Source organism: Lagopus muta, chromosome 1, assembly GCF_023343835.1.
Source record: "Lagopus muta isolate bLagMut1 chromosome 1, bLagMut1 primary, whole genome shotgun sequence".
NCBI lineage: Eukaryota > Metazoa > Chordata > Aves > Galliformes > Phasianidae > Lagopus > Lagopus muta.
Genome location: NC_064433.1, coordinates 194,829,570 through 194,899,618, shown reverse-complemented (window position 1 = coordinate 194,899,618; position 70,049 = coordinate 194,829,570). Strand labels below are relative to the sequence as shown.

The 70,049-nt window shown below is 49.2% G+C and overlaps 2 protein-coding genes and 5 long non-coding RNA genes across 7 annotated transcripts; 1 reads left to right on the top strand and 6 right to left on the bottom strand.

The window, feature by feature from the left end:
- Positions 1 to 350: 350 nt before the first annotated feature.
- Positions 351 to 2,742, top strand: LOC125692796 (uncharacterized). The gene is made up of 2 exons (XR_007376843.1): positions 351 to 396; positions 1,315 to 2,742. It is a non-coding gene; the product is annotated as an uncharacterized LOC125692796 (long non-coding RNA).
- A 1,473-nt stretch (positions 2,743 to 4,215) lies between these two features.
- LOC125692771 (uncharacterized) lies at positions 4,216 to 8,328 on the bottom strand. The gene is made up of 3 exons (XR_007376825.1): positions 5,793 to 8,328; positions 5,556 to 5,621; positions 4,216 to 4,685 (listed from the first exon to the last, which is right to left on the bottom strand). It is a non-coding gene; the product is annotated as an uncharacterized LOC125692771 (long non-coding RNA).
- Positions 8,329 to 17,846: 9,518 nt separating this feature from the next.
- On the bottom strand, positions 17,847 to 55,578 carry LOC125703809 (rho GTPase-activating protein 32-like). Its single transcript, XM_048968836.1, has 11 exons — positions 55,504 to 55,578; positions 55,075 to 55,197; positions 54,418 to 54,495; positions 53,549 to 53,630; positions 52,699 to 52,842; positions 52,006 to 52,108; positions 51,609 to 51,741; positions 19,553 to 19,635; positions 19,072 to 19,179; positions 18,560 to 18,705; positions 17,847 to 18,055 (listed from the first exon to the last, which is right to left on the bottom strand). Exons 1-11 carry the CDS (start codon positions 55,555 to 55,557, stop codon positions 17,847 to 17,849), a joined length of 1,263 nt encoding a protein of 420 aa, XP_048824793.1. The 5' UTR covers positions 55,558 to 55,578.
- Positions 28,023 to 33,407, bottom strand: LOC125692735 (ras GTPase-activating-like protein IQGAP1). Its single transcript, XM_048943660.1, has 6 exons — positions 33,110 to 33,407; positions 31,279 to 31,511; positions 30,402 to 30,534; positions 29,962 to 30,064; positions 29,192 to 29,277; positions 28,023 to 28,619 (listed from the first exon to the last, which is right to left on the bottom strand). Exons 1-5 carry the CDS (start codon positions 33,110 to 33,112, stop codon positions 29,219 to 29,221), a joined length of 531 nt encoding a protein of 176 aa, XP_048799617.1. The 5' UTR covers positions 33,113 to 33,407; the 3' UTR covers positions 28,023 to 28,619; positions 29,192 to 29,218.
- On the bottom strand, positions 36,660 to 37,137 carry LOC125692806 (uncharacterized). Its single transcript, XR_007376851.1, has 3 exons — positions 37,021 to 37,137; positions 36,846 to 36,935; positions 36,660 to 36,724 (listed from the first exon to the last, which is right to left on the bottom strand). It is a non-coding gene; the product is annotated as an uncharacterized LOC125692806 (long non-coding RNA).
- Positions 38,218 to 40,186, bottom strand: LOC125692800 (uncharacterized). Its single transcript, XR_007376849.1, has 4 exons — positions 40,037 to 40,186; positions 39,009 to 39,179; positions 38,404 to 38,487; positions 38,218 to 38,282 (listed from the first exon to the last, which is right to left on the bottom strand). It is a non-coding gene; the product is annotated as an uncharacterized LOC125692800 (long non-coding RNA).
- Positions 43,855 to 48,288, bottom strand: LOC125692809 (uncharacterized). Its single transcript, XR_007376852.1, has 3 exons — positions 47,695 to 48,288; positions 47,365 to 47,505; positions 43,855 to 44,065 (listed from the first exon to the last, which is right to left on the bottom strand). It is a non-coding gene; the product is annotated as an uncharacterized LOC125692809 (long non-coding RNA).
- Positions 55,579 to 70,049: the final 14,471 nt, after the last annotated feature.

Below are 70,049 nucleotides of genomic sequence, written 5' to 3'. Positions count from 1 at the left end.
CCCTGACTGAAGAAATATCCTGGAATTGAATAAGGTATTTTGGCAGTTTTAAGGGAGTTGATATTTGTGGCTGTGGCTGCAAATGTTTTGTAGAGAGAGCTGTCCCTGGTATTTGGTCTTGTTCTTGCGAAGACTTGTTTTGCAAGCCGATGTTCCAGCTGGGCTCTTGTATGGGAACTGCTGAGTCATGGCCTGAACCTCTGATTGATCACCTGAGGCGAGCCATGAGGCAGCCAGAGGAGCACAGGTGAAGGCAATTCAATTCAACTGTGCTGCCAGAAGGGGTGGAGCCAGGCTGCCCCCTCCTAGAGCTATTTAAGAGCTGGCTGCCAGGGGGGAAGGGTCTATGCTGGAGATCTGCTCTGCTAGAGTTTTGTGAGTGAGCCCAGGATAGGGGTAAGCCTTCTATTTATTCTCTTTTGTTGTCATAGTCTGCTTTACCTAACTGTCTTGTTTATTTTGTGATTATAGCATCCTAAAATTCTTAGATTGTAAAGCTCTGTATCATGTACTGGCTGAATGGGTACAGCATGCAAGTGGAACAAACCCTACAGACCCTGGGGAGAATGAAAGTGGGAGAAAGAGTGGAAGTGTGCTTTGAAGCAGGGGATGCCCTGCTAGTGACGCTGATCAAATCCACTGCTGGCATGTTCCTTCTCTCTCCTTTTCTGTGGCTTGCCATCTCTCAAGGGTCAGATAGTAATAGCATACTTGCTTAGGGAGATTCTGCTTCCCACTTAATGGAATCGTCTAAAATTTTAGAGTGACACCTAGAGGGAGTGACACGGTGGTTATGTTGGAGTGATGTTGGGGTATCAATAGGATAGATGTTAGGGAGTAGCATGATAGGGTGACATCATTGGGAGTGATGTTGGAGCACCACAGGGATTTAACGTGAATGACTGGTTCTGGGGTGAGAGCATTGGGGTGACACTGGGGAATGACAATGTTGGAGTAATGCTGAGGGTGGATATTGTGGTGACGGTGAGGGGTGACATCAGGAAGTGACTCCAGGGTGACATTGTTGGGTTGGCACTGGTGGGTGATATTGGGATGAAAGGGGGGTGATGTGAAGGAGTAATGCTGGGGGATTGATGCTGGAGCATCCCTGGGGGGGTGACATCAGGGAGTGTTGGCCCTGATATTTGGAATGAAATAATGAGGTTTTGGGAACTCAATTTGGGGTGAATTAGCAAAGACATGAACCTGGAGTTTGGTGTGAAATATTGATGGTTTGTGTCTGGAATATGACGTGAAATGGGCTTTGGAGCTTATTTGGATGGCAGTTTTCAGCGTAAAAAATGCTCTTTACAGTTTCCTTGCAGGAAGAGAATAAAGAAAAGTCTGCTTTCACACAGGAGGGGATATGATATACCTTTAGCTGATTCCCACAGGGGTGTACATATTCTCCCACTATTGCTCAAGCCACCTCAGTGACCTTTGACAGAGTTTCACTGCCTTAGGATGTGTATCCATGTGTAGATGATATTTAATTGCAAGCTCATACTCTGGAAAGGTGGGGGAAGTGGCAGCAGCACTAGATGACTGAGAATTTGAGATTCCACCTGCAAACTGTCAGGGGCTAAGTAAAGGAGTGAAACTTTAAGGCAGCAAAGGCCAGCAAAATTGTGCAAACTTGACTGAACCAAAGCAGAGATATGGGAAACCAGTGTGAACAGAAGCAAAGCTGTGCAAAATCTTACAAAACCACGTGAACTTCATGGAATCTCAGTGAAGACCAGTGATCCTGCAAAGTCTTCAGTGAACCAGGGTGGACTTCTGCAAAGCCCAGTGAAGATCCACAAGCCTGTACAAAAATACCGTGAATCCGCATGGACAGTACAAGGAACCCAAGTGAAAACCCACAACATCGTGCGTCCTTTGCTTTATTCAGGTTTGTTATCTGGCAATGCAGCCCAGCTGGATAAGGCTCTTGTAGACTGGTAGTATTTTCTTCAGGAACACTGAAATCTGAATCAGTGGGACATCGTCCATGATCTATTATCCAACTCTTACCTTCTCCTCCCCTGGTTTCTCATTGCCTGAGCACTTCAGGTTCACAGAAGATGAAAATGAAAAGAAAAAAGGAAAAGGAAAATGGAGGAAAAAAAAAAAAAAAAGGAAAACGGAAACGAAAAAAGGGGAATAAAAATGAAAAAAAGGGAAAAGGAAAGGAGAAAAGAACGATGTAGAAAAAGAAAGAAAGAGAAATAACTAGAATTATTAAAAGGAACGTTATTAGAAAAAGAAAAAAGAATTTGAAATACAATGAGGACAGGAAAAAGGCGAGGAAAAAGACAAAATAATTGGAATTAGGAAAATAAATAGAAAACGAATTGGAAATAGAACTAGAAGAAGAATTGGAAAAGGCAGAGGAAAAAGAACTGGAATTAGAAAAAGAATTACAAAAATAAAAAGGAAAAAGAAAACCAATTAGGGAAAAAAATATTAGAAAAGGAAAAAAATCAAGAATTAGAAAAAGCAAAAGAATTAGAAAAAGAATTAGGAAATAAGACAAAAAGAATTAGAAAAAGAGTAAGAAACAGAAAAACAAGAAAAGGGGAGAAGAAAAAGGTGAAGAAAATATTATAAAAATAATTTGAAATAGAAAAGAAAGAAAATAATTAAATTAGAAAATGAAAGAGAAAAACAATTAGAAAATGAAAAAACGAGGACAAATTAGGATTAGAATGAGAATTGGAAAAAGATAAGGAACTGGAAAAAAATGGGAAATGAGAAAGAATTAGAAAAAAACATTAGAAAAGGAATTGGAAAAGGAGCTAAAAGTAGAAAGACAAAAAAAGAGGGAAAAAATAAAGGAAAATGGAAAAGTGAGAAAAAAGTCTAGAAAAAGAACTAGAAATAGAACAATGAAAAATAATAAGAAAAAAAGAGAATAATTAGAAAAAATAGAAGAAGAATTAGAAAAAGAATTAGAGAGAGAAAAACAAGAATATGGAAAAGAAGATGAAAAGAAAAGGAATTGGAAAAAGAAAAGGAATTGTATAAAAAGGAATTGAGAAAAGAAAAAATGGAAAAAAATAGATGAAAAATTGGAAAGAGAACTGGAAATGGAAACAGACCTGGAAAAAGAATTGGAAAATGAAAAAGAAGAGAAAGGAAACAAAAGCACTAGAGCAAGAGAAAGAATATGAAAAGAAAAGGAATTAGAAAAAGAAAACCAATGGATAAAGAAAAAGGAGAAGATAATTGGAAAAGGAAAAAACTGCAAAAAGAAAAACCTGGAAACAGAAAAAGAGCTGGAAAAAGATTGAGAAAAATAAAATGAATTAGAAAAAGGAAAAATATAAAGAAAAAAATAGAAAGATAACAAGATTTACAATGAAAAGTAGAAAAATATTTAGAATCTGAAAAAAAAAAAACAATCAAAAAGAACAGAAAAAAATAGAAAATGAATTAGAAAATTAATTTAAAAAATTAGAAAAAATTGGAAAATGTAAAAGAAAAATCTGAAACAGAAAAATGAAAAAGACATGGAACAGGGAAAAGATGTGGAACAGGGAAAAGAAAAAGTACCACAATTAGAAAAAGAGTTGGAGTTGGAAAAAAATTGAAATAGAAAAAAGAAAGACTTAGACTGGGAAAAGGACCACAAAAAAGGCTTGGAAAAAGAATTAGAATTAGAAAAAGAAAAAACAAAGAGCAGGAAACGAATTAGAAAAAGAATTAGAGAAATCATTAGAAAAGGAAAAAGAAAATTAGAACACAAAAAGTATTAGAAAGACCAAAAAGTATTTTTTTAAAAAAAAGAAGAAGAATTAAAATTAGATTGAGAAATGGAAAAAGGAAATAAAAAGGAATTGGAAAAAGAAAAAGAATGAGAAAAAGAAAAAAATAGAAAAAGAATTAGACAAATAGTTTGAATTAGACAAAGAATTAGGAAAAAAAAATAGAAAATGATCCAGAAAGAGAACACAAGAACTACAATTTGAAAAAGAATTGGGATTCAAAAAAAGAAAAAAAAAAAATGAAATAGAAAAAGGAAAAAGACTTGCAATGAAAAGAAAAACTTGCAACAGGAAAAAGAAATAGGAAAAGAATTAGGAAAAAAAATTAGAAAAACAAAGCAGATTAGTGTCTTGCTCCAATTTATAGGAGGGAGAGGAGGTTCTTTTATTATCTATATACCCGGTGTGAGATTAAGAAACAACAGTTCAAATGTTGGTCCGACCAATTTATTACAAATCGTAATTAGGGAAATGGGGAAGGGGAGGACGGAGGCTGTTACGAATTAGGGTAATGGGGAAGGGAAGGAGGGCGATAGGAAAGATAGAAAAGATAGAGAAGAAGAAGCAAGGAGTCTTTATAGGAAGCAAGAGGGAGACAGTCACCACCATGGATCTAGCGTGGTTTGTAGTTCAGTCTGATCTTCAGTAGTGGTGGGTCGTCAGGCATTGTTCTGTTGACGACAAGGAGAATGATGAGAACGACGGCCATGACCATGGCGATGACGGCCCCTTTTCAATAGTTTCAAAGTGGTCGAGTCAGCTGTCTTTGGAGTGACAGCTCAAATCCAATGTGGTTGAGTCAGCTCTCCTTGGAGCGGAGTCAGCTGTCTTTGGAGTGACAGCTCAAATCCAGTGTGGTTGAGTCAGCTCTCCTTGGAGCGGCAGCTTCTGGCTCTGGGATCTCAGCAGAAACTCCTTTGTTCCCATCTTCTGGGCCTTGCCAGCAGACAAGAGGGAACAGGGATGCCCATCTGCATCTTGTTTTTCACAGAACACGATGGTATAATTCCCCAATTTTCCCATACCAAGCTGGAGCTCTTTAGTCACAGGCCAGATCTTCTGCCAGTGAACACTCCTGAGCACTCTATTCCAGAGGCAAGCAGCTCTGGAGGAAGGGGCTTTCAAATGTTCCCAAAGTGATACCGATTGTCACACGGTTAGCACCCATCACTTGCCTCCTTAACAAATCACTGAGAGTCTTATCACAAGAAAAACCTCAGGAAGCAAGCTTTGAGCCAAAAAACAAAGGATTCTGACAATTAGAAACAGGAAAGAAGAAACAGATTTAGAAAGAGAGAAAGATTTAGAAAAGGGAATGGAAAAATAATTAATAAAGGAAAAAGAATTGGAATGGGAATTGTAATATGTTGAAGAAAATAAAATACGGAAAGGAATATGACTAAGAAAAGGAACATGAAGAAAAAGAAAAACAATTGGAAACAAACAGAATTGGAAACAGAATTATCAAAAGAAAAAGAATTAGAAAGAAATAGAAAAAATTCAAAACAAAAAAGATTTGAAAAAGTCTTAAGAAAACAAATTAGAAAGAGAAAGAAAAGGAAATAAAAGAACGAGAAAAGAAAAAGGTAAAAATAAAAAAAATGAAGCAGAAAACTATTCGGAAAAGGAATTGGAAAAAAGAAAAGCAGTAGAATTAGAAAGTGGATTAGGAAATGAAAATTATAAAAAGGGGGGAAAAATCAAAGGGAACTGGAAAAGGAACTGGAAAAGGAGAAAGACAAGAAGTTAACTCTGGATACCCCAAGTCTTACATGGCACGCACTAGAAGCCTGTTTTGCAACCTACCTCTTCTTTTTGCATCTCACTTGGTCAAAGCAGAGCAGTCACCATTTGGGCTCACTGTAGCTCCAACTAGGCATAGATTGGCAACATGAAACACAAGAAAAATGAGAAACATTGCATAACGTCAAGAAATGATATTGAACCTAAAAAGAACAAACCCATGTTTGGTGGGAGCGACAGAAGGCAGAGACATCACATCAGTACTTGCGAGCCCTAAAGATGGGGGAAAAGAAAGAATACCTGGTGAAAGCCATGTGAGTGCAAGAGACAACTGATGCTGAGCCCGAAGAACTTCTACAAGTGTGGGAGCAACTTCAGAGATCAACACAGCTTGCCAGACAGAGTAAGGAGTGGATATTGGCATCCATCTATGGCTGTAGTTTTCTACTATAAACACAATGAGCCTCAGTAGAGTCCTTGCACCACTCGGGAGAGCCGCAGTTTTTCCCCCACCACTCACTGGACACAAGATAAGTAGACGTCACCATCAGGTAATGATGAAGGAATCAGTTCCCCTTTCCAAGGATCAGGGCACAACCAGCGCTACAACCCGGGGAGGCTTGAAAGGCCAATGCCATCTGATAGTGGAGTCTCCAACCCTAGAAGGAAAGAAGAAACCTTCACGTCTGGTACTGAACAACATGGGGCAGGGAGAAACAGAGGTAGTTCTCGATACTCCATGTCGTACACAGCACTCACTAGAAGCCTGTTTTGGAGCCTACCTCTTCATTTCACATCACACTTGGTCAACACTTAGTTGTATGCATTTGGGTCACCCAAGCTCCAACTAAATGTTGATTGGCAACATGAAAAACAAGACAAGACAAACGCTGCGTAATGGTAAGAAATGATACTGAATGAAAAGCAAACAAAACCCTATTACAGAGCAAAGAACATGCCCTATTACCTTGATGCTCACCTTTTCCCCTGATTCCTCATTGCCTGAGTATTTCAGGTTCACAGACCTTCCCGATGCTTAACTGTACATGGGCATACTGGCTAAATAGAAACTGTTGCTAGCTAAATGTTTATCTATTGCTAATGGCTTACATTCTCCTCCTTAAATTTTCTATCATCACTGAGGTCCTGTCTGACCAGCATCAAAAATCAGTAGTCTTGCAACATAATGAGCCTACTGATATCATTGTCAAGGGTTTTGGATTTCTAAAGGCATTATCGTAATGTTTAGGAGCGCAATGTCTATGTTGTCTGGAACTCAAGGCTCAGAGGTATTCCAGATGGCTGGACAGATAACAGCAGCAGTCCTTGTACCCATACATTCATTACTCCATCTACCCACTGAGCAAGCACCAATGTGGAAAATTCATCAAACAGGCAAGTGAAGGAGACCCTCAGAGACTCCTGATGAAATAAAAACACTCCCAAAAAGAGCTGTTAGTACTTAGTAGTACTAAGTAGTAATTAGTAGTAGTAAACAAACAACACAAGACTGGAGCAGAGACAATGACGTAAAATACTCACGTTTTAGTTCTAATGCAGAAACAACATTCCATTCCTACATAAGTACACAAACACTGTGTAACCTCACAAAATGACTACGTTTGAGGAGCACGTTGCTCCATGACAGCTCGTGCAGTGGGAGAATGAAGAATGCCTGAATCCAGGTCTGTGATCTGTTTTGGTAGCATGTGGGGTCACTTCTGGAGACTGCAGGACTATGGCATGACACGCAGCCCACTGGCAGGAAGAGGAGAGCATCAAGATCTGCTAGCAAGAAAGAAGAAGAAATCCCTGAGTCTTTTTTCTCCACAAGCATTTGTGATTCTTTCTCCTCTGCAGGGAAAAAAATAAACAAAAAAACTCCATTGTGATTCAGTCCCAGCACAATGATTAGGTGTATGGTATGTACTGAAGCATTGTGTATTAGGACAAAAGCTGCAGGAGAGTTAGTGACAGGATCATAAGTAAAACTAGCTAGATGCCCAGTACTGCCAATATGGGCATGGGACCGTGACCAGCCAGTGACTGTGTTAAGGTCATCATAAGCAATTACAAAAATTAATCTGAAGAAGATTCCTGTCCAAAGCAGTAACACCAATGATACCACAGGGATCCCAGACAAAGGAGCAGAGTGAGAAGGGAACATGTGAACTACAGCAACAGTATCAGCATTCGTTGGCATCTGGAAAACAAGAGAGAACTTCCTGGTTCCAAAGAAACCAAGGTTATAAGAAGCAAAACTGGAAAAGAAAACAAAACAAAAATAAGACTTCCTGGTCCTAAATGAACCAAAGTTAGAAGGGAGGTGAAATCCAGATGGTTAATTTTGTACAGTTCCTCCTGATCATCTTGAGGCTTCCACAACTATTTGTGAAGAGTCTCCCTGAGGGTTAAAGGGACAGGACCACAGTGGGGCAAATCAATCAACAGCAGTTGTCCTGGGGAGTAATCATCCCAATAAGCAGCTCTTGGAGTAAGGGACCACTGGCAGTGGTTGCCCATGGTGAAAAATATTCCAGGTCCCCAATAACCCTCTGATTCCTTTTCAGTCAGCAAGATCTTACCTCCCTCTGTTAATGGCACTTTCCACACATACTGATTTCCTAAGGGTGTCACCAAAATCCTTCCTTACTTTGGCCAGCTCCGTAGCAAACAGGGAACTTTGTCAGTACGAACATCAGAATACCCACTGCCAGTCTCTTCCCATGCACGCCCAGTTTCTATCTAAAGGCAGGGAAGGATCACAGGTTTCCCAACTTGTCTTTTTGGGCTCTCACATCCTCAAGATTTTCTCCTGGAGGAAAGTCACTACCTGGGGAACTAGCATCTATCTCCCTTGACGGAGACCAGCTCAAGACGCCTGGGACAGACGGGCTTAGGCTCTGGTGGCGCAAAAGCAATGTTTATTGAAGGCTCATTCTTTTTATAGACTGGATACACTACAAGATCGTAAATAATTAGCAAGTGTGAAACAAAGCACAAAGCAAAGGCTTGTGTGCAAGCAGCTGTTCTTGTACTCCCTTATCCTAGTTTCTTGTGTTCTGCTTACCGAGACATAAGTTCTTTCTTCCTTTGCCAATCAGTCACTGTTGTTTTTGCTAGTAGTATCCATCCGTTTCAGGGTCACTGTTGTTATTGCTAGAAGTATCCATCCCTTTCCGGATGAAACACTGTAACACGTTACTGACCCTTTCAGGCCAGTCACGTAGTCTGCACAACAACAGTTCCCTTCACTCCCTGTCATTTACCAACTGTTCTCTAAGGGCTTGCTGAGGGAGGCCTTTTGAATGTTCTTCTTTTTCTGTCCCCTAAGATCTTCTACTTGGTACTGCAGGTATGTCACCAATTCCCGAAAGGACTTTATAATTTGGGTTTCTACCATGTGCTGTTCATTGCGGATCTCTATGGCAGCACTAAGAGCAGCTCCTGGAACTGCACAAATGATTGATATTCCCTTTTCCTCCCCCATACAAATTTGCTTGTGGAGGGAATTTAATATGACCCATGACTCCCTCGAAGTTGGACCAATTATTCCATGCCCATTTCATCTCCACGGGGGAGAGTTTGGCACTATGCTTTTTTAAGAGATTGAGGAGCAGATTCCTGCTCTTTTTTTTTTTTTTTTTTTTTTTTTTTTTTGTAACCATCATGCCTCAAAATGTGGAGCAATCTCTTCATGGAAGGGTAGGGGGGGGGAACACGTACCGTCAACAACTTGCTCCTTACACTCCCAAAGTGTACACGCACACTCTTCTACCAGTAAGGCAGTTGCTGATACCACCTGGACACAGCCACACGTTCAGGCCAACCCTGAGATACAGGGTCTAATACCTTGAACAACTATGAATAGGTTTTCTTTTGTCTCCCTATTCTTGTGTTAGAATGCCTAAAACAGCTCTTTCACTGACAGTTATCAAAAGGTGAAATGGTTCCTTTAAGGCAGGCAGCTCTAACACAGGTGCTGTGATTAAGTCCTGTTTCAATACTTCTACTAATTCTTTTCCCTCTTTTGTCCATTTTAATATGTTGGGTTCTCCCTGTGATAGTTGGAGATACAATCTTTGTTTCTTGTACATATTCTTCTATTCACAAAATACAGAATGCAATCAAACCTAGAAACTTTTGCCGCTCCCTCTTTGTCCTGGGCAAATGAAGCTGCACAGTGCCCTGAATTCCTTCAGAACTCTCCATTTCCCTTCAGAAATCACATGCCCAAGGTATCTGACTTCTTTTTCCACATAGTACAGTTCAAACAGCCCTAGCCCATATTCCCAAGAAATTCAGAGTTTTACTTAGTCTCTTACTTTAGACTCCTCTTTTCCACAACTCAGCAAATCATCTACATACTGAAACAGCTTCACCTCCTCTTCAACCTGAAACTTTTCCAAAACTTTCTCCAGCACTGAATTAGTTAAAACAAAAATAAAATATAAAATATATAATGTATATAAAATAATACATAATAATACAATATATAATATCTATAATAATATAATACATAAAATATAATAAAAATAAATTAGGCGATTCTATGTACCCTTGGGGTAAAGCAATCCACCTCTCTTGCTATTTTTGTTGCATTTTTGGATCCTCTCATTCAAGGGCAAAAAGATCTTGACTCTCTGAGTCTAAAATACAGGTCCCGAAAGCATCTTTGAGGTCTGTTACACTGAACCATTTGTGCCTGTGTGGGATTTGACTCATTAAAGTATAGGGGTTAGGAAGCAGGGGGGTCACTTGAGAACTATTTCATTCATTTCTCTTGGATCTTGTACCAGTCGATAGGTGCTATTTGCCTTCTGTAATGGCAAAACTGGAGTGTTATAGGGTGACATAGAGTCCCAGAAGACCATCTTAACCAATGTTTGTATTACAGCCTTTAGACCCATTATCCTTTCTAAAGGCATGGGGGGATAACTGTCCCTGTTTTGCAGCTTCACTCCCTCCTTGGACAGTTATTGTTAAGGAAGTAATTCCGAGTCCACCCAGTTTCCTTCCCCTGCTCGCACCTTTGGATTTATTTCTTTTTCATTAGCAGTTATTAATAGATTCATTGACACCTTTATACCTGTTTCACAAGTTTTCAACTGCAATCCTAGAGCTGTTCAGCAGCTTTCTTTGTGAAAGGCAAATTATCCTGTGCTACATACAGAACTACTGGAAACTTCCACTGCAAAAACACAACCTACCTCTCACAAGGGGGAGAGCAGTGCAGATGGTATGCAGCAGCTATGCACAGCGTGCCTTTCACTTGCTTTTCCTCTCTCCATCTTCCATTAGCAAGCAGCATCTCCAATCTTTCCTTGCTAAAAAATCACTTAGGTGAAAAAGAACTGGCAAGCTCGCTTTAAAAATTTCCTTACTATACAACTTGATTCTTTAAAGCAGAAGCTCTCCCAGCAGTGACCTACTTTAGACAAGCTCAACTTTTGAGAGAAAAGTTATTCCTCTGCCTCTGCAGACTTTGCACACATTTCCAGGGGCAGCAGTCAGCCCAGTTCTCAGCACAGCTTTACCAGCCACAGAAATCCAGTTGATGCCTGCTGTGCTTTTCTCTCTTCTGAAACACCGTGCTGCTGCAAGAAGCAAGGAGTAAAATCACAGAAGCACAGAACTGGGCCTGGAAGGACCTCCAGGGATCACTGAGTCCAACCCCCTGCAAAACGGGCTCCTACAGCAGGCTCACAGAGAGGCGGTGGATGCCCTGTCCCTTCCAAGGTGAGGCGGGATCAGGCCCTGGGCAGCCCGATCGAGCTGTGGATGTCCCTGTTCCTTGTGGGGAGTCGCACTAGATCATCACAAACAGTCCCTTCCGACTCTAAGGAGTCTATGGCACGATACCCGAAGCCGTGAGGCACGACGACACAAAGGACATTGATGGCCTCGTAAGCAATCAGGGCAGGCGGGGAACTCCGTGTGCTCAACAGCTCCAGGAAACTCACAAGCAGCCCAACCAGGAAGATCCACGTCGGCCACAGAGCCTCTCTGTGCCGGCCCCAGCATTCAGCGCACCAGAGGTATTGCTGCATTGCACTGCTGGGTGCCATGGCTGCAGGGCTGCTATGGAACGGGGGGCAGGGATGGAAGGAAGAGGGCTGGGGAGGTTGGGTGGCATCCAGACTGGGAAACCGACAGCATCCCCTGATGGCCGGGATGGAGATATCTGCGGTGATCCAGACACAGCGCTCCAGCAGAGGACGGCCCTTTGTTTCCTATCAATACAAAGCCACATCTGCCAGCACGACAGAAAGAGCCCTGAGAGCCTGGGGGGTCGGCCACAAGGCGCTCGCAGAGCCGTGCCCTGACACCTGTTGCTGCCGACCAATTCCTAAGGGAGATCTGGGAGAGAACCAGGCCAAACAGGAACTGAATCCTTGTGCTCAGTGCGCTCGAGCAGCGCAGAGCGGACGGCGCTGGGTGAGGATGAAGCAAACGGCCGCTGGGGCCCAGGGCTTTCCTGCAGCTCAGCTCCCAGCCACATTCACACACCTTGCTCTATCGCCAGCCACGGAGCTCATGGGGCTGCAAGGACAAAGGGCAGGGAGCAGGGCAAGCTCTGGGGACCAACCCCCATTGCATCTCCAAGGGAGCTGCCCACAGCTGGCCCAAAAGCCACCCGCATACAAGCAACGCATGAACAAGGGGTTCCTGCCGTTCCAGCGTCCGCCCCACAGATTGCACAGCGCTGGAACCACTAACCAGAGGAGCCCCAGAAACCCTTTGACCCCATTGAGCCGCAAAACAGAAGGAGATCCAACGAGACGCGGAACGGAATTGAAATGCGTGCCCTCAAACAACACTCAGCATGGGTGGAATGAAAGCGTGGCACAGGAGACGCAGAGGGGACACGGGCAGAGGATGCAGGGAGGACGTGAGGACACAGAGGGAACGTGTCATAAAATGGGCTGCAGCAACGTGGGAGCAGACGGAGTGAGTTTGGAGGCCCAGGTTGGAGATCCCACAATGAGAATCACGAAAAAGGGAACAGAGACGTCACAAGAAGGTGTTGAGCTTAGAAAGAGTTGCAGAGGAATTCTGTAGAACACAGAATCCCTTTACAGAACAGTGCATCAGCTCCAGGCATTTCTGGAGTCGCAACGCTCAGTCATCCAACCAGCGTCACCTTGAGGCTGACTGAAGCATTCCCGAAACAGATGAGAGCAAAAGAAAGGAATGTCCATCAGTCCCTCCGTTACCAGAGAAAGGCAGAGAACCCCTTGACTGCCCTCAGAGAACAAGTGGAAGGCATCAGAAGCAGAGGCAGAGCTGACAGAGCTACTGTAAACCAGCTTACAATCCCCACAGAAAGGCAGAGACCAAAACCCCAACAGCCATCAAGAAAGAATCGCTGACCTCTTCCCACGAACCAGAGCTCACCCAGCAATCCCCAGGAGGCATCTCCAGGAAGAAACCCTGCCTGTGGGGCTGCCAGCCCTTCAATGAGGCGAGGGAGGGCTGGAGCCAGGCTCAGCCCCATCTGCCCCACGGCTGCATTGCTTCCACCTGTGCAGGCAGGGCTGCACCCCTCACCAGGTGCTCCATCACTGCTTCAGGCTGGGATCTCAAAGTTCCCCTAAAAGCAGGAAGGAAAAAATAAAGTAAAAAAAAAAAGTAATGACCGGCGGCCAATTGGGTCTGCCTGTCTGGAAAGGGGAGGTTTATGGTCCATGGACGAGCTAGGACGGTCCACGTACTTTGCTTCCAGTCTGTCCTCAATGGCAATTGGTAACATTTGTAATGAATAGGGGAGCACAGATTTCAGTGCTGATACAGCGAGGTGCTGAGAAGCTGCACATGCAGCACAAGAGCTGAGATGAGCAGCGTCAATGGAGCGAGTGCTGGCTGCCCAGCTGCCGGGCTCAGCTTACGGCTCCCCAGGGAGAAACGCACGTCATCTCCTCACACAGCAATTAAAGGCCGCTGTGACATTATTGGAGGGTTTGGTGTCCTCAGGGGGTGAACCTGGCACCTGCCTGTATGGCAGCATGTGGCCTTTTGGCTCCAACAGCAATCCAAACCCCACAGAAACAGAGAGGGACCCAGAAAGCCCCTCAGTGACCTGGGAGCCACAAGGGCCCCACAGGTGGCACTGCAGGGACCCACAAATGACACCATGGGTACCCACAAATGCCCCACAGGTGGCACTGCAGGGACCCACAAATGACCCACAGCAGCCTGTGACCCACAAGTGACCCACAGGGACCCACAAGTGCCCCGCAAGGGACAAACAACTGAACCACAACTGCCCCATAAGTCCCCCATAATTGACCCATCAGCGTCCCATAAGTGCCCCACGAGTGTCCTGTCACCAACAAGTGCCCCCCAGTGCCCCACAAGTGACTCACAAGTGGCACAGCATGGACCCAGAAGTGAGACACACGGCCCCAGAAGTGCCCCACAGCAGCCTGGGACCATTAACTGGCAAAGGGACCAGGAATTGACCCATAAGTACCCCCACAAGTGGGGCAGCAGGGACCCACAAATGACTGACAGCAGCCTGGGCCCCAAAAGTGACACATCAGCGCCCCACAAGCAACGCATAAGTGACCCACAGGTCCCACATCTGCTCCCACAGCTGCCTTGCTTCCACCTGTGCTCACAGGGCTGCACTCTTCACCAGCTGCTCCAGCACTGCTTCACATGCACTCCCCATACAACTCGCCCACCACCCCATTTTGGGGGCACCGACCCCCACCCCGCTGTCACAGCCGTGCGCCGAGGGCACCATCACCCCACTGCGCACGGCCATCAACTCCTCCCAGCACTCCACGCGCCCCACGGGCAGCCCCCAATACGCGGAACTGCCACCGCCTACCACCGAATCCCGGCATCGATCCGGCAGGAAAGTTCTTGCCGTGGTCTCTGCTGCCACCGCGTGGACAACGCGCGGAATTGCAGCTGTCTGTTGCCGAGTCCCGCCGGCAGCAAAACACATGCGCCCAGAAATGCGGAAGTGCCGATCTAACCGCTCTGCGCAGCTCATCCGCCGCTCTCTATGGTGATTAGTCCTCCGGCTAACAGCGAATATACGCCCCTCGTCACCTTCAAAACAGCAACTGTCTCGAAAAACCACTACGGCTACGGGCAAGCAGCCGATTCCGGACCGCCGGCTCAGCGATATATTCTCCCCCGCTAATCCGGGGTGCCCCTCGTCTATTTCCGCCGTTTGATGCCCGAGCCCACCCAGGAACGGAAACGGACCGGTTCGGCTCACAGCTGCCCCTCAGCGCCTCGTGGCATCCAACTCGCTCGCCTCCCGGTGAACCAGCAAACGTCCCCTTCCAACCCTAGCCCTGCACTGTCCCCCAGCCGTTTAAAAGCCCCCGCAGCAGCAGTGCAACGCTGCTCGGAGCGACTCGGAGGGGCTCGGAACGACGCGCAGTGGCTCGGAGGGACTCGGAGCTGCTCGGAACGACTCGGAGCAGCTCGCAGCGGCGCGAAAGCTGCTTGGAGCGACTCGCAGCTCCTCAGAGGTGCTCGCAGCGGCTCGGAGGGTCTCGGAGCTGCTCGGAGGGGCTCGGAGCAACTCGCAGCGGCTCGGAGATTCTCGATGGCGTTACCGGTGTGCAGCAGCACTGACATGAGCATGTCTCGGGAAAGCAATACATTTGAGCAAATCCGGGCTCTGTAACGCGCTATATATACGCGCCGGTTTCTGCAACGCAAGGCGCATACACCAGCCGCGGCACGGTAATACGCATGCGCCAGCTCAGCACCGAACAGGGTATGCGGCTTCTTGGCACAGCACTGTGCATGCGTCGGTTACTGCGTGTAGCCCGCATGCACATCTGCTTTTACATGCTCGTTGTTGGGCACCGATTGGTTACGCGGGGACACCAGAGACCGCGGAAAAAAAGTCGGATGCAGTTCCGCATGTTGGCCACACGGGGGCAGCAAGAACTGCGCAAAAAAACTTCTTTGCAGTTCCGCATAGAAGCCACACGAGGGCAGCACAGAGAGCGGAAAAAACTTCGTTACACTTCCGCAGATTGGCCACACGAGGGCAGTACAGACCACGGAAAAAACTTCGTTGCAGTTCCGCATAGGAGCCACAAGAGGGCAGCACAGAGCGCGGAAAAAAATTCCCTGCGCATCCAGGCGGTTGTGCAATATCTCCAGGCAGGGAGAAGCCACAGCCTCCCTGGGCAGCCTGTTCCAGAGCTGCGCCATCCTCACCGTGAAGAACTCCCTTCTCGTCCACGGGCGGAACTTCCCATGCTCCACTTTACGGCTATTTCCCCTTGCTTGGGGCCGCGCAGGGCTCCTCTCCCTGTCCCGCACACCTCCGGCGGAAATGCCCTCAGCACTCGCTCCCGTCGCTCTGCGGCTTCCGCCTCGCTGCTGCCCGGACAGCAACGGCTGCCACTGAGGTCTTCCGCGCGTCCAACAGCCGGCCCCCAACGACCGCTCCCCCGCACGGCGGCTCAGCCAATCACAGCCGGCGGAGCAACCGCAGATCAAGGAACCCCCGGGAGAGGGGGCAGTGCTACCGCTGACCAATGAGAGACTGGTGGGGGCGGGACAGCGTTACCTCTGACCAATGAGAGGCCGGGTCTGAGTGAGCTTGTCCTGCCGCAGCATGATGATAACAGGGCTGCAGATGATCTGTGCAGGCAGCTTGGAGGTTGGGAGCCAGGAATGGACGTGGCCGGAGGAGAGAGGTGTTAGGGAGCAGCCAAGGCATCACAGTGCATCAAAAAGCCCTGAAAGGCATCACAAAGCCACCGCCAGGAAGCTTGGGGTTATCACGAGCAGCATCCAGGATGCTAGAGATTATTTGCTACCGTACCAAATGGGAGCTGCAGACATCCCGAAGCCAGACAAAACGGGAACAAACCTGGAGCTCTGCTTCATGCACCCTGCAGCCTCAGCGTTGCAAGCTGAGGTGCCTTGCTGTTTGTTGCATTCATCCCAGTCCTCGTGAATGAAGACTCCACAGGCAGTCAAGGCGTTGAGTGAGCACAAGTGTGCTTTTATTATTAAAGGAAAGGACAGGAGGGCGTGAGAGGTCCAGGTAAAGATGGGAATCGTCCTCTCTTGGATGGAAAGGTCACGGAGAGAGTGGCTCAGAGCTGTCAGATCCGCTGCACGGTGCCTGGGACTGGAGGCCTGAATCTAAGTCCTCCTCCAAGAGGCTCAGCTTCTCCTCGCTGGTGCTGACCTGCTCCTGCATGGAGGTGCTGCTGTCGGGGCACTCGGGCTCTGCTTGGGCTGGGCTGCACTGCAGAGGCACCGGGTCACAGTCCAGGCTGGTGCCTGTGGTTTCTGGCAGGCTCAGGTCAGCATCTTCAGCAGAGCCGGGAGAAATGAGGGCTTGAACTTGGATGAGCTCCTTGTGCCCGCCACTGTTGTTATGCGCCAGGCGGTCAGCTGATCCACAGCCACTTGTGCTTCCTAACAGCCCTCCATTCATGGAAGCACACAGCCCAGCATCACTACTTGCTCTGGCACATCTGGGTTGACAAGAGCTCGAATCACCTATAAAAGAATGAACAGGGGTTGGTGTCAAACTCTCACAAGCTGAATTAGGAAAGTGGTTCTTGATCAGGGGAGAACTGAAGGTGTCAGGTATGGGCTGGATCGCTAGAAGGAAATACAAGCCCACAGACAGCAAGAATTCTACGTTGCTGAGAAGCAGAGTTTTGGAAGCAGGATTTGCACCCTTACCTGCCAGCACTACAACGTCTGTCTCTGTGGGCTCCCTGGGACGGTGCTGCGGTTGGCGTTTGGCCACAGAGGATGCTTTTCCCAGGCTGAAGCAGGAACACCAACAGCCAGCTGGTGATTCCTTTATCTTGCTTGGTGGACTTGGTCTGGAGAGAGAAAACAGGGAATGGTGTGAGTTGTGCGTGAAACTCCAAAAGCATCTCTGACTGACACTGACAGCTCATCGGCCCCATCTCACTGCCATGTCTAGTTTCTTGTGCCAGCAGGTCTGACCAACAGCTCTGCTTCGAGGAGAACTGGAATTGGATTCAGGCACGTGTCCCTGAAATCTGGAAAACCCCAATGTTTCCAGGTACAACCAGCACAGGCCGGGATAGACGTCAGCATGGCTTTATGAAGCTCGTGACTGCCTGCCCAGCAAGGAGGGAATGCCAGCCCTGTGTGGCTAAACTCACCTTGGCGGGCAACTGAATGTGAGTTCAGTCTCACAGTGCAAAGGGAGTGGAGATTCACTGCAACACTTCAGGCACCATCAGTTTAACTCAGTTTCAGCAAGCTTTAGCACTAGAAATAATGGGGGGGGAGGAGAGAGAAAAACAACACGAAAAGAAACCACAAAAACCCACCCAAACAATGATGATAAGGTACTGGAAAAGGAAGTCCTCTTTACCTTTCAGATGGAAAGTCGATGACTGTGTGGAATTTCCCCCGTACAGCTGCGGGGCCTTCTTCCACCTCTATGTCCCTGCTCTCAGTCACAACCACAGGAGAGCTGCTGTGGCCTCGCCTCCGTGCCTGCGCCTCCTCCAGGCTGAGCAGCTCTGTGGCAGGAGAAGACGCCTGCACAGACTGGGGCCCTGAGAGAGAACTGTGCCCTGGAAGGGAAAACCACAGGTGAGAGCCAGGATCAGAAAGCGGCAGCACAGCCATCACAGGTCCGGGGGAGCTGCTGTGTTTTCCTCAGACTTGCTTAACCAAGCCGCTGCAAGAAGAGCAGCTCAAAATAACCACGTGCTCAGACATGTGTCTATGGCAAAGGATGCAGTCATAATTAAGAGCAGCTCACTGTGTGGAAACAGGCAAACAAAAACCCTAGAAAAGGGGGGCAGAGAACTGAGAAAGTTTCGCCGCCAAACTTTCACCAAGCTTCACCTGCTTGCAAAACATCATAATGATGGTGACAGTTTTCTCCTTGTCAAGTTTGGGCTTGCACATTCTCAGCATCCAGCAACAGGGTGCCAGATTCTAACCTAAGCCCAGGTTAGGTTAGAAGTCTGCTGTCCCCTCGACAGGAAAAGTGTATTTCAAAGGACTTGGAGAAGGTCTGCATTTGATCCAGGTGTATGATCAAGATAAAGCTAATGGAGGAAGACACTCACCTGCTCCACCTGCGATGTCAGGTCCAGATGTGGAGCAGAAGAGGACGTCTGTGTGGTCGATGATGAATTCCACCACAGACGACTGCGTCTGCAGTTCCGTGCAGGCAGCTCTCCCACTGGCGCAGGCAGACTCGCTCTGCTGTGATCTGTAGAAAAGGCAGGTTTTAGAAGTCATTCAGCCAAGATCGCTTCCCCAAGTCTGAACTGTTGCATCCCAAAGCTGTCACATTTGTTCTCTGGAGATTTCCGCAGTGGGCAATCAGTGATGCCACTGAAGAAGTTCTCCTGGCTGATCAAGGACACACCAGTCCCATCTAAACAAGAGAGCAGCAATGCTCAGCTAGAAATTGCGCCCACGTGGGGTTGGAGAACAGTCCAGGCTCCTGCTCTGCTGTCAGCCACTCACTGCAGATTTTACAGGAGAAGAGCACATGTGGTGCAGAAGGGAGGACTGCTTTATTCTACTGGAGAACAGATGTAAGCGTTCTGTTGAAACGGAAAAAGAAGTTTACCTTAAGAGGTTTGGAGCCCACACAATGGCTAAGTTCTTCGCATGCATGTTTGTGGTGGAGCAGTGCCCAGCCAGACAGGCCAAGTGTCTCATCAGATACGCCAAGGTCCTGGGAAACAAGAGAGGCAAATGTTCAGCACCAGCCAGCATGCCGTGCTGCGACTCACAAAGCAAACCTCAATTCACACTAGTTGTTATTAGTGTTACTGATGCTGAAGATGAAGTAGATCCAACTTGACCAAGTGCCACGCTGCAGCACCCAGCACCAGCACAGCACAGCCACAGCCATCAGCTGCACCAAGCGTGCCCCGTGCCCAGGAACTGACCCAATAAATTAACCCTGTAAATTAAACCCGTGTGTCCTTCAACCGCTTCAACATACCCAGGCATCGTGTTGCTCACGTGAGACAAAGCCTGGAATCGCTCCAATGCCCTCTGAAGTGCAGCAGGGCTGAGCTCTGCAGGCTGAGGGCAGCACTGACCTGTAGTGAGGAGCGGGCAGCTGCTGGATGACGTCCCGCATTCTGACCAGCCGCTCCTCCTCCGTAGTGGCACCAACAGCATCCTGGAAAAGGGCAGAAAGGGACTGAGACACAAATCAGGCGAGATACCTGCCGCAGGGTCGAGAACCATGGGCACAGCGCGCTGCTGGTCAGCACTGAGAAAGATTTTAGGCCTCCCCAGAGGCAACTGGCGAACATAGCGGCACGCAGCTGGTGCCACCACAGCCAAGGAGTCCAAGCACCGGGCCGGTTTACAGCCTGGTTGGGCAGCTCAGCTCCTCGCAGGGGGCATTCATCTCTAAGTCCACTTGGCTATTAATCCCCTTCCTGTTCCAGAAATAGTTGGGGAATAGCAAAAAACAAACAAACAAACAAACAACACAGGAATTCTCGCAAGCATTATGAATATGGAAATAACCACCTCCTGGGGCCACCAGAAGTAGCATCAGCACGATGCAGGATGTGGCAAAGACATGCGAGTAAACCCCGTGGGGCTAACAGAAGAAGGGCCTCAGAGCTGGGGCACTGCTGCAGCCATCTCCCAAGAGGCCCAGGGAAGAGGGAAAGGAAAGGTGTTGCCTTGTGCTTACCGAGAACTTGTCGTACAGCTGGTCGGTCAGCAGGGGGGTCGGGAGCTCCCTGAAGTACATTTTGCAGAGGGAGCTCGCGCTGTGAACGTCGCGGACGGTTAGCTCAGGAACCTGCTCAGACTCAAATTCCTGGCTGCAGAGAAGGACACGAAAATGGTTGAGAAAGAGGAAAGCAAGTCAAAAGCCACACCCAATGCAATCAAGAGTTGGAAGGGCTTCCTGATGTACAGAAGAACACAACCACTCGGCCACCAGCACCACGTCAGCCGTGCTGGATGGGATGTTCCCAAAGGAGACCTTCTCTTGGTGCTAAGGCATTGCCCGCAGGCCTCTGAACGCCCGCAACAGGGCACGTGCCCCTGCTGGCACCTGTGTCTGTCAGTCGCAGCACTCTTACCGCAGTCTCTGGACGTTGGACGCCACGCCGGACAGGCGGTATATCCCCTGCACCACGCCATGCTGCTCGATGAACTCGGCGCAGCTCTGGAGGACCTGGGGGACTAAAGAACACGTGCCGGCGGTTACTGGAGCTCCTCATTCAAGTCCTGGCTCAGGCTGCACTCCCGCCACATCCCATCCACTAAGCCCAGCCAGGCTACTGCTGTGTTCTTCCTTGAAGGGGACAGCTGTCAGAGACACCTCTGCAGGAGCTGCTGAGGAAACTGGACAGAGATGTGTTCCTTGCGTTCCAGAAATGCCAGGACCTAGGAATCAGCCTGGAGAAAGTAATTCCGGGGAAGCCGCAGACATTGCAAGTCCCATCACAGCTCCCACGGGAATGGAGGTGGAAAATCTCACGCCCGGAAGGAGCTGGGAAACTGAGGCAGGACACTCTCTTTGGCCAAAAGGCTTCCTTTCTTTTCAGGCTACCAGGGGATTGGCTTACAGGCTTTGCTTTAAGCAAATACAAATGTGCTTGTCCCTTAGGAGCATTTCCCTCGCAGCCATCACCTACTCACTTTATCTTTCAGTCGACAGCTCCCATTCCCCGTTTCTCCATTGGTATCAACCTGCCCCTTGCTAGATACCATCTCCCTTTCAGCTTTAGGTTCCCAAACAGGGAGGCTCTCAGGAATGGGCTGTCCCTTACCATCACGACCAGAGTGGAGAAGATGCTCTCCCAGGTCACAGCCGAACACCCTTTCCTTCTCCACCTCCCGCTCTTTCCGTTGCTTTGGCCGGGCCTTCACCACGGAACGAAGGAAGGTGAGGAGCTTGCCGCGCTTCTTTGGCACTGCACAACAAAAGGAAGAAACCAGTTCATCTCAGGTTTGGCTCCGTTGGACGAGGCCGAGCACAACACATTCTACAGAGCACCTCAAAACGGGAAGAACATGATGAGCAAGTGCGTACCAAAATGGATTTTCCCCAACCCTGGAGGAGTCCAAGGCCAGACTGGATGGGGCCCTGGGCAACCTGGTCCAGTCCCACATTAAATGTGGAGCTTGGTTGGCAGCCCAGCTTGAGGCAGGGGGCTTGGAGCTTGATGATCCTTGAGCTCCCTTCCATGCCAAGCCATTCTACAAGGATTCTAGGATTTCCCCAGCTCCAGTCATAAACACAGGAGGACTGGGCCAAATCTCTGCACATTCTGATGGAGTTTAATGCACTCCTCTTGCTTAGCTTGCTCAACCTGCGCATTAAGGACCCTCTTGAAAAGCCACGTTCTGATCAAGCACAGAAGCACTAGCACAACCAGACCTCTATCTGTCCACTAGGGACGCTGGCTGTTCTCAGCCTCGTACTGACTTGCAGGAGAACTACCTTTGCCTTCCCTCATTCTCACTGCCTACAAAACACCAGCCATACGCCCCGTGCTATGCATGAAGGATCATCAGCACACAGGATAACGTGGGAAGGATAAGGGAGGTATTAAACACGCAACACACCCAAAAAAGACTCCATTTTGCTTCCCTGCACCACAAAATGTATCATCCGTACCTGGCTTTGGCACTGAATTGATGAGAGACTCCGGGATTTTTCCGTTAATGAGCTCCACACACTCACCAGGGAAAAATCCAACCTGTAACAAGAAGAAGAAGAGAGGTGTGATACTGAAGGCAGCGTTTCTCAGGCCTGAACTGTTCAAACATCACATTCTCCTCATAACGTGCCTGCCGGATGCTCTGTAAGACAATCCAACAAAAAAATGGCCTGCTTACAATTAATAATTATTCCAAATTGGCAGGCAAATATCCATAAAACTGTGTATGGAGCGGGGAAAGGACAAGTATGCTATGCACCCCTAAATCTCAAGTGTGCCCGAAGGGAAAGACTTCATACAGAAGCTATATATTATAGATGGATGCAGCTAGATCTGAGTTTGCACAGCCTATGAACTTTCTGCTTGCTGACTGAGATGCAGCTGCCATCCCCAGCTCTGAGCTACCCAGCCTTCTGCAGCCAGCAGCAGCAGCAAGCACACAGAGGCTCTGTTACCCTGCCTCATCTCGGCTGACAGGCAGCGACTTCCTAAAAGACACTGACTTCACCTTCTGCATGGGTGCAAGCACAAGAGCTCAGAGACACTGAAACACGTGTCCTAGCTGCTGCATTTCCAAAGGTGCGGTTCAGTGGCCGTGACCTGATGCATGCTGTGAGGGCTCTTCTTTCTAAGTTAACTGAGGAGGCAGTTTCCTACAAAGACCAACTTTCAGCTCTGGCCTAAGCCCACAGCAAAAGGGAAAGTCCTCTGACACCAGCACAAGGAAACCATTTTCCATGTGGAGCCATGCTGTGCAGGCAGGGCAGCTCTAAGCTGAGATTCCTGCCTCGACCCAAGTTGCGCTCTCACGTCTGAAGCTTGTGCCTACCTGAAAGCCGTGCTTGCCTCTCCAGCGGGGGCTCAGCTCCTGAGGCGGCATATCGATGACGCACACGAGGTCTCCCACCTGCAAGAGATTGCAACGTCAATCCCAGCTTCAGCACGGCTGGGAGGAAAGCGCAGCTCAAATGACTGCATTCTTCTGCACTGCCCAATATCGTCAAGCTTGAGAGCCATTGCACCAGTGCAGCTCTTCAGGCATTTGCGGTTGTACAACTGAACTGGGAGGTAGAAGCGTCACTACGTTCCACAATGTACAGAATACAGCTGTTCTGCAGGAAATGGTTCTCAAAAGCAGCAGGGGACAGAAGAGCTCCGATTAAATAGCAGACCTAAGTTAGCAGGGCTTCCTGAACAGACCTACACCACCCATACACCGGTCTGCTGTTGCTCAGACACCAGGCTACCACACTGGGCAGTAGCTCTTTGATCAGAAGATTCCAGTGCCAAATAGAGCCATAGTTTAGAGATGGCTGAACTCCTCCCTGCATCCAACCCAGTGCAAGTCTAATCTGGATCTGAATCTGCTGGGCTTCACCTCACCAAACACTCTGAAGGTGTCTGAGAATATTCCTGATAGCTTCACATGTTATACTCTTCTGTACAGGACAACAAGGAATGCCCTTAACTGCCTACCTCCAAGGAGAGTTCACCCGGTGCCTGGGCAACGTATCTCTTAATAACGTGGGCAGCAGCAATAGCTGGGATATTAAGAGATGACTCCTCACGGACCAGCAGGGGCTTCCCGTTGTTCTCAGCCTGAAACAGAGAGCACAGGCCATGGTGAGGAGCTGAGGGCAAACGAGGAGGATTTCAGGCTGAGGAGCACGGCAGCAGAGAAAGCTGCAGGAAATGCACTCGGTCCTTATCATGGGCACACAAGAAGGAACGGCAAGGCTAAGAACATGCCCGCAGCAAGGAAAGAAAGCCTTTAAGGCAGCTTTTCAGTGACACTGATAGAGCCGCAAGGATTCGCTCTCTCTTGAAAAGCAGGAGAGCACATCTGCAGCTCACTCTGCTGGCTCAAATCAGGGAACAAAGACCAATCAGAGCTCCGTACTCTACCTCCATCCGTGTCATGTCAGGCCCACAGCTGATCTCGCTGCACGCGACGCCCATCACAGCAGGCACGACAAGCTGGAACTGAAGAGAAACACGCTCATATTTTCTCTCTTCACACACCACAGTATTGAGAGACTACCGGAGAACTACCCTTGGCTATCCTCTGGCACAGGCAGGTGCTCTAGAAGCAACCACTCTGTTCACTCCGTTCAAATGGGACAGCCCATTAGGCAGCATTTGACCAAGCAGCTGTCCCTCTGCTAGCAGATGGGGACTGGCACAAAGCAGCAGATGCATTCACCCAGGGCGCTCTGACAGCGCAGCAGCAGGGCAGTGAGAGGAATCATTGCTGCAGGTGCATCTGCTCCCCGGCCACAGCTCCCAGCAGCCTCACCACCGGCACCTGCTGCAGCCCCGCACATCAAGGACATTTCCTTGATTGCATCTCTGCTGTGCTCCCTACAGCTGCCGTGCACACTCACACAGCCCAAGCGTGCGTGCTTGTGACCTTGGGTCACGCTCTGCAGCTCGGCACAAACTGGGCCTAGGACTCTTTGCCTAAGGGTTTGGTTTCCTTCAGACCAGCTGGTCACAGCACCACACACAGCATCCTTCTGAGGGCGGAGCTGCAGGGGAAGGGAAAAAGCCCACACGGGACCAGTGTCCCATCAAAGCTGAGTGAGGCTGTGTTACCAAACATGGTGCGACACAGTGCTGGTCAACCACGTGGGGGGACAAAGCGTGGCACGTACCTGGCAGGAGATCAGAACAAGGTAGACAATTCCTTGAACTCGCAGCTGTTTCTTGTCACTTTGCTCTGTTCTTCCACGAGCGAAAGCTGCACCAAGGGAGCGGGTAGAGGAGAGAGAAGGAACAGGTCTGTGAGCTTGCACAATGGAGCAAAGATGACAAGGGAAAAGCCATGGGACAAATGCCATCTTTGTGGATCGCTTGGGAATGCAGGTACTGGCTGAAAGTTACGTCTGATGGACAAGAGTAAGCAGCATGAGCTGCTAGGAGCTCCACCAGCCAGCAGTTCTCAACAGCTCACTGCCCACCCCTCTATCCCACGCCCTGTCTCAGCTTACCTACAAGATGCTGCGCAAGACACAAGGGGGGAAAACGAAGGCACTCAGTCGCTGCACAAGGGCAACAAGCGAGCTACTCACGCAGAGCTCAAGCGCTCCAATGAAGGGACGCAGCACGCACTGCTCCTCCCCTCATTCCAGCCGCTTGTGACATCACTAAGGGCCACCAGGCTGCTCCGCCATGACAACAGGGTGGGGAGGCAAGACCATGTCACAGGACCAGAAGATTCCAACACAGCACCCAACGTTCTAGAATCAGCGGGCGGTTGGAATTCTACCTCAGCCCAATCCTGCAGAAGCTGCCATGCGGTTGCCATGACCACAGCGCAGGACCCAGCGCTTGCTCCTGTGCGGCCTCCTACGACTGGCCTCAGCTGTGCAGCCTGGTACGACTGGCCTCAGGCCGTCCCTCTGCAGGGCCTTCCTGCCCTCGGGCAGATGGACATTGCTTCCCAACAGTGTACCTTGCAGCGCAGGGCCTATGTGAATTCCACACTGGACTCCTATAGATCTCTATCAAGCTATCTATACCTAGACACACAGTCTCGACTACCATCTTTTTTCTCAGTCTTGAGGTACACCATTCAGCTGTTTCATTGTCATCAAACAACCCCACTGACGGCACACTGCTGACACAACGTCCTTGCAAACACAGCAGCAACTCCTGGCACCGATAGCTCCGGGTACAACAAGCACAGGGCTCTGGGTTGCTTTGGATGCAGTTGCAGCATGGATCTGAGGGCTTTGTGGAAGGGGATATACTTCAAATTGCACCGACGTTTTCAGACCATTTCTCTTTCGGCATGGTCCCAGCACCTGGCACGCTGATCATCATCCTGAATATACATTTTGTCAAACTTCTACAACTAATGAAACAGTTCCTTACCAAACACAATCTGATCACTCTTCTGGCCATATTTTGTTCCAGCTACCGCTTCCTGCGGGTGCCACAAACAGCGCTGCATCACCTATAGCTCTCTGCTCTTACAGTTCTGATGCTGTCTGAGCAGTCCTCGTGGCCTCAAAACTCTCTCATGCCACACGTGCCACATTCTGAGGCACAGAATATATATCACACTACTTCAAAACACCTTTTTTTTTATAATATAATGATACTAGGGATAATCATCTGGAGCTAGAGCAATATGAAAAAATTCCCTTCAGTTCAACCATAAGTCTGCCCCATGGACTCCAGAAGAGCTCTAAGAATACGCAGGGTGGACATGGATGGCAGCTACCATAACAGTAAGCAATGACAAATGCGGTTGTGAGCCATGCTGTGTCATTGCATCTGCAGGCAGGGATTCTCCTTGGACTGAGCAGAGTGCAGATGTAGCCTGAGAAAAGAACTTAGGATCATTCAGGAAAAGGAAATGAGTTGAGTAATTAATTGAAGAAACTCACGTTCTAAAGGTACTTAGAAGGAGAGAGTATTTCCCAACAGAATGGGTTTAACTGTCCATTGCCTGTTTTGTTGGACAGGTCTACTCTATATATGCTTAGACTGACCTGAGAGGGCATGCTTCAGCACACCCCAGAATTTCCAGTTTCCACATCGTCCAGGCAGCGCAAGTGCGGTGTACGTCTCCCTTGGCACAGACATCAAGCTTTTCTTCCTGTGCAATCAAACACGTAGCGAGTCAGAAAGGACTCGTGAACGTGAAACTCATTTTGCACGCAGCATTAGAATATAGCTAAGGTACCTCCACTGAGATGAGCAAGCTTCGGTTTGGGCTTAAAGGCTGCCAGCTTAGATAGAAACACTGCCATTCGGAAGGCTAAGAAACCTTGGCGCTTAAAATTCCTGGAGACTTGGAGAGTTCTCAAAGAAACCTTGAAAAGCTGCCTTGAAGTATTCCTGTTGAAAATTGCTGGGATGCCTTACCACATCATTCACCAGGACCATTCATATCATACACCATAGATTAGATCAGTTTTAAAACCATGGATTGTAATTATCAGCAATACTTCCTCCCTGTGGATCTCAAGCCCTCGTGAGTGACTGCAATGGGGGGCGGCAAGGGGATTGTGGTGCTAAGCTGAACATCATTCCAGAAATCTGTTCTCCTGACCTAAAAATACGGGCTAAAGGAAACAAGGCGTGTGTTCATCATTACACTGACTGCATCAGAGTGTGCTTTTGTGCACACGTGGACCTAGAGACATCGCTAAGAATTCAATTGGTCCACCCAGTTCTTAAGCAACTCAGTAATTCAAGACACCTAACAAGGATGGAGGCTCAGTGGGCCATGGGCAAAGCAGGGAGGACAGAGGCAGGAAGCAGGAAGGAGTTCAACTCCAGCTCTCCCCCACAAAAGACTGGGAGAGCTGAGTCAGCACCACGGGAGGAGTTACGACACAGCTTGGGAGCTTACAGAGAGACCTGAGATTGCCAAAGGACGGCGCCAGGTAACTCTCACCAGTCCTGTGCAGGGGTTTCATGGATGCTTGGGATGCTGACTTCCACTGCCTGCGTCGTTGGTAGGAAGTCCAGGTGACAAAGGCTCCTTCTGCCTGGGTAACGCTTCTGTGGTTCCATGGTTATGACTGGAGGGGAAAAAAAAAAAAAAAAAAAAAAAAAAAGTAAAGTAAAGCACGCAACCCTGTAAAATTTGCTACTGTGTTGTTCTTGTCAGCACGACAACTCAGATGAGGGTTACGTGTCCTGCACCGGACTGAAAATGCATCCAAGCCCATATTGCACACAGCTTCATCTCAGGGCCAAGAAGAAACGGTGCAAAGATGTTCAGAAGATTCTCGGTGCAGATGAAGGCGCAGGGTGCGTACGTATTCTCTTCAGTTCTCTTCAATAATAAATATTGATTCATAATCCAAAGATAACTTATCAAGAACTAGCATGAAAGGTCGATGAAAAGGAAATTACACGACAAACTATTTTCTTTTAAGAAAATTTAAAGATAATTTAAATAAAATTTTAAAAATTTAAGAAATGATTTAAGAAATCTACATTGTGATGAATGCCACGGGTTATTCACAATAATCCCCACAAATCATCCGTACAACAGTAAATTTAACTGCTGCCATCAGACCTGCTCACACTTGGAATATTTTCTGTTCTGGTAATTTTTCTCCTCCAGAATTATCACAGATACACTTTTACAGAGTAACAAATTCTTCACTGACAAAGAACTAGCAAGCACAAATTTAACAGCTACAGCATCTGAAAGAAATGGCTACGACCTCAATGGACTTTGAGTCACAGCACCACCTTTGCTCAATTTAAACTTCAGTTCTCCTACTTGCACAAACAGAACAGCAAGAAAATCCAGGTTCTGGTCTCCCTCTTCTCTTAAGAAATACATCAGCCAGTTCATCTCTCACTTCCTTCAGCAGCACTGTCCTAGCATCCATCTCCGCACTTCCACCACCAGGAAGATCGCATTTATCAGTGAGCGGGAGAGAAACCTCTGTCTTCGCCAGCCTTTCCCTGTTTGGGTCATTAATGTCGCCAGACCCTTCGCCTGTCAAGTAGAAAAAGATTTTACACGTTACCTCACCTTCTTTACATTCTTGATTGCTACAGCTCTGTATCTTTTTCCTTATGTAACAGTCTACACACAAACCACACCATTTATAGTCAAACTTGTCACATGCCAGTGACAGCTTTTAAAAACATCTCAAACATTCCAGATTTTTTTTTTCCTACAAAACTGGGACTACTCACACACCAGACAGCACCATGTAATCTCTAGTTTATATACCTTAGGCTTTATGTCTATTCCACACCGGTATTCAACATCTTACTCTCTATCAAAAAGAAAAGCTGGCCTGCCAATAGTACCCGATAAACCAAAGTATCAGTGTGCCCTTCTGTCCATGCGCTCGACAGAACGCAGTTTGCAATCTAAAAATTGCCCCTCTTAGTGACCAAGCTTGTAATTCTTCTAACAAAGCCATCCTGCCAAAAGCATTTTCCCTGTTCCAACTGTAGCTCAGTTCTCATCAGAACAGTCGCTAGGTTCTCTCACATAACACTTGGTCTCTGTGTGCACTCAGAAAACATGCCGGCAATCATTCCTTTAAAAGCTCTTACTTTTCTTGAGGAGCAACACCCAGGGAACTATTTTGATGTCCAAGCATCCTCCTGAAAGCTGTGTCCTTCTATCCATCCCCTGAGACCTGCAGACGAGATTTCATGCTTGCAACAGCAGAAATACAGAAACCAAAGAGAGACAGACTTGTGCAATTTCTTCATCTTGCTTATGGTGAAGCACCAAATGTTGACTCAGATCCCGTTCCTAGAAAACTGCCATGGATTAGTAACAGAGAATTTAGATCCTGCCTCCCTCCAACTCAAAGGTTTTTTTCTCCTGCCCCCATTGTTCCTTTATCAGACATTCACTGATGGGTGCACCCAAAAGGAGGGAAAAAAAGTTAATTCTCCACATGCCAAAAATTGCACTTCTCCTGCGTGACGCCTGTAACTTCATATATTTACTACTGAACTCCTAAGGAGCACAGATCTTGAGACAGTGGACAGACCTTTGCAAATATGCCAGGATGCACAAAGCAACGGCTCCAACACAAGGGAACAAAGAACACATTGCACAATCTCTGTTCATCTCCTAGAAACTGAAGTGGTGTGACACAAGGTGTTTGGAGACAAGGAAAGAGAGAAGCCAGGCGTGTTTTTTTTCCACAGGATAACAAGTTCTGAGGTCAGAAGAATGAACTGGAACAAATACACGGCTTTGTTAGAGCACCAACTTCCAAACGGTCGCTGATTATTCCTTTGATAGTTTCTTCACTACCCTTCAAACCATCTACGGTAATACGACATAATTCTGCAGTAAAACAGATCACCTGTTAAGGACTCCACTGAAGGAACTTCTCCAAGGTCATCCAGCAATTCACGAATGGGATCATGATGCTCGGGAGCAATTGCATCTGGATGGTCCAAGAGCAGCTACACGAACAGAAGAACAAACTGCGCTGTTCATCGTGAATCCTTCTCTACACACTGAAATTATATTCCTTTGTGTTTTTAGAAACAAATCCTCACTTCACTGAACTCTAAAGCTGCAATATCACGGCTGAAAGTCGTACCATCTGCATATACACAGACACTTCCAGAATAGGCTTCAAACATCAGCAACTTACTAAATTCTAAAAGCTTACAAACCTTTGAGCTCTACAGTCAAATGAAATCACTTTAGATTTGGCTACTTGAGGTTTCAACAGCAGCAGCATTTTCTGTGTAAGAACAGCTTAAGAAAGAGCAACTGTGACTGACGTATCCTTACAGTGTGTGTACTGATGATTTCACCAACAGAAATACAAATAACTGGGTTAGTGAGAGTCACCAAGCCAGAATACTCATCAATATTGAATTGATCCTGCAATTCAGGAGCCGCGCCAGCAACCTGAAAAAAGTGTCTGAAAAAAAGAAAGAAAAAGGAGAAAAAGGAGAAAAAGGTAATCAGCATACCAGCAGCTGTTCTTCTTTAAGCCATGGTTCCCAAGCATACTACAGCTGGACAAGCTATAGCTTATCACATCAAAAGCCATCTAGAAGATTCAGTTATTGGTACTGGCCATGTTGGCATTCGCTCACTGTAAGCATCTGCAGGACAAGTCTACGGACCTAATGACCTTGTGCACCCATTCTTCTGTCTTAGCTGCAAGAATAATCCTCACTCCCAGCCATTTCCAGTTTTCTTTCTTACAAAAGATGAAAGATAGAAATAAGCTCTTCATTCAAAAGTTACTTTATTATACAAACAACTAAATTCCAGCCTGGTTTAATCCAAAGTGCCATCTAGTTTGCATACAGAGAACTAGGGTGCATATAGGAAAGAACGCATGCACACTCCAGTTTTCAATGGCCAGAATATCATAATAAACACATAGAAAAACAGCCTTTACTCTGGAGGCTTGTATGGCAAAGCCAATTGTTTTGACCAGCTCATTAATATACTATATCTAGTTTGTAAATTCCAGCTACATATTTTATATGTCATTATTATCAATGATTGTGGAAGCCCAAAGGGCAATCTCATTTTCAACAGACCTCCTTTTGGACAGAGATGGAATTTATTACATTTAAAATTCATCACTCCTTTTTGTTTGCAACACTGTCCTCTGCCAAACTCCTCAACACAATCAGCTGAAGTCTTCTACCTGAATTTCTGGGACGACTGTGACAAGTATTCCTTCACGATGCTCAGATGTGCACTGTCTCCCATGAGCATCTTACTGGACGCAGCATGCTGCAGCATCTTTGCAACAGAACCAAGGTTTCTTCGTTGATCTGTAGTCAGCTGCCCTCCAGCTGAAAGATCCATTAGGTCAAATGCATCCGGTGCAACCATGGCCGGATTCACGTAGCGGTGATAGAGTAAGTTGCTAACAATCTAGGACAAGTTGAGGAGAGAAAAAAACACGTGCAAAACCAATGGCACAGACCTCCACTGAGTCTTACTGACACTACTCTGAGTGAGTTCTGACCAATTACTTTCCTGTGAGCTGTGGGCCCCGTTCAAGATGCAGGGTCCACTGCGCTGCCATTAATAAGCACATGCTGTCCCAAAGAATCTTAGTTTCACACTGTAACATAGATACATACACTAAATAAATGCACAACTGTCAACATACAAGTGGTAAGACTGACCACTACTAGCTCCAGAACAACACAACTGCAGATATTCCTACACACAAAGGTTTTCAAATTTCACTTTCAATACCACCTGTCTATATATATATTTTTAGAAGTTACCAAAGAATTCCTCAAACAAGCGTAAAAGTTACTCTGAGAATTAAACCAAGCTTAGTCTAACAGTAGGCAGAACAACTACGCTACAGAGAAACCTGGTACTGCAGTCTCACTAAGGGATAGGAGCCAATTCCTAACACAGGTGTGCAGAATTGACCACCATCTCCAACAAAGCAAAAATGGGGAAGCGTGGCAAACCAAGGAGCTGAGCTGAGAAAACAGCAGCTACTTTCTGCCCTTTTTCCAGAGCACTTCTCTCTCTCTCCGAATACCTCTTTGGTTAACTGCAACGTTTTTAGCTACACATCCCCAATTAAACACAACTGAGAGGAACTCAGAAACGTTTAATCCAGAAGTAAGAAACTCAGAAGTACCGAAGATGAGCGGTATTTGACATTTCAAAAGAAGTCCAATTCACCCAGCTAAGTGAGCAGCAATGAACGCTGAGGCTTTTTTTGTCTTTGACTTCATAGCATTGCTTTTCCACCACTTCCCTTGAAGTGTGTTAAAAACAAAACAAAAACAACCAACAACAGAAGCTTCAAAATCTGGTGAACATCAAGCACTGGAAGAAACACAGAACTCTGACTGGGGACGGATGGGAGCCAATCAAGAGTTTATAGACACACATTAAAGGGAGGACAGGGACAGATGACGTAGCAGGGGATCTACAGGCCAACCAACCAGGATGACCAAGTGGATGAAACCTTCTCATGGGCAGACAGGAACAGCTGCATGCTGCGATTCTATGAACACAGCCTGTGTTGACAAGGACCACAATGCTCATCTCGTTCCAACCCCCCGCTGTGTGCGGGTTCACCAACCGCCAGCCCAGGCTGCCCAGAGCCACATCCAGCCAGGCCTTGAATGCCTCCAGGGATGGGGCATCCACAGCCTCCTTAGGCAGCCTGCCCGAGTTGTGGGCAGAGATTGGCTTGGTAGAGTAAGATCTACGGTATCTGTATCTACGAGTTAACACAGAAGAAATGCTTTGGGGCTTTTCTTGGCCTATCTCTTCATGAGATTCACTTCCAATAGTCTCAACACCCCTGTCACAAGATGATCTTTATACCATTCAGAAGAAAGCCATCTCGAGCTGATGGAAAAAAGCTGGTAGCAATTGGACAGATGCATGCAATGAATCCAGGGATGGTTTGGAACGATTAACAGAGCAATGCAAAGCAGCTGAGCAACTTGTAGAAAAAAAACAGTAGCAACAGCTTCCATACCCGGCCTCACCATTCTGACATCCCATCTGGTTAACCCAGGACTTGTAAATATCCACTGGATCCGTTCTGACGTTGAGCGATTCGTCCTCAATTATTTCCTTCACAACGGGGGCCAAGATCTGCCTCAGTGCGTTCTGACCACGGGCACCACGGTTGAAAGAGCGCATCTCAAAAATACAGAGGAAACAAAGGGAGTTCTACACAGGCACAACTATTTTCTTTCAGTATTTCAACAAGTAAGCAATCAGCAACAAAAGCCATTCACAGCATGCCGCTATGGGAAATCCAGCAGCAGAGAATAAAGCATATGTATGCACTTTCCTGAACTACTACTCCAAGATAATAATAATTAAACAAACCTTTTAGACGTTACCTGTTGGAGGGCACATACCATCCTCATACTTAAAAGCATCAAAAAAGGCATGATTGCCTCCAACATTGTATGTATTTGGTCTTCCTAGCAAGTTGTCAAGCTCCGTATCAGCCAGAAGTCATAAACACCAAACTCCTAAGTGACAATCAACTCCATTATGCCAACGGACAGCCAGAATCCTTAAGCCTGACAGCCAGTAAAAAACCCAAACCAGACAGCATCTGATTTTCAGCCTCCTCATCTGTTCTGGAAAACAGTGTCCTTCGCGTCAGCTTCACTCTGGCCTGTAAAGCCCAAGCTCGCAGTCTGTGCCAAGTCCTTCTTACTAGACAGCAGAGAACTTAGATGGGACTGAATCTTAGGAAAGCACTGCATTAGATCAAAAATAGTGCCTCCCTGAGCAACAAAGCATTGGCTAAAGAAAAATGGCTTTAATCCTAAAGAACAAAGGTAATTCCTTCTCCTTCCAGGTTACAGAAAGGACTGACGCCAAACAGCTTGAGCAGAAGGCAGGGACAGTTCAGCATTATCAGCAAATGAGCACGGGACATCACACCAGAACAGCTTCAATTTTAGCAGCGGCCCAAACTGAGGCAACAGCAAGGCTGTGTCCTACGCTACAACGTACTTGATCTCTTCCTGCAATGCTGTTTGCAACAGCCACAACAGCAGAGATTCCTCTCTCTGACTGGATGCGTAGTTATGCAGCATGAAGATGGCTGAATCCATGAACTTCGTGGGTTTGTTTTGAGGCATCTGCAAAAGCAGCTTGGCCAAGTACGTTGGAGTAGTCTAAAACAAGAAGAAAAAGTACTTAGTGCACGTGTATAATCAATGACTATTAAGATGTTGTCATTATGAAATAAACAAGAGAGTTTGACAAAGCAGACTAAGCTAACAAAAGGAGAATAAATAGAAGGCTTACCCCTATCCTGGGCTCACTTACAAAACTCCAGCAGAGCAGATCTCCAGACGAGATCCTTCCCCACTGGTAGCCAGCTCTTAAACAGGTCTAGGAGGGCTGTAGCCTGGCTGCACCTCTTCCAGCAGCACAGCTGCATTGCCTTCACCTGTGCTCCTCTGCCTGACTCACTGCTCGCCTCAGGTGATCAATCAGAGGTTCAGGCCATGACTCAGCAGTTCCCATACAGCACGTGTCCACAAAAGCCAACACCACAAAGACAGACAGCGCCTCAACACTGCAGTGCAGAAGCACAGACTGTTCCAATACACGTAAGCATCTATGACAAGAGCAGTGAATGAAAATGGACCTGGGGGTATTGATTGATGCTCGGCTGAACATGAGCCGACCGTGAGCCCAGGTGGCCAAGAAGGCCAATGGCATTCTGGCTTGCATCAGAAACAGTGCTGCAAGCAGGAGCAGAGAGGTGATTGTTCCCCTATATTCAGCACTCGTGAGGCCGCACCTCAAGTACTGTGTCCAGTTTTGGGCCCCTCACTGCAAGAAAGATATTGAGGCCCTGGAACGTGTTCAAAGGAGGGCAACGAAGCTGGTAAGGGGTCTGGAACACAGGCCATATGAGGAGAGGCTGAAGGAGCTGGGAATGTTCAGCCTGGAGAAGAGGAGGCTCAGGGGAGACCTCACTGCTCTCTATAACTTCCTGAAGGGAGGTTGTAGTGAGCTGGGGGTCGGCCTCTTCTCTTGTGTCATCAGTGATAGGACCAGAGGAAATGGTTTCAAAATACGGCAGGGGAGATTCAGGCTGGACATGAGGAAGTATTACTTTTCAGAAAGGGTGGTCAGGCACTGGAATGGATGCCCAGGGAGGTGGTGGAATCACCGACCCTGGGGGTGTTCAAGGAAAGACTTGATGTTGCGTTGAGGGACATGGTTTAGTGGGAGCTATTGGGAATAGGTGAACGGTTGGACTGGATGATCTTTTAGGTCTTTTCCAACCTTAGTGATTCTATGATTCTATGATCTATGAAAAGCTGCATACCTCAAGTAGAAAAGATGCTGATAGGCTTCCAGCTTTTCCCTCTCCTCTTTGCTCAAAGCTTTCAAACCTCCCTTTTGCTCGTTCAGCGTCATCACGTCACAGAGCTGTTCCTTGTTCTTCCTTTTGCTATGAGAAACAACATCCTGCAAAGAACACAGAGGGACAGATTCCACATTTAAATAACACGCAATATTGGAAAAAGCTGCACGATAGCACTTCCTTTTGTGTGGATAAGGCAGTCAAGGTACATCAGGAGATCATGAAGTGAAACATTATCTGTTATAGCAGCGATTTCTGTCTTGTCCCCACATTCCAGAATTGGTTGAGAACCTACAAGGACTAATTGCTTCGAGCAGGGACTACTGTCAGAGCTGGTAGCGTTCTGAAGATGCTTGAAAATGCCTTTCTTTCTCAACTGTGCTTGAAGCCCCAAGCCCTGTTTCCATTTTGCTGACTCACTGCCTCCACTGCTCTGATAACGATGATACTTTTTGCTGCCAGCATCAGCCCAACAGCTGGAGCCTCCTTTGGAACTGAACATCACTGCTGCCATGGTTCAGATTTTACACAAGGTCAAGCCTAGCGCCACGCTATTCAGGACCAAAGGAAAAGGTGACTGTAACTTCAGCTTGAATTAAAAAAGGCACCGCTGTATCAGCAATGTTGTTCTTGTGTGCAATCAATCGTCAGCAAAGTGACAGAGGGGGCTTCCATCAGCCAACCAACACCAAGCAGCCTGAGCACATTTCCTGCTCCGAAATCACCTCCCCCTTCTGATACAGCACACAAAACGTGAGAAGAAATTAAGGTGTGCAAGTCCATGACTCATGTAACCACAAGTGAACAGACAAACAGTTCTCAGAGCCTTCAAGCATACCATCTATTGCTTTCCCTTGGTCCCGAGTGCGCTCTTTTCTGGTGCTTTGTTTTTAAAACACTTGAAGCCTTGATGTTTCTGCTGCAGTTCTCTTTCTAGGGATACATAGTAATAAGTGGAACAGTTAGGAACTTACTGGGAGGAAAACCTGTAACTCTGGGGGAAATAGTTCCCACTGAATCTGAGTGAGTGAGATCCAGGCTCAGAAGGTCCTCATGCTAACTGCCATTGGCCTCAATTCACTCTCCTAGTCTCCCAGCACTGCATTTCCTACCTGCAGTGTCATTCTGTTCTTCACTAGCAGTCCAATCTTGATGTCCATGAGATTCAGGTCATTTTCAAGCTGTTGATTAGATCCGATCAAGCTCACAACTTCCTCACACAGTTTCATTAGCTCCAGCTCCTCCTGAATATCTGGGTCCGATCAAGCAAGTGAACAAATTTCCCAACCACAGCCATAGGTGGGTTTTCAGCATTAACTAAAAACAAGTGACAAAACATCAGAGGACAGGAAACAAATTAATGCACGTGTTACCTCTGTGCAGACAGCATGTCAAGCAGCAGCCAGTCCAGGGTCAAATTAACACCAATGGGCTTGAATAACTCCTGACAGCATCCGGAACTTCTGGCATGGAATAAATCAGGACAGAAGTCAACGCTATAGGATGAAGTCAGTATCAGCTTAGGGGAGTCCACCTTGCTGAACTTACCCCAAAGATCAGCGCTCCTATTTCCCAGCAGCAAAAGTACTACCGTGAACCAAGTTTGCACAGAATCACAGAATGTCAGGAGCTGGAAGGGACCTCCAAAGATCATCTCATCCAATCCCCCTGCTGGAGCAGGATCACCTGATTAGGGCACACAGGAACATGTCCAGGTAGCTGCTGAATGTCTCCAAAGGAGATCCCACAACCTCTTTGGGCAGCCCATCCCAGTGTTCTGTTACCCTTGCCGTGAAGAAGTTTTTCCTCTTATTTAGGTGGGACCTCCTATGCTCCAGCTTGCACACACTGCCCCTTGTCCTATCACTGGATGTCACTGAGAAGAGCTTGCCTTCATCCTCCTCACGCTCACTATTCACACATTTACAAACATCAACGAGGCCACCCCTCAGTCTCCTCCAAGCTAAAGAGACCCAGCTTTCTCAGCCTTTCCTCATAGGGAGATGCTCCACTCATCAGGGCAGAGTAGAGGGGAAAGAGAACCTCTCCACCTCCTATCCGTACTCTTTCTCATACACCCCAGGATGCCCTCTTGGCCACGAGAGCACAGTGCTGCCTCATGCTCCTCCTACCGCCCACCAGGATCCCCCAATCCCTTTCTCCTACGCTGCTCTCCAACAGCTCAGCCCCCAACCTAGACTGGTACTCAGGTTGCTCTTGCCCACATGCAAGACTCCACACCTGCCCTTGTTCTTTCTCATTCCGTTTCTCCCCACCCAACTCTCCAGGTCTCGCTGGAAGGCAGCACAGCCTTTTGCTGTGTTTTGTTTTTTTTTTGCCACTCTTCCCAGTTTTGTGTCATCAGCAAACTTGCTGACAGCGCATTCCACTCCCTCAGCCAGAGGGAATTTTTCCTTCAGCCACCTACCTACCTACCTACCTACTCTTTGCACCACTTCACCCCAACTGATTTTCATAGCTCTCTTTGTGTTGCAGATCTCACTAACAGTATTTTTCTGCAAATAGAGATTCAAAGCATATTAGCTTTATTCTTTTGGCCACACTTACTGAGGGTTTTGTAGTCTTCTCCTGCTTTGTTTCCTCCGATAAAAGCTTGAGCTTTTATAACGTCATTTATCTAGAATGGGAAAAAAAAAAACAAAACAGCCACTTACACTTGTTAAGGGTAGAGTAAAAAAATAAGTGTCAGATACTGAATTCATTTCACAATCTCTTACGTGGTCTCTGAATTATTGCAAGTGATCTCTGCAACGCCTTCTGCCTTGATACATCCTGGCCAGTGACTCAATCTACAGGAAAGAATCCCAAAGCATGTCAGATAAAAGTCTTCTCCACAAATATTGCTACCAAAAATGTTAACAAAAAAAAAAAAAAACACAAAAACAAAAAAAAAACCATAGCACTTGCTACCTTCACTTCTCGGTCCTTGTGTGCTCGTCAGTAATCCAAACGGATTTGATATGCCTTCCTCTGTTTATAGCCACGCCACTGGGACTGAAAACACACACAAGAAAGAAGGCGACTTTTCAAAGTGAAGAGCAGTAATTTACTATTCGATGCTTCTTTCTGCTGCTCAGTTTCCACTTCCCTTTGGCTGAATAAAATGTAACAGAGACATGCTCATCTTACAAGACATGCCGTAAGAGATATGCAGTGAAGCCTTAACTATTTCTTCCACCACCAGCTGTCGTTGTGAGGGACTTAGCAGCACCCCCCACCAAGGGCAAAACACAGCTAGAGAACAAATGACTAAAACTAAACAACCAAATGCACCATCCATTGCACAATTCTCAAGGCCATCTTCAAGTCTCCAAACCCACGGACTAATGGGAAGAGGGAGAGAAGTAATTTATACATAGTGATTCCCAGGGAGAAGGAAACGCCTTCCAACACTTTGCAAAATGAAGATAATTGTGCGTGGCAACTGCTTGCGTTGAACAAAACCAGTCAGTAAGCGTGCGTGTGGAGAGCAATTGACAAGTACAAGCTTCAAACACAATTAGGGGATTTCATACCTGCATGCAAGTGATGGCTGGAACTTGCTTTGTCAAAAACCTCATTCTGGAGTTGAATTCCTGACAAACAAGACAGCCTCGACAACAAGCCTGAAGCTTCACCATCAGGTTCTCTTTGGCCAGCCACAACTGCTCTCGGTCCTATGCTGCCGTGACTCCAGATACAGTGCTCTAGATTAGTGTTATGGTAGGAAGAAGAGCCAGGAAGAGAAAAGGGAGATGCAAAAATGACATGTTACACAGCGGCTTCTGTATTCTGCTCAAGAGAAACTTACAAGTTGCTTTTTGGTGAGCAGCTGTCATGGTTTTGTGATTTTTGGTCATCAGTATTCCACACCATAACATCATGTAATGCACTGGGGGTGGGGTTTGATATCTGCCGAATGTTCGTCCGTCGGAGAAGAACTACATTTCCCCAGGAGACTTTGCGGTCAGCAAGGGGATATAACTCCAAGCAAGGTCACCTGATCCTTCTTCTTCGCCTGCTCTTCGCTGTCTGCGCTTCGCTATCTGTGCTTCGCCGTCTGTACTTCAGTCACTCAACTGGACTGCACTTCTCACCCCAGCGTTGTGGTGAGGTCTATACAATTCAAACAGTCTCTCTCTCTCTCTCTCTCTCTCTCTCTCTCATTGTATTTTACTAATACTATATTTAGTAAAATCATTTGTTCCACCTCAGATCAGTAGATCAGTGCTGTTGTTTTCAAGTATTTTGGGGTCCCCTGCTTCCCCTTTCCCAGAGGCGCGGATCCGCAGATCCCTCCGCCCTGCTGGTCACGGAACTGGGCCGGACCAGCCCATAAACCGTTGACAGCAGCAACACCACCGTCTTGTTCTGGTGATAAAGGTGTGCACATTCTCCACAACAGGACAAAGAGGTGCTGACGTGCAAAGTAGACAGTGAACAGGGAAATAAGATACAAAGCTTGCCAACTTGACTACTGTGGGGAAACATTACTTCTTAAAGTTGCAATAAGGCCTGAAATAGTGGCAACTTCAACTTCAGAGAAAAAGAGCACGTACTTTACCTGCATCTCCTCCCGTGACAGCTGTGTGTCATTCTGCACAAATTCCGTCGCTTCATCCCATCCTCCCTCTCTGCTCCTCACGTTATGATAATGATGACAGCCTCCTCTCACCCAGTGTTTCACCCGTTCACTGCCACTGCCTCCTGAAAGCAGAAATGCTGCTATGTTGAAAGCAAACACGTATCTAGCTTCCTCACATACAAATACTACAAGAAGGAAATGCATGGAGAGGGCCCTTCCTCCAAGCAATAGAAGGAACGCCTCAGATTCCAGTGAACCACCGCAAGAACTACCTAAGCACAACATATTCTACAAGTGGGGAATATTTCACTGCTAACTTTTTCATTTCCTTCCTACCTTTTTTTCTTTCCTTTAACAAAGACTTCAGTTTACAAGGCAGCCTCAATTTCCTGTAACATGAGATTCTAACAAGATACCCAGAACGCAAGACTGCTCCTCACATTTCTCCCCCTCTGCTTTCCATTCTACAGGCAATCATCTTGAATTTACTGCACTAGCAGGTAGCTATTTGGGGTTCACCTGTGGCCATTTTTCTCCTTTCCACTTCTGCCAACTCTCGCTGCTTTGTCTCTGCACACTCTGCAGCGACTCCGCACAGCCCCACATCTGGTGAGCACAAGGCACTCAGGGTAGGGCTGGTATCTCCGTGACCGACTGCCTCATTCACGGCCAGAATTCCTAAGGAAACTTCAACAACAGGAGGAGGCAGGTTACCTGGGCAGTCAGGAGCTCAGTGACTCACAACAAACTTCAGAGAGCAAGCTCTGAATAAGAAAGTGGGCAGGCGAGGTAGGAAACCGGCATGGCTCAGCAAGGACCTGCTGAGGGAACTGAGGGCGAAGAAAGGGGTGTACAAGCTCTGGAAACAAGGCTGTGTCACCTGGGAAGAGTACAGGAATGCCGTCCAGACTTGCAGACGTGGGATCAGGGAAGCCAAGGCGCAGGCAGAACTGAACTTGGCAAGGGACGTGAAAAACAATAAGAAAACCTTCTACAGGTACATTGCCCAGAAGAGACAGGCCAAAACGGGCGTACCTACTTTGGTAAATTTAAAAGGAGAACTGGCTTCAACAGACGAAGAGAAAGCTGAGGTGCTGAATGTGTTCTTCACCTCGGTCTTCACTGGTGGCCAGGATTCTAGTCTTTTTCACGTCCCTGAACCCTGCATCACCAAACCTCTATGTGGGGACCAAGGAGGTAAATCCCTCCCCACTGTAAGGGCAGAGCAAGTCCGAGAGTGCCTCCTTAGACTGAATGAATACAAGTCTATGGGGCCGGATGGCGTGCATCCCAGGGTCCTGAAGGAGCTGGCTGAGGTGGTTGCCGAGCCGCTCTCCATCATATTTGAGAAGTCGTGGCTGTCAGGTGAAGTCCCGGACGACTGGAGGAAGGGTCACGTCACTCCCATATACAAGAAGGGGAGCAGAGAGGACCCGGGGAACTACAGGCCAGTGAGTCTCACCTCCGTGCCTGGGAAGATCATGGAACAGATCCTCCTGGACAACATGCTCGGTCACATAAAGAATGAGCATGTGATCCGAGACAGCCAGCACGGCTTCACCAAAGGAAGGTCATGCCTAACTAATCTTGTGGCCTTCTATGATGGAGTGACGGCATTGGTGGACAAAGGGAAGGAGACCGATGTCATTTACCTGGACCTGAGCAAGGCCTTTGATATGGTCCCCCACCACATCCTCATCTCCACAATGCAGGGAAGTGGATTTGATGGATGGACGACCCGATGGATAAGCAATTGGTTGAAAGGCCGCAGACAGAGGGTGGTGGTCAATGGCTCTATGTCCAGGTGGAGGCCGGTAACAAGCGGTGTCCCCCAAGGGTCTGTCTTGGGACCGGTGCTCTTTAACATCTTTATTAATGACATCGATGAGGGAATTGAGTGCACCCTCAGCAAGTTTGCTGACGACACCAAGCTGAGTGGTGCGGTTGATACGGTGGAAGGAAGGGATGCCATTCAGAGGGACCTCGACAGGCTGGAGGGCTGGGCTCAGGTGAACCTGATGAGGTTCAACACGGCAAAGTGCAGGGTTTTGCATTTGGGCCGGAGGAACCCCAGGCACCTGTACAGGCTGGGAGGAGTGGTCCTTGAGAGCAGCTCGGCAGAGAAGGACCTGGGGGTCCTGATGGACGAGAGACTGAATATGAGCCAGCAGTGCGCTCTGGCAGCTCGAAAGGCAAATGGGATCCTGGGCTCCATCAGGAGAGGGGTGGCCAGCAGGGACAGGGAGGTGATTGTCCCTCTCTACTCGGCTCTTGTGAGGCCCCATCTGGAGTACTGTGTCCAGGTGTGGAGCCCTCAGTACAAGAAAGACATTGAGATTTTGGAAAGGGTCCAGAGGAGGGCGACTAAGATGATCAGGGGGCTGGAGCACCTCCCCTATGAGGACAGGCTGAGGGAGTTGGGCTTGTTCAGCCTGGAGAAGAGAAGGCTGCGGGGTGACCTCATTGCAGCCTATCAATACCTGAAGGGAACCTACACCCAGGAGGGGAGTAAACTCTTCAAAAGGGCTGACAACAGCAGGACTAGGGGAAATGGTTTTAAGTTGAAGGAGGGAAGATGTAGGTTGGATGTTAGGGGGAAGTTCTTTACTAGGAGAGTGGTTGGGCCCTGGAACGGGCTGCCCAGGGAGGTTGTGGATGCCCCATCCTTGCACGTGTTCAAGGCCAGGTTGGACGGGATCCTGGACAACCTGATCTGAATGTGTATGTTTGGTGGCCCTGCTAGGCAGGGGTTTGGAACTACATGATCCTTGGGGTCCCTTCCAACCCGGGTGATTCTGTGATTCTGTGATCTGTGATTCTGTGAGAGCAAGGCACTGTGCGAGTGTACACAAATACCTTCCTGTATTTATGCACAAAAATACTGATTAAAAAAAGACAACTTGGTGTACAACAATCTTTTCAGTACACTGTGCATCTGTGTATGGCACAGTGTCTGACAGCGCTTTTTTTTGTGCTCTTAGTCCTACTACGGTGCTGATTTATCGACGGTATTTCTCTACAACCTTTTATCCATTCACTCAGCTGTACTCTGACAACAGCTGTAGTCAAGGCAGCTGCTTCTTGCAGAGCCCTGCTACAGCAGACAACTGACTCAAAAAGCACCTTTCCAGTGACTGCACCGTTCCTAGCAAGAATAGCAACCTGAACACAGAACAGGTTATCAACAAGAACAAGATGAGGAAAGAGCTAACCCAGGGCTACTCCAGAACTCTGCTGCAAACACAGGACAAAATCAACCACAGGTATCTCACCGAAGCAGTAAACACGAGATACAGTCATTTTCAGCACTGAGCAAATGTCTGTTCACACACACACACACACACAGGTAGAAGGGTATCTGAAGATCTTATTCAGGCTCAAAGAAGCATACTTTAATCCTGCTTTTGACCAAATGTCCTTTGGCACAGTCCACCTGCCAACTGCACTGATTTGTGTTTTTATCTGCACTTAGTGCAAAAAAAAAAAAAAAAAAAAGTACTTTGAGAAATACTTCATAGAATTAAAGGCAACAGTACAACACAAATGAAAGCTAAGATGCACCACAACTGTGCACATGAACATCCTCTATTGGGTTGACTACCCAACCACAGACAGACACAGTGATCTGCTAATGTCAAACACTTGGACAGAGATTCAATAGGTATCTCTGCCTAGGATGTAACCCAGTCACAACACAACTGAAACAATGACATATCCTTCCAAAAAGATGGAAAGAATTGAAATTGAAAGGCTGTGACATTCATTGTTGAAAGAAAAAACTTCTACACCTACCTGAAGGAAACACTTGTATTCTAATTTCCTTTGCATGTGTACATTTCTTGCTCGCATTCTTTCATTTGGTGACGAATATTTGGTTGACAATGGCATTGAACCACGGTATTTGCCACAATGCTTACATCTCTGTGACTCTTCAGTGTCCTTGTTAGCCTTCTGAATCCCATCCTGAGTTTCATCGAGCCAAAGCACAGCTGTTTCATCCTGAGTGTCCTGAAGAGAACATGATGAGGAAAGCATTTGCAGCATGAGGAAAAGAGTGTCACTGGTTGTGCAAAACAAAACCACCACCTCTGAGCAATTGCAGTTTCAAGGGATACAGGAAGCACTTCAGTATCTTTCTAATCAATTGCAACACAAGGCCATAATGGACATTTGTTACTAGCAGAAGCAACTACAGCATTACCAGGCCAAAACTCACGCGCTGTCACACATTGCAGGGTAAACACTTCTCTCACTGCTCATCACCTGAGAAATCGCATCATACGCCAGATCCCCTGCTTTGTGCTGAACTGCAATCCCTCTCAGTCCCAAGCTACACAAGTCACCAGCTAGTAAGCACGTTGACTCAGGACAGCAACTGTTCTACCCACAGTGCCAGTCTGTACCACGAGCTCACCATCTCTGAAATGGCTGCCATGTTGCAGGGAGGAGCCCTGCATTGAACATATGCCTCAATGAGGTAATTTCACGTCAACTGAAGTCACCAATCCAGCCTGGCAGAAGCTTACGTGCACACCAAGAACAACTCCTTATTTCATTCTCACTCAGTAGGAGGAAATGCTTCAGCACAAAATGGGTTCCTGAGGAACATGAACCCTTTCAGGACCACTGAGGAAGCTGCTCAGTGATCTTCATCACCAGCGCAGTTTTCGGACACTGCCATCGTGAAGGTTTACACTTAGTCAAAAAAAACAAAGCAAACGTACAAAAAAACACCAATGTTGAACACAGTATCATCTCAGTCTCTATGCTAAAAACTCTTTAAGTACAATTAGCTAGAGCAATCCATCTCCAGCAGTTCATATCTTTAAGCCCATCTCTGTAGCTCACAAAGATTCACGTGTTATGCCTGCATCTCTCTTTCCTTCATACAGACAGATCCAAACTGGCCAGATAACATCAGCTGATAGCATGCAGCGTTCACCCTTTCATTCCAGATCTCTTTCCCAGCTTTTCTCCCAACATCAGGAATGCCCTCAGTACACAGATGCAAAGGCTTCCTGAGAGGTACTTTTAACTACACCCACCTGTGCTTTCTCTCTCTTACCCTTTCAAAAAATAATGCACTGCAGACATACAGTACAAGTAACAACTTCACAATTTCACTTGCAGTCTCCTTGACTTTAGACTCCTCTTTTCCACAACTCAGCAAATCATCTACATACTGAAACAGCTTCACCTCCTCTTCAACCTGAAACTTACCCAAAACTTTCTCCAGCACTTCATTAGATAAAACAAAAATAAAATATAAAATATATAATGTATGTAAAATAACACATAATAACACAATATATAATACCTATCATAATATAACACATAAAATATAATAAATTAGGCGATTCTATGAACCCTTGGGGTAAAGCAATCCACCTCTCTTGCTATTTTTGTCGCATTTTTGGATCCTCTTGTACAACGGCAAAAAGATCTCGACTCTCTGAGTCTAAAAGGCAGGTCCCAAAAGCATCTTTGAGGTCTGTTACACCGAACCATTTGTGTCTGCGTGGGATTTGACTCATTACATTACAGGGCTTAGGAAGCAGGGGGTGTCATTTGAGAACCATTTCATTCATTTCTCTTGGATCTTGTACCAGTCGATAGGTGCCACCTGCTTTCTGTAAAGGCTGTTTTCAATTATTTTGAAATCATTCTCCCCGTTTCCCTTTTCCAGAAGCACGGATCCACGGATCCCTCCACCCCGTTAGTCACAGAACAGGGCCGAACCAGCCAGTAAATCACTGATGCCTGGGCAACCTGTTGTGTGAAAAACTTCCTCCTAATATCAACCTAAACCTCCCCTGTCTCAGTTTAAAACCACTCCCCCTTGTCCTATCACCATCCACCCTCGTAAACAGCCATTCCCCTTCCTGCTTCTACACTCCCCTCAAGTACTGCAAGGCTGCAATGAAGTCTCCCGCAGCCTACTCTTCTCCAGGCTGAACAAGCCCACTGCCCTCAACCTCTCCTCACACAGAGCTGCTCCAGCCCTCTGACATCTCAGTGCCTCCTCTGCACCCGCTCCCACAGCTCCACGTCCCTCCTGTGCTGCGGGCCCCAGGCCTGGATGCAGCGCTGCACATGAGGCCTCAAAGGAGCTGAGGCAATAAGGACAATCACCTCTCTCTCCCTGCTGGTCACCCCTTTTGCAATGCAGCCCAGAACAGGGGCTTCATTTTTTATAGAAATCTACATATCCACGCCTACAGTCCCCCCACAATGCACTACAGCTTCATATTCCTTCCTCCCTACAGCTCCCAACAGCCCCCAATAGTCTCATATGACCCTACGGCCCACCACAGCCCCCTATCTCCCTATACACCACCCTTAGAGCCCCGTATCTGCCTCTCCCCACCAACAGCTCCCCATAACCCCTACATCCCCTCACAGGCGCCTACAGCCTCACATCTCGCTATATTCCCCCCTCCCTACCACCCCCCCGTCGCCTCCCTGCAGCTTCCTAGAGCCCCCCACAGCCCCTCTCCCCGTCCCGGCACCGCTCTCCCGCACACCTCCGGCACAGCTGTCCTCAGCACTCGCTCCCGGGCTGCCGCGGCTTCCCTCTCGGTGCCGCCCGGACAGCTCCGGCTGCCGCCGCGGTCTCCTACCGGGCGGCACAGGCGGCTGCAGCGGTGCTCTGCGAGGAGAGCCGCGCCTCCAACAGCCGGCCCCCAACGTTCGCTCCCGCGCACGGCGCCTCAGCCAATGGCAGCCGGCGGCGCTGCCGCGGACCAATGAGAGCCCGGGGGGCGGGGCGGCTGCTGGTCAGGGTGAGCTCCTCGTGCCTCAGCGCGGTGGTGACAGGTGTGCAGATGATCTGCATGGCCAGCTTGTAAGTGGGAGCCAGGAGCAAACGCAGCTGCAGGAGCAAGGTGCTAGGGAGCAGCCAAGGAGTCAAAACGCATCAAAAAGCCCTGGAAAGCGTCACAAAGCCACAGCCAGGAAGCTTGGGGTTATCATGAGCCATATCCAGGATGCTAGAGATTATTTGCTACCATTCCAAATCATAGCCAGAGCTCTCAATGCAGGAACAAGCCTGGAGCTCTGCTTCAGCCCAGCATCACTACTTGCTCTGGCTCTGCTCGGTTGACAAGAGCTCAAATCGCCTATAAAAGAATGAACAGGGGTTGGTGTCAAACTCTCCCAAGCTGAATTACAAAAGTGGTTCTTGATCAGGGGAGAACTGAAGGTGTTAGGTATGGGCTGGAACGCTAGAAGGAGATACAAGCCCAGTGACAGCATGCATTCTATGTTGCTGAAAAGCACAGCTTTGGAAGCAGGATTTGCACCCTTACCTGCCAGCACTACGACTTGCATTTCTACAGGCTCCCTGGCATTGCACTGCAGTTGACGTTTGGACCCAGACGATGGTTTTCCCAGGCTGAAAACAGGAACACCAACAGCCAGCTGCTGATTCCTTCAAGGAATGGATGCGCCTGGAGGAGAGAGGTGTTAGGGAGCAGCCAAGGCATCACAGTGCATCAAAAAGCCCTGAAAGGCATCACAAAGCCACCACCAGGAAGCTTGGGGTTATCACGAGCAGCATCCAGGATGCTAGAGATTATTTGCTACCGTACCAAATGGGAGCTGCAGACATCCCGAAGCCAGACAGAACGGGAACAAACCTGGAGCTCTGCTTCATGCACCCTGCAGCCTCAGCGTTGCAAGCTGAGGTGCCTTGCTGTTTGTTGCATTCATCCCAGTCCTCGTGAATGAAGACTCCACAGGCATTCAAGGTGTTGAGTGAGCACGAGTGTGCTTTTATTATTAAAGGAAAGGACAGAAGGGCGTGAGAGGTCCAGGTAAAGGTGGGAATCGTCCTCTCTTGGATGGAAAGGTCACGGAGAGAGTGGCTCAGAGCTGTCAGATCCGCTGCACGGTGCCTGGGACTGAGGGCCTGATTCTAAGCCCCCCTCCAAGAGGCACGGCTTCTCATCGGTGATGCCGACCTGCTCCTGCACAGAGGTGCTGCTGTCGGGGCACTCGGACTGTGCTTGGGCTGGGCTGCACTGCAAAGGCGCCGGGTCACAGTCCAGGCTGGTGACTGTGGTGCCTGGCGGGCTCAGGTCAGCATCTTCAGCAGAGCCGGGAGAAATGAGGGCTTGAACTTGGATGAGCTCCCTCTCTCCATCACTGTTGTTACATGGAAGGCTGTCATGTGAACCGCAGCCATTTGTGCTTCCCAAGAGCTCTCCACTGGTGGAAGCACACAGCCCAGCTTCGCTACTTGCTCTGGCTCTTCTAGGTGGACAAGGGCTCAGTTCATCTAGGAAGGATACACAGGGGTTAGTGCCAAACTTTCACAAGCTGAATTACAAAAGTGGTTCTTGATCACAGGTGAACTAAAGGTGTCAGGTATGGGTTGGAACGCTGGAAGTAGATACAAGCCCACTGACAGCAAGAATTCTATGTTGCTGAAAAGCAAGGCGTTGAAAGCTGGATTTGCACCCTTACCTGCCAGCACTACGATTTCTGTTTCTGAGGGCTCCCTGGGACGGCGCTGTGGCTGACGTTTGGCCCCAGAAGATGGTTTTCCCAGGCTGAAGCAGGAACACCAACAGCCAGCTGGTGATTCCTTTATCTTGCTGGGCGGACTTGGTCTGGAGAGAGAAAACAGGGAATGGTGTGAGCCATGCGTGGAGCAGAGTGAGGGAAGAGCTGCACTGAGCTCTTGCCAACAGTTGCTTGTTCCTAGCACCGCCTGGTTCCTGCTGAAACACAGCTTAGAAACTCGCTCCATTTCAAGCAGTGGAGGGATGGTTCCATTCCTACAGCTCAGCCCTGAAGTCTTGCTGGCTAAATTCCCCTCAACTGTGTCAAGCATGATGCAGAGCACGTGAGGTCCACAGGCTCCACACACCTGTACAGGACAGCGCCTAAAGGAAGGCTTTGACTGAGTTGGCAGGCATAACTGCTGGCTGAGGAATTGCACAGCCATAAAGGAACGTCAAAAGCATCTCTGACTCTGACACTGACAGCTCATCGGCCCATCTCACTGCCATGTCTAGTTTCTCGTGCCAGCAGGTCTGACCAACAGCTCTGCGTAGAAGAGAACCGGAATTGGTTTCAGGCACGTGGCCGTGAAGTCCGGAAAACCCCAACGTTTCCAGGTACATCCAGCACAGGCCAGGGTAGACGTCAGCGTGGCTTTGTGCATCTCGTGACTGCCTGCCCAGCAAGGAAGGAACGGCAGCCTTGTGTGGCTAAACTCAGCCTGTCAGGCAACTGAATGTGAGTTCAATCTCACAGTCCAAAGTGGAGTGGAGATTCACTGCAACACTTCAGGCACCATTCATTAAATCTAGTTTCCACAAGTTGAGGCACTAGAAATAGTGGGGACAAAACAAACACAAGCCACCCAAACAGTGATGATAGCTGCTGGAAAACAAAGTCCTCTTTACCTTTCAGATGGAAAGTCGATGACTGTGTGGAATTTCCCCCGTACAGCTGCGGGGCCTTCTTCCACCTCTATGTCCCTGCTCTCTGTCACAACCACAGGAGAGCTGCTGTGGCCTCGCCTCCGTGCCTGCGCCTCCTCCAGGCTGAGCAGCTCTGTGGCAGCAGAAGACGCCTGCACAGACTGGGGCCCTGAGAGAGAACTGTGCCCTGGAAGGGAAAACCACAGGTGAGAGCCAGGATCAGAAAGCGGCAGCACAGCCATCACAGGTCCGGGGGAGCTGCTGTGTTTTCCTCAGACTTGCTTAACCAAGCCGCTGCAAGAAGAGCAGCTCAAAATAACCATGTGCTCAGAGGTGTGTCTATGGCAAAGGAGGAAGTCATAATTAAGAGCAGCTCCCTGTATCGAAACAGGCAAACAAAAACCCTAGAAAGCAGGTATGGTGAACTCAGAAAGCTTCGCTGCCACACATTCACCAAGCTTCACCTGCATCCAAGACATCATAGTGACGGTGACAGGACCAAGATAAAGCTAATGGAGGAAGACACTCACCTGCTCCACCTGCCATGTCAGGTCCAGATGTGGAGCAGAAGAGGACATCTGTGTGGTCGATGATGAATTCCACCACAGACGACTGCGTCTGCAGTTCCGTGCAGGCAGCTCTCCCACTGGTGCAGGCAGACTCGCTCTGCTGTGATCTGTAGAAAAGGCAGGTTTTAGAAGTCATTCAGCCAAGATCGCTTCCCCAAGTCTGAATTACTGCAGCCCAAAGCTGTCACATTTGTTCTCTGGAGACTTCCGCAGTGGGCAATCAGTGATGCCACTGAAGAAGTTCTCCTGGCTGATCAAGGACACACCAGTCCCATCTAAACAAGAGAGCAGCAATGCTCAGCTAGAAATTGTGCCCACGTGGGGTTGGAGAACAGTCCAGGCTCCTGCTCTGCTGTCAGCCACTCACTGCACATTTTACAGGAGAAGAGCACATGTGGTGCAGAAGAAGGGAGGACTGCTTTATTCTACTGGAGAACAGATGTAAGCGTTCTGTTGAAACGGAAAAAGAAGTTTACCTTAAGAGGTTTGGAGCCCACACAATGGCTAAGTTCTTAGCGTGCATGTTGGTGACAGAGCTGTTTGCAGACAGACAGGCCAAGTGTCTCATCAGATACGCCAAGGTCCTGGGAAACAAGAGAGGCAAATGTTCAGCACCAGCCAGCATCCCGTGCTGCAACTCACAAAGCAAACCTCAATTCACACTAGTTGTTATTAGTGCTACTGATGCTGAAGATGAAGTAGATCCAACTTGACCAAGTGCCACGCTGCAGAACCCAGCACCAGCACAGCCACAGCCACAGCCATCAGCTGCACCAAGCGTGCCCCGTGCCCAGGAACTGACCCCATCAATTAACCCCATGCAGTGTTTCAGCACACCCAGGCATCCCGTTGATCGCTTGAGACAAAGCCTGGAATTGCACTTTGCCCTCTGAAGTGCAGCAGGGCTGAGCTCAGCAGGCTGAGGGCAGCACTGACCTGTAGTGAGGAGCGGGCAGCTGCTGGATGACGTCCCGCATTCCGACCAGCCGCTCCTCCTCCGTAGTGCCACCAACAGCATCCTGGAAAAGGGCAGAAAGGGACTGAGACACAAATCAGGCGAGATACCTGCCGCAGGGTCGGGAACCATGGGCACAGCGCGCTGCTGGTCAGCACTGAGAAAGATTTTAGGCCTCCCCAGAGGCAACTGGCGAACATAGCGGCACGCAGCTGGTGCCACCACGGCCAAGGAGTCCAAGCACTGGGACGGTTTAAAGCCTGGTTGGGCAGCTCAGCTCCTCGCAGGGGGCATTCATCTCCAAGTACCCTTGGCTATTAATCCCATTCCCGTTCCAGAAATAGCTGGAGAATAGAAAAAAACAAACAAACAAACAAACAAACAACACAGGAATTCTCGTAAGCATTGTGAATATGGAAATAACCACCTCCTGGGGCCACCAGAAGTGGCATCAGCACGATGCAGGATGTGGCAAAGACATGCGATTAAACCCCATGGGGCTAACAGAAGAAGGGCCTCAGAGCTGGGGCACTGCTGCAGCCATCTCCCAAGAGGCCCAGGGAAGAGGGAAAGGAAAGGCGTTGCCTTGTGCTTACCGAGAACTTGTCGTACAGCTGGTCGGTCAGCAGGGGGGTCGGGAGCTCCCTGAAGTACATTTTGCAGAGGGAGCTCGCGCTGTGAACGTCGCGGACGGTTAGCTCAGGAACCTGCTCAGACTCAAATTCCTGGCTGCAGAGAAGGACACGAAAACGGTTGAGAAAGAGGAAAGCAAGTCAAAAGCCACACCCAATGCAATCAAGAGTTGGAAGGGCTTCCTGATGTACAGGAGAACACAACCACTCGGCCACCAGCACCACGTCAGCCGTGCTGGATGGGATGTTCCCAAAGGAGACCTTCTCTTGGTGCTAAGGCATTGCCCGCAGGCCTCTGAACGCCCGCAACAGGGCACGTGCCCCTGCTGGCACCTGTGTCTGTCAGTCGCAGCACTCTTACCGCAGTCTCTGGACGTTGGACGCCACGCCGGACAGGCGGTATATCCCCTGCACCACGCCATGCTGCTCGATGAACTCGGCGCAGCTCTGGAGGACCTGGGGGACTAAAGAACACGTGCCGGCGGTTACTGGAGCTCCTCATTCAAGTCCTGGCTCAGGCTGCGCTCCCGCCACATCCCATCCACTAAGCCCAGCCAGGCTACTGCTGTGTTCTTCCTTGAAGGGGACAGCTGTCAGAGACACCTCTGCAGGAGCTGCTGAGGAAACTGGACAGAGATGTGTTCTTTGCATTCCAGAAATGCCAGGACCTAGGAATCAGCCTGGAGAAAGTAATTCCGGGGAAGCCGCAGACATTGCAAGTCCCATCACAGCTCCCACGGGAATGGAGGTGGAAAATCTCACGCCCGGAAGGAGCTGGGAAACTGAGGCAGGACACTCTCTTTGGCCAAAAGGCTTCCTTTCTTTTCAGGCTACCAGGGGGTTGGCTTACAGGCTTTGCTTTAAGCAAATACAAATGTGCTTGTCCCTTAGGAGCATTTCCCTCGCAGCCATCACCTACTCACTTTATCTTTCAGTCGACAGCTCCCATTCCCCGTTTCTCCATTGGTATCAACCTGCCCCTTGCTAGATACCATCTCCCTTTCAGCTTTAGGTTCCCAAACAGGGAGGCTCTCAGGAATGGGCTGTCCCTTACCATCACGACCAGAGTGGAGAAGATGCTCTCCCAGGTCACGGCCGAACACCCTCTCCTTCTCCACCTCCCGCTCTTTCCGTTGCTTTGGCCGGGCCTTCACCACAGAACGAAGGAAGGTGAGGAGCTTGCCGCGCTTCTTTGGCACTGCACAACAAAAGGAAGAAACCAGTTCATCTCAGGTTTGGCTCCGTTGGACGAGGCCGAGCACAACACATTCTACAGAGCACCTCAAAACGGGAAGAACATGATGAGCAAGTGCGTACCAAAATGCATTTTCCCCATCCTTGGAGGAGTCCAAGGCCAGACTGGATGGGGCCCTGGGCAGCCTGGTCCAGTCCCACATTAAATGTGGAGCTTGGTTGGCAGCCCAGCTTGAGGCAGGGGGCTTGGAGCTTGATGATCCTTGAGCTCCCTTCCATGCCAAGCCATTCTACAAGGATTCTAGGATTTCCCCAACTCCAGTCATAAACACAGGAGGACTGGGCCAAATCTCTGCACGTTCTGATGGAGTTTAATGCACTCCTCTTGCTTAGCTTGCTCAACCTGGGCATTAAGGACCCTCTTGAAAAGCCACGTTCTGATCAAGCACAGAAGCACTAGCACAACCAGACCTCTATCTGTCCACCAGGGACGCTGGCTGTTCTCAGCCTCGTACTGACTTGCAGGAGAACTGCCTTTGCCTTCCCTCATTCTCACAGCCTACAAACACCAGCCATACGCCCCGTGCTATGCATGAAGGATCATCAGCACACAGGATAACGTGGGAAGGATAAGGGAGGTATTAAACATGGAACACACCCAAAAAAGACTCCATTTTGCTTCCCTGCACCACCAAACGTATCATCCGTACCTGGCTTTGGCACCGAATTGATGAGAGACTCCGGGATTTTTCCGTTAATGAGCTCCACACACTCACCAGGGAAAAATCCAACCTGTAACAAGAAGAAGACAGGTGTGATACTGAAGGCAGCGTTTCTCAGGCCTGAACTGTTCAAACATCACATTTTCCTCATAACGTGCCTGCCGGACGCTCCGTAAGACAATCCAACAAAAAAATGGCCTGCTTAACATTAATAATTATTCCAAATTGGCAGGCAAATACCCATAAAACTGTGTATGGAGCGGGGAAAGGACAAGTATGCTATGCACCCCTAAATCTCAAGTGTGCCCGAAGGGAAAGACTTCATACAGAAGCTATATATTATAGATGGATGCAGCTAGATCTGAGTTAGCACAGCCTATGAACTTTCTGCTTGCTGACTGAGATGCAGCTGCCATCCCCAGCTCTGAGCTACCCAGCCTTCTGCAGCCAGCAGCAGCAGCAAGCACACAGAGGCTCTGTTACCCTGCCTCATCTCGGCTGACAGGCAGCGACTTCCTAAAAGACACTGGCTTCACCTTCTGCATGGGTGCAAGCACAAGAGCTCAGAGACACTGAAACACGTGTCCTAGCTGCTGCATTTCCAAAGGTGCGGTTCAGTGGCCGTGACCTGATGCATGCTGTGAGGGCTCTTCTTTCTAAGTTAATTGAGGAGGCAGTTTCCTACAAAGACCAACTTTCAGCTCTGGCCTAAGCCCACAGCAAAAGGGAAAGTCCCCTGACACCAACACTGGGAAACCATTTTCCATGTGGAGCCATGCTGTGCAGGCAGGGCAGCTCTAAGCTGAGATTCCTGCCTCGACCCAAGTTGCGCTCTCACGTCTGAAGCTTGTGCCTACCTGAAAGCCGTGCTTGCCTCTCCAGCGGGGGCTCAGCTCCTGAGGCGGCATATCGATGACGCACACGAGGTCTCCCACCTGCAAGAGATTGCAACGTCAATCCCAGCTTCAGCACGGCTGGGAGGAAAGCGCAGCTCAAATGACTGCATTCTTCTGCACTGCCCAATATCGTCAAGCTTGAGAGCCATTGCACCAGTGCAGCTCTTCAGGCATTTGCAGTCGTACAACCGAACGTGGAGGTAGAAGAGTCACTGCAATACACAACACACAGAATTCAGCTGTTCAGTATGAAATGGTTCTCAAAAGCAGCAGGCTCTTTGCCAAAGGGAGAGCTCCAATTAAACCGCAGGCATAAGTCAGCGGAACAGATCCTGAACAGATCTGCACACTCCATACACTGCTCTGCCATTGCTCAGACACCAGGCTACCACACTGGGCAGTAGCTCTTTGATCACAAGATTCCAATGCCAAATAGAGCCATAGTTTAGAGATGGCTGAACTCCTCCCTGCATCCAACCCGGTGCAAGTCTAATCTGGAACCGCATCTGCTGGGCTTCACCTCACCAAACACTCTGAAGCTGTCTGAGAATATTCCTGATAGCTTCACATGTTATACTCTTCTGTACAGGACAACAAGGAACGCCCTTAACTGCTTACCTCCAAGGAGAGTTCACCCGGTGCCTGGGCAACGTATCTCTTAATAACGTGGGCAGCAGCAATAGCTGGGATATTAAGAGATGACTCCTCACGGACCAGCAGGGGCTTCCCGTTGTTCTCAGCCTGAAACAGAGAGCACAGGCCATGGTGAGGAGCTGAGGGCAAACGAGGAGGATTTCAGGCTGAGGAGCACGTCAGCAGAGAAAGCTGCAGGAAATGCACTCGGTCCTCATCATGGGCACACAAGAAGGAACGGCAAGGCTAAGAACATGCCCGCAGCAAGGAAAGAAAGCCTTTAAGGCAGCTTTTCAGTGACACTGATAGAGCCGCAAGGATTCGCTCTCTCTTGAAAAGCAGGAGAGCACATCTGCAGCTCACTCTGCTGGCTCAAATCAGGGAACAAAGACCAATCAGAGCTCCGTACTCTACCTCCATCCGTGTCATGTCAGGCCCACAGCTGATCTCGCTGCACGCGACGCCCATCACAGCAGGCACGACAAGCTGGAACTGAAGAGAAACATGCTCATATTTTCTCTCTTCACACACCACAGTATTGAGAGACTACCGGAGAACTACCCTTGGCTATCCTCTGGCACAGGCAGGTGCTCTAGAAGCAACCCCTCTGTTCACTCCGTTCAAATGGGACAGCCCATTAGGCAGCATTTGACCAAGCAGCTGTCCCTCTGCTAGCAGATGGGGACTGGCACAAAGCAGCAGATGCATTCACCCAGGGCGCTCTGACAGCGCAGCAGCAGGGCAGTGAGAGCAATCATTGCTGCAGGTGCATCTGCTCCCCGGCCACGGCTCCCAGCAGCCTCACCACCGGCACCTGCTGCAGCCCCGCACATCAAGGACATTTCCTTGATTGCATCTCTGCTGTGCTCCCTACAGCTGCCGCGCACACTCACACAGCCCAAGCGTGCGTGCTTGTGACCTTGGGTCACGCTCTGCAGCTCGGCACAAACTGGGCCTAGGACTCTTTGCCTAAGGGTTTGGTTTCCTTCAGACCAGCTGGTCACAGCACCACACACAGCATCCTTCTGAGGGCGGAGCTGCAGGGGAAGGGAAAAAGCCCACACGGGACCAGTGTCCCATCAAAGCTGAGTGAGGCTGTGTTACCAAACATGGTGCGACACAGTGCTGGTCAACCACGTGGGGGGACAAAGCGTGGCACGTACCTGGCAGGAGATCAGAACAAGGTAGACAATTCCTTGAACTCGCAGCTGTTTCTTGTCACTTTGCTCTGTTCTTCCACGAGCGAAAGCTGCACCAAGGGAGTGGGTAGAGGAGAGAGAAGGAACAGGTCTGTGAGCTTGCACAATGGAGCAAAGATGACAAGGGAAAAGCCATGGGACAAATGCCATCTTTGTGGATCGCTTGGGAACGCAGGTACTGGGTGAAAGTTACGTCTGATGGACAAGAGTAAGCAGTATGAGCTGCTAGGAGCTCCACCAGCCAGCAGTTCTCAACAGCTCACTGCCCACCCCTCTATCCCACGCCCTGTCTCAGCTTACCTACAAGATGCTGCGCAAGACACAAGGGGTGAAAACGAAGGCACTCAGTCGCTGCACAAGGGCAACAAGCGAGCTACTCACGCAGAGCTCAAGCGCTCCAATGAAGGGACGCAGCACGCACTGCTCCTCCCCTCATTCCAGCCGCTTGTGACATCACTAAGGGCCACCAGGCTGCTCCGCCATGACAACAGGGTGGGGAGGCAAGACCATGTCACAGGACCAGAAGATTCCAACACAGCACCCAACATTCTAGAATCAGCGGGCGGTTGGAATTCTACCTCAGCCCAATCCTGCAGAAGCTGCCATGCGGTTGTCATGACCACAGCGCAGGACCCAGCGCTTGCTCCTGTGCAGCCTCCTACGACTGGCCTCAGCTGTGCAGCCTGGTACGGCTGGCCTCAGGCCGTCCCTCTGCAGGGCCTTCCTGCCCTCGGGCAGATGGACATTGCTTCCCAACAGCGTACCTTGCAGCGCAGGGCCTATGTACAATCCACACTGGAGTCCTATAGATCTGTATCAAGCTATCTATACCTAGACACACAGTCACCACTACCATCTTTTTTCTCAGTCTTGAGGTACAACATTCAGCTGTTTCATTGCCATCAAACAACCCCACTGACGGCACACTGCTGACACAACGTCCTCGCAAACACAGCAGCAACTCCTGGCACCGATAGCTCCGGGTACAACAAGCACAGGGCTCTGGGTTGCTTTGGATGCAGTTGCAGCATGGATCTGAGGGCTTTGTGGAAGGGGATATACTTCAAATTGCACAGACGTTTTCACACCATTTCTCTTTCGGCATGGTCCCAGCACCTGGCACGCTGATCATCATCCTGAATATACATTTTGTCAAAGTTCTACAACTAATGAAATAGTTCATTACCAAACACAATCTGATCACTCTTCTGGCCATATTTTGTTCCAGCTACCGCTTCCTGCGGGTGCCACAAACAGCGCTGCATCACCTATAGCTCTCTGCCCTTACAGTTCTCACGCTGTCTGGGCAGTCCTCGCGGCCTCAAAACTCTCTCATGCCACACGTGCCACATTCTGAGGCACAGAATATATATCACACTACTTCAAAACACCTTTTTTTTTATAATATAATGATACTAGGGATAATCATCTGGAGCTAGAGCAATATGAAAAAATTCCCTTCAGTTCAACCATAAGTCTGCCCCATGGACTCCAGAAGAGCTCTAAGAATACGCAGGGTGGACATAGATGGCAGCTACCATAACAGTAAGCAATGAAAAATGAGGTTGTGAGCCATGCTGTGTCATTGCATCTGCAGGCAGGGATTCTCCTTGGACTGAGCAGAGTGCAGATGTAGCCTGAGAAAAGAACTTAGGATCATTCAGGAAAAGGAAATGAGTTGAGTAATTAATTGAAGAAACTCACGTTCTAAAGGTACTTAGAAGGAGAGAGTATTTCCCAACAGAATGGGTTTAACTGTCCATTCCCTGTTTTGTTGGACAGGTCTACTCTATGTATGCTTAGACTGACCTGAGAGGGCATGCTTCAGCACACCCCAGAATTTCCAGTTTCCACATCGTCCAGGCAGCGCAAGTGCGGTGTACGTCTCCTTTGGCACAGACATCAAGCTTTTCTTCCTGTGCAATCAAACACGTAGCGAGTCAGAAAGGACTCGTGAACGTGAAACTCATTTTGCACACACCATTAGAATATAGCTAAGGTACCTCCACTGAGATGAGCAAGCTTCGGTTTGGGCTTGGGTTTAAAGGCTGCCAGCTTAGATAGAAACACGGCCATTCGGAAGGCTAAGAAACCTTGGCGCTTAAAATTCCTGGAGACTTGGAGAGTTCTCAAAGAAACCTTGAAAAGCTGCCTTGAAGTATTCCTGTTGAAAATTGCTGGGATGCCTTACCACATCATTCACCAGGACCATTCATATCATACACCATAGATTAGATCAGTTTTAAAACCATGGATTGTAATTATCAGCAATACTTCCTCCCTGTGGATCTCAAGCCCTCGTGAGTGACTGCAATGGGGGTGGCAAGGGGATTGTGGTGCTAAGCTGAACATCATTCCAGAAATCTGTTCTCCTGACCTAAAAATACGGGCTAAAGGAAACAAGGCGTGTGTTCATCATTACACTGACTGCATCAGAGTGTGCTTTTGTGCACACGTGGACCTAGAGACATCGCTAAGAATTCAATTGGTCCACCCAATCCTTAAGCAACTCAGTAATTCAAGACACCTAACAAGGATGGAGGCTCAGTGGGCCATGGGCAAAGCGGGGAGGACAGAGGCAGGAAGCAGGAAGGAGTTCAACTCCAGCTCTCCCCCACAAAAGACTGGGAGAGCTGAGTCAGCACCACGGGAGGAGTTACGACACAGCTTGGGAGCTTACAGAGAGACCTGAGATTGCCAAAGGACGGCGCCAGGTAACTCTCACCAGTCCTGTGCAGGGGTTTCATGGATGCTTGGGATGCTGACTTCCACTGCCTGCGTCGTTGGTAGGAAGTCCAGGTGACAAAGGCTCCTTCTGCCTGGGTAACACTTCTGTGGTTCCATGGTTATGACTGGAGGGGGGAAAAAAAAAAAAAAAAAAAGTAAAGTAAAGCACGCAACCCTGTAAAATTTGCTACTGTGTTGTTCTTGTCAGCACGACAACTCAGATGAGGGTTACGTGTCCTGCACCTGACTGAAAATGCATCCAAGCCCATATTGCACACAGCTTCATCTCAGGGCCAAGAAGAAACGGTGCAAAGATGTTCAGAAGATTCTCGGTGCAGATGAAGGCGCAGGGTGCGTACGTATTCTCTTCAATTCTCTTCAATAATAAATATTGATTGAGAATCCAAAGATAACTTATCAAGAAGTAGCATGAAAGGTCGATGAAAAGGAAATTACACGACAAACTATTTTCATTTAAGAAATCCCTGCTAAACCTCTCCCCATCAAAAAGGGAGCATCCTGGGCACTGTTAGCAGCAGTTCGGAGAACATCCTGCACCACAAGATGCGACACAGTCTTTTCTTCTTTATGAACAAGCCCCTCATTTCTCTACTCAGCATCAGATTCCCTCAAGTTCAAACACGAGGATCAGAACAGCCGCTCAGTCCTGCTGAGAGGAACCCACGGCTGGGATGTCCCCCCGTCCCGTTCCACGCTATTTCCAGCATCGCTGGGGAAAGGAGGAGCGACTGCCATCACCTACCCAGGCTTGTGCGAGGCCTTCCATACGGTCACACATCACAGGGAGAAGCATGGCCGAGAGCTCTCGTGCCACAAAGCTCGGGGCTGCAGAAATCAAGGTTGCCCCCAAGATGCTGTGTGTAACAACAGGACTTACTGCACGTGAGACATGAAAGACAAGGCTAAGGTGAAAAAGCCTCCACTCCCCATGGATGTGGCTGTCTGCACAGACAACAGCTGCCTGCTGTCCAGCAGCCGGATGCTCACCCATCAAAGCACTCGCCCAGCAGATGCCTTTCACAGAATCAGAATTAGCAAGCTTGCAAAAGATCTCCAAGATCATCCAGTCCAACCGTCCACCTACCACCAATATTCCCCACTAAGCCACGTCCCTCACTGCCACATCTAACGTTTCTTGAACACCTGCAGGGACAGTAACTCCATCACCTCCCTGGGCACTCCTGTGGAGAAGCGTTTCTTAACGTCCAGCCTCAATCTCCCCCCGTGCAACTTGAGGCCGTTCCCCCCAGTCCTATCGCTACTGACACGGGAGAATAAGACGACCCCCACCTCGACATAATCTCTCTTCAGCTCATTGTAGAGAGGGATAAGGTCTGCCCTGAGCCTCCTCTTCTCCAGGCTAAATAATCCCAGTTCTCTCAGCCAGCCGCTCCCCATGAGACTGGTGCTCTACACTCTTCACAGCTTCACTGCTCTTCTCTGGCAATATCTCGGGGATTCAGTGTCCTTCTTGTAGTCAGGGACCCAGAACTGAACACAGCACTCAAGGTGAGGACTCACCAGAGCTGAGTACAGGGGGATGATCACATCCCAGCTCCTGCTGGCTCCAGCCCTTTGCACTGCACTTCCAATCTCAACCATCCCTTCTGCAGTAGCGCTTGCATCCTCACTTAGGGCTGGAGCTCAAGAGCTCAACACAACAGGAAGAACACAGCGTGCAACTGGAAGACACGTCACACTTGTTCCAGACACTCAAGCTCACCCAGCAGTGCTAACTACCCCACAGTCACTTCAAACACACAGAAGCATCCAAGCCCTGACCATGCACACCCCCTCTTGTGATACTCAAGCCCACAGCTCACCTTCACACCTCTGTGCATTGCTGGGCTTTTACACTGACGCAGCCTCGCTCCAGCTCCATGGCTGCCACACAAGGCCTGCAGGACCTCTTTCTTCGCAAACCCCATCTGCAGGCTTTGGCTCGTGAGGTTCACCACCTGCCCTTCTGAGCAAAGACAAACACCGAGACCGAGAGCAAAGTGTCACTGGCCCGGTCCCCCACCCTCAGTCCTGTCAGACATGCCCTGGTAACGAGACTCACCCCCAAAGCTTGGCTGGACAACAGCACAGGCATCACTCCTCAAACGCCCCATCCCAGCAGCCAGGGATCAAAGCCTTGGGACAGCTGAAACAAAGGGCTTTGCGAGCTTCCTGCTAGCTCTGAACATGAACAAATCCACCCCCGAGCAACAGGATGTGAGAAAACAGCAGCAGACAGCAACCTGCAGAACCAGCCCATCTGGGGCTGCTCCAGAAGTTTGCACGCTCCCTTCCATGGCCCAGGCCAAGCTTGCTGAGCTGCTCCTCCTTTGTGCAGGGCAATGGTGCAGGTGCTGTGTGCTGGCTGTGCACAGCGTGCCTTTCACTTGCTTTTCCTCCCTCCATCTTCGGTTCGCAAAAAGCCTCTCCAACCTTCCTGTGCTAAAAAATCACTTAGGTAAAAAAGAACTGGCAAGCTTGCTTTTTAAATTACCTTACTTATACAACTTGATGCTTGAAAGCAGAAGCTCTCCCAGCAGTGACCTACCTTAGACAAGCTCAACTTTGGAGAGAAAAGTCATTCCTCTGCCTCTGCAGACTTTGCACACATTGCCAGGGGCAGCAGTCAGCCCAGTTCTCAGCACAGCTTTAGCAGCCACAGAAATCCAGTTGATGCCCGCCGTGCTTTTCTCTCTTCTGAAACACCGTGCTGCTGCAAGAAGCAAGGAGTAACATCACAGAAGCACAGAACTGGGCCTGGAAGGACCTCCAGGGATCACTGAGTCCAACACCCCTGCAAAACAGGCTCCTACAGCAGGCTGCGCAGGTGGGCGTCCAGGCGGTTGTGGAATATCTCCAGACAAGGAGAAGCCACAGCCTCCCTGGGCAGCCTGTTCCAGAGCTGCGCCATCCTCACCATAAAGACCTCCCTTCTCACCCACGGGCGGAACTTCCCGTGCTCCCCTTTTCGGCCATCTCCCCTTGCTTGGGGCCGCGCAGGGCTCCTCTCCCTGTCCCGCGACCGCTCTCCCGCACACCTCCGGCAGAGCTGCCCTCAGCACTCGCTCCCGTCGTGCCTCAGCTTCCGCCTCACTGCTGCCAGGACAGCAACGGCTGCCACCGAGGTCTGCCGCGCCTCCAACAGCCGGCTCCCAACGACCGCTCCCACGTGTGGTGGCTCAGCCAACTGCAGATTGGGAGATTGAGAGCCAGGAATGGACGCGGCTGGAGGAGAAAGGTGTTAGGGAGCAGCCAAGGCATCACAGTGCATCAAAAAGCCCTGAAAGGCATCACAAAGCCACCGCCAGGAAGCTTGGGGTTATCACAAGCAGCATCCAGGATGCTAGAGATTATTTGCTACCGTACCAAATGGGAGCTGCAGACATCCCGAAGCCAGACAAAACGGGAACAAACCTGGAGCTCTGCTTCATGCACCCTGCAGCCTCAGCGTTGCAAGCTGAGGTGCCTTGCTGTTTGTTGCATTCATCCCAGTCCTCGTGAATGAAGACTCCACAGGCATTCAAGGTGTTGAGTGAGCACGAGTGTGCTTTTATTATTAAAGGAAAGGACAGAAGGGCGTGAGAGGTCCAGGTAAAGGTGGGAATCGTCCTCTCTTGGATGGAAAGGTCACGGAGAGAGTGGCTCAGAGCTGTCAGATCCGCTGCACGGTGCCTGGGACTGAGGGCCTGATTCTAAGCCCCCCTCCAAGAGGCATGGCTTCTCATCGGTGATGCCGACCTGCTCCTGCACAGAGGTGCTGCTGTCGGGGCACTCGGACTGTGCTTGGGCTGGGCTGCACTGCAAAGGCGCCGGGTCACAGTCCAGGCTGGTGACTGTGGTGCCTGGCGGGCTCAGGTCAGCATCTTCAGCAGAGCCGGGAGAAATGAGGGCTTGAACTTGGATGAGCTCCCTCTCTCCATCACTGTTGTTACATGGAAGGCTGTCATGTGAACCGCAGCCATTTGTGCTTCCTAACAGCTCTCCATTGGTGGAAGCACACAGCCCAGCTTCGCTACTTGCTCCGGCTCTTCTGGGTGGACAAGGGCTCAGTTCATCTAGGAAGGATACACAGGGGTTAGTGCCAAACTTTCACAAGCTGAATTACAGAAGTGGTTCTTGATCACAGGTGAACTAAAGGTGTCAGGTATGGGTTGGAACGCTGGAAGTAGATACAAGCCCACTGACAGCAAGAATTCTATGTTGCTGAAAAGCAAGGCATTGAAAGCTGGATTTGCACCCTTACCTGCCAGCACTACGATTTCTATTTCTGAGGGCTCCCTGGGACGGCGCTGTGGCTGGCGTTTGGCCCCAGAAGATGGTTTTCCCAGGCTGAAGCAGGAACACCAACAGCCAGCTGGTGATTCCTTTATCTTGCTGGGCGGACTTGGTCTGGAGAGAGAAAACAGGGAATGGTGTGAGCCGTGCGTGGAGCAGAGTGAGGGAAGAGCTGCACTGAGCTCTTGCCAACAGTTGCTTGTTCCTAGCACCGCCTGGTTCCTGCTGAAACACAGCTTAGAAACTCGCTCCATTTCAAGCAGTTGAGGATGGTTCCATTCCTATAGCTCAGCCCTGAACTCTTGCTGGCTAAATTCCCCTCAACTGTGTCAAGCAAGATGCAGAGCACGTGAGGTCCACAGGCTCCACACACCTGTACAGGACAGCGCCTAAAGGAAGGCTTTGACTGAGTTGGCAGGCATAACTGCTGGCTGAGGAATTGCACAGCCATAAAGGAACTCCAAAAGCATCTCTGACTCTGACACTGACAGCTCATCGGCCCATCTCACTGCCATGTCTAGTTTCCAGGGCCAGCAGGTCTGACCAACAGCTCTGCGTAGAGGAGAACCGGAATTGGATTCAGGCACGTGGCTCTGAAATCTGGAAAACCCCAACGTTTCCAGGTACATCCAGCACAGTCCAGGGTAGACGTCAGCGTGGCTTTGTGCATCTCGTGACTGCCTGCCCAGCAAGGAAGGAACGGCACCGTTGTGTGGCTAAACTCAGCCCGTCAGGCAACTGAATGTGAGTTCAATCTCACAGTCCAAAGTAGAGTGGAGATTCACTGCAACACTTCAGGCACCATTCATTAAATCTAGTTTCCACAAGTTTAGGCACTAGAAATAGTGGGGACAAAACAAACACAAGCCACCCAAACAGTGATGATAGCTGCTGGAAAACAAAGTCCTCTTTACCTTTCAGATGGAAAGTCGATGACTGTGTGGAATTTCCCCCGTACAGCTGCGGGGCCTTCTTCCACCTCTATGTCCCTGCTCTCAGTCACAACCACAGGAGAGCTGCTGTGGCCTCGCCTCCGTGCCTGTGCCTCCTCCAGGCTGAGCAGCTCTGTGGCAGGAGAAGACGCCTGCACAGACTGGGGCCCTGAGAGAGAACTGTGCCCTGGAAGGGAAAACCACAGGTGAGAGCCAGGATCAGAAAGCGGCAGCACAGCCATCACAGGTCCGGGGGAGCTGCTGTGTTTTCCTCAGACTTGCTTAACCAAGCCGCTGCAAGAAGAGCAGCTCAAAATAACCACGTGCTCAGACATGTGTCTATGGCAAAGGATGAAGTCATAATTAAGAGCAGCTCCCTGTATCGAAACAGGCAAACAAAAACCCTAGAAAAGGGGGGCAGAGAACTGAGAAAGCTTCACTGCCACACGTTAGTCAAGCTTCACCTGCTTGCAAAACATCATAATGATGGTGACAGTTTTCTTCTTGTCAAGTTTGGGCTTGCACATTCTCAGCATCCAGCAACAGGGTGCCAGATTCTAACCTAAGCACAGAAGTCTGCTGTCCCCTCAACGGGTAAATTGTATTTCAAACGACTTGGAGAAGGCCTGCATTTGATCCAGGTGTCCGACCAAGATAAAGCTAATGGAGGAAGACACTCACCTGCTCCACCTGCCATGTCAGGTCCAGATGTGGAGCAGAAGAGGACGTCTGTGTGGTCGATGATGAATTCCACCACAGACGACTGCGTCTGCAGTTCCGTGCAGGCAGCTCTCCCACTGGCGCAGGCAGACTCGCTCTGCTGTGATCTGTAGAAAAGGCAGGTTTTAGAAGTCATTCAGCCAAGATCGCTTCCCCAGGTCTGAATTACTGCAGCCCAAAGCTGTCACATTTGTTCTCTGGAGACTTCCGCAGTGGGCAATCAGTGATGCCACTGAAGAAGTTCTCCTGGCTGATCAAGGACACACCAGTCCCATCTACACAAGAGAGCAGCAATGCTCAGCTAGAAATTGTGCCCACGTGGGGTTGGAGAACAGTCCAGGCTCCTGCTCTGCTGTCAGCCACTCACTGCACATTTTACAGGAGAAGAGCACATGTGGTGCAGAAGGGAGGACTGCTTTATTCTACTGGAGAACAGATGTAAGCGTTCTGTTGAAGTGGAAAAATAAGTTTACCTTAAGAGGTTTGGAGCCCACACAATGGCTAAGTTCTTAGCGTGCATGTTGGTGACAGAGCTGTTCGCAGACAGACAGGCCAAGTGTCTCATCAGATACGCCAGGGTCCTGGGAAACAAGAGAGGCAAATGTTCAGCACCAGCCAGCATGCCGTGCTGCGACTCACAAAGCAAACCTCAATTCACACTAGTTCTTATTAGTGCTACTGATGCTGAAGATGAAGTAGATCCAACTTGACCAAGTGCCACGCTGCAGAACCCAGCACCAGCACAGCACAGCCACAGCCATCAGCTGCACCAAGCGTGCCCCATGCCCAGGAACTGACCCAATAAATTAACCCTGTAAATTAAACCTGTGTATCCTTCAACCGCTTCAACATACCCAGGCATCCCGTTGCTCACGTGAGACAAAGCCTGGAATCGCACCATTGCCCTCTGAAGTTGTCATGGTTCTATGTTTTTGTTTTTGGATTTTCAGTATTCCACATCAAAACATCATGTAGTGTACGGGGCATTAAAGTGTCACTGCTCCAATTCCAAGTACCTATCCCTGTACATTACAGAAGTCACGGGATCTGGCCCTTCCGGGTGGGGGGGGCGCTCTCTTGCTGCCTGGCAGTGGGTGCTGGAGGTGCTTTCCTAGCCGTTCCAAGCTTTTCAGGTTTGAATCGGTCCCGGGAACTCTCTCTCTTATCTTGTCTGATTTATTAATCTCAATTTCAGTTAAATTGTATATATTGTGTTATTTTGTATTCCAATATTATAGTAAAATAAGTTTTCCTCCATAGATTGTTGCCGCTGCTCATTTCCTCCCTTCCTTCCCATTTTTGTGGGACTGGGGTGGGGGGGGGGAGGGCAGAGGCCTGTCACCCCTGTCACAGACATAGATTGATCTGGTCAACTCCGTGACAGAAGTGCAGCAGGGCTGAGCTCAGCAGGCTGAGGGCAGCACTGACCTGTAGTGAGGAGCGGGCAGCTGCTGGATGACGTCCCGCATTCTGACCAGCCGCTCCTCCTCCGTAGTGCCACCAACAGCATCCTGGAAAAGGGCAGAAAGGGATTGAGACACAAATCAGGCGAGATACCTGCCGCAGGGTCGGGAACCATGGGCACAGCGCGCTGCTGGTCAGCACTGAGAAAGATTTTAGGCCTCCCCAGAGGCAACTGGCGAACATAGCGGCACGCAGCTGGTGCCACCATGGCCAAGGAGTCCAAGCACCGGGCCGGTTTACAGCCTGGTTGGGCAGCTCAGCTCCTCACAAGGGGCATTCATCTCCAAGTACCCTTGGCTATTAATCCCATTCCCGTTCCAGAAATAGCTGGAGAATAGAAACAAACAAACAAACAAACAAACAACACAGGAATTCTTGCAAGCATTGTGAATATGGAAATAACCACCTCCTGGGGCCACCAGAAGTGGCATCAGCACGATGCAGGATGTGGCAAAGACATGCGAGTAAACCCCGTGGGGCTAACAGAAGAAGGGCCTCAGAGCTGGGGCACTGCTGCAGCCATCTCCCAAGAGGCCCAGGGAAGAGGGAAAGGAAAGGCGTTGCCTTGTGCTTACCGAGAACTTGTCGTACAGCTGGTCGGTCAGCAGGGGGGTCGGGAGCTCCCTGAAGTACATTTTGCAGAGGGAGCTCGCGCTGTGAACGTCGCGGACGGTTAGCTCAGGAACCTGCTCAGACTCAAATTCCTGGCTGCAGAGAAGGACACAAAAACGGTTGAGAAAGAGGAAAGCAAGTCAAAAGCCACACCCAATGCAATCAAGAGTTGGAAGGGCTTCCTGATGTACAGGAGAACACAACCACTCGGCCACCAGCACCACGTCAGCCGTGCTGGATGGGATGTTCCCAAAGAAGACCTTCTCTTGGTGCTAAGGCATGGCCCGCAGGCCTCTGAACGCCCGCAACAGGGCACGTGCCCCTGCTGGCAGCTGTGTCTGTCAGTCGCAGCACTCTTACCGCAGTCTCTGGATGTTGGACGCCACGCCGGACAGGCGGTATATCCCCTGCACCACGCCATGCTGCTCGATGAACTCGGCGCAGCTCTGGAGGACCTGGGGGACTAAAGAACACGTGCCGGCGGTTACTGGAGCTCCTCATTCAAGTCCTGGCTCAGGCTGCGCTCCCGCCACATCCCATCCACTAAGCCCAGCCAGGCTACTGCTGTGTTCTTCCTTGAAGGGGACAGCTGTCAGAGACACCTCTGCAGGAGCTGCTGAGGAAACTGGACAGAGATGAGTTCTTTGCGTTCCAGAAATGCCAGGACCTAGGAATCAGCCTGGAGAAAGTAATTCCGGGGAAGCCGCAGACATTGCAAGTCCCATCACAGCTCCCACGGGAATGGAGGTGGAAAATCTCACGCCCGGAAGGAGCTGGGAAACTGAGGCAGGACACTCTCTTTGGCCAAAAGGCTTCCTTTCTTTTCAGGCTACCAGGGGATTGGCTTACAGGCTTTGCTTTAAGCAAATACAAATGTGCTTGTCCCTTAGGAGCATTTCCCTTGCAGCCATCACCTACTCAGTTGATCTTTCAGTCGTCTGCTCCCATTCCCCGTTTCTCCATTGGTATCAACCTGCCCCTTGCTACATACCATCTCCCTTTCAGCTTTAGGTTCCCAAACAGGGAGGCTCTCAGGAATGGGCTGTCCCTTACCATCACGACCAGAGTGGAGAAGATGCTCTCCCAGGTCACGGCCGAACACCCTCTCCTTCTCCACCTCCCGCTCTTTCCGTTGCTTTGGCCGGGCCTTCACCACGGAACGAAGGAAGGCGAGGAGCTTGCCGCGCTTCTTTGGCACTGCACAACAAAAGGAAGAAACCAGTTCATCTCAGGCTTGGCTCCGTTGGACGAGGCCGAGCACAACACATTCTACAGAGCACCTCAAAACGGGAAGAACATGATGAGCAAGTGCGTACCAAAATGGATTTTCCCCAACCCTGGAGGAGTCCAAGGCCAGACTGGATGGGGCCCTGGGCAACCTGGTCCAGTCCCACATTAAATGTGGAGCTTGGTTGGCAGCCCAGCTTGAGGCAGGGGGCTTGGAGCTTGATGATCCTTGAGCTCCCTTCCATGCCAAGCCATTCTACAAGGATTCTAGGATTTCCCCAGCTCCAGTCATAAACACAGGAGGACTGGGCCAAATCTCTGCACGTTCTGATGGAGTTTAATGCACTCCTCTTGCTTAGCTTGCTCAACCTGGGCATTAAGGACCCTCTTGAAAAGCCACGTTCTGATCAAGCACAGAAGCACTAGCACAACCAGACCTCTATCTGTCCACCAGGGACGCTGGCTGTTCTCAGCCTCGTACTGACTTGCAGGAGAACTGCCTTTGCCTTCCCTCATTCTCACTGCCTACAAACACCAGCCATACGCCCTGTGCTATGCATGAAGGATCATCAGCACACAGGATAACGTGGGAAAGATAAGGGAGGTATTAAACACGCAACACACCCAAAAAAGACTCCATTTTGCTTCCCTGCACCATCAAATGTATCATCTGTACCTGGCTTTGGCACTGAATTGATGAGACTCTCTGGGATTTTTCCATTAATGAGCTCCACACACTCACCAGGGAAAAATCCAACCTGTAACAAGAAGAAGAAGAGAGGTGTGATACTGAAGGCAGCGTTTCTCAGGCCTGAACTGTTCAAACATCACATTTTCCTCATAACGTGCCTGCCGGATGCTCCGTAAGACAATCCAACAAAAAAAATGGCATGCTTAAAATTAATAATTATTCCAAATTGGCAGGCAAATATCCATAAAACTGTGTATGGAGCGGGGAAAGGACAAGTATGCTATGCACCCCTAAATATCAAGCATGCCCGAAGGGAAAGACTTCATGCAGAAGCTATATATTATAGATGGAAGCAGCTAGATCTGAGTTAGCACAGCCTATGAACTTTCTGCTTGCTGACTGAGATGCAGCTGCCATCCCCAGCTCTGAGCTACCCAGCCTTCTGCAGCCAGCAGCAGCAGCAAGCACACAGAGACTCTGTTACCCTGCCTCATCTCGGCTGACAGGCAGCGACTTCCTGAAAGACACTGACTTCACCTTCTGCATGGGTGCAAGCACAAGAGCTCAGAGACACTGAAACACGTGTCCTAGCTGCTGCATTTCCAAAGGTGCGGTTCAGTGGCCGTGACCTGATGCATGCTGTGAGGGCTCTTCTTTCTAAGTTAATTGAGGAGGCAGTTTCCTACAAAGACCAACTTTCAGCTCTGGCCTAAGCCCACAGCAAAAGGCAAAGTCCCCTGACACCAACACAGGGAAACCATTTTCCATGTGGAGCCATGCTGTGCAGGCAGGGCAGCTCTAAGCTGAGATTCCTGCCTCGACCCAAGTTGCGCTCTCACGTCTGAAGCTTGTGCCTACCTGAAAGCCGTGCTTGCCTCTCCAGCGGGGGCTCAGCTCCTGAGGCGGCATATCGATGACGCACACGAGGTCTCCCACCTGCAAGAGATTGCAACGTCAATCCCAGCTTCAGCACGGCTGGGAGGAAAGCGCAGCTCAAATGACTGCATTCTTCTGCACTGCCCAATATTGTCAAGCTTGAGAGCCATTGCACCAGTGCAGCTCTTCAGGCATTTGCGGTTGTACAACTGAACT

Excerpts from the sequence above, each read along its gene's own strand:
- LOC125692735 (XM_048943660.1), bottom strand. Across the intron at positions 30,535-31,278 it reads CAGTCGTCCCAGAAATTCAG|ACACTTTTTTCAGGTTGCTG; the intron begins GTAGAAGACTTC and ends TCTTTTTTTCAG. Across the intron at positions 29,278-29,961 it reads TTCAGTGGAGTCCTTAACAG|GTCTCAGGGGATGGATAGAA; the intron begins GTGATCTGTTTT and ends TCTCGTCTGCAG.
- LOC125703809 (XM_048968836.1), bottom strand. The coding sequence starts at position 55,557 with ATGGGCGTCGCGTGCAGCGAGATCAGCTGTGGGCCTGACATGACACGG. Across the intron at positions 52,843-53,548 it reads CAATTCGGTGCCAAAGCCAG|TGCCAAAGAAGCGCGGCAAG; the intron begins GTACGGATGATA and ends TTTGTTGTGCAG. Across the intron at positions 19,180-19,552 it reads CTGCCCGCTCCTCACTACAG|GACCTTGGCGTATCTGATGA; the intron begins GTCAGTGCTGCC and ends CTTGTTTCCCAG.